Raw genomic sequence first — 71,721 nt, forward strand, 5'->3', positions numbered from 1 at the left:
CAGATTGTAACTCGATTCTTCAACAAAATCGAATCAGTCTGAAGTCACACACACACACACACACACACACACACACAGTATAGACTGAAATACTGACGTTAACTGTAGTCAAGTGTTAAATTACTCAGAAGTAAAATCTCAGTACGAAGCTTTAATACATGTAGTGTAGATTAACCTGTCAGCAGCAGAAAATGGAGGATGAACGCTGTAATCTGGTTAGCCTGATTAGGCCGCTGTAAATAAAACTCCATGAGTAACATTTCTGTATGAAATGAATCTTTGTAGTCCTGCTGATCCCGCCGATAATCAGCAGGATCCCCTGCGGCTCTGTGCAGCTTTGACCCAGCTTCAGGTCACTGTTTTGGTTTCGTGGGCTGTCTTGTTCCTCCTGATCTCACAGATCTACTTTCAAAACTGTGAATTATTGGCTCACAAGTCGCAACCTGCCCAGAGCGACCAACGAGCGGCAAGACAGCGTGAACGAGGAGTCGGAGAACAGAGTCAAAGCTCGAGGCCTTTTCTCAGCTGTTCGTAGTCAGGACTGGGGGGAAGAGAAGGGAGTGAATTTTGCATTGAAGCTCGACAAACAGCAAATTGAAACATTAACCAGCCTCCTGTTTGCCCTGTCATTGTGAAATTTTTGCTTCCAGCAGTGTTAAAAGACCCATTTCGGAGAGTAAACGCCCTCTCTCAGACTCTGTTGGTTCAGTTTTGAAGGAAAGCTGGCAAAAGGTTGTTCTGGCTTTTAAATCATTGCGCTGGTTGAATGGGACTTGAGAGGTTATCCTGTGATAATGTTTCACAGAGGCAGCAGATGTTCCAGCGCTGCTCCGACTTCGGCGGGATGATACCTTTTGTTGCCGCAGCTTGTATCCGTTCTTATATCACTTCTGCGAGATGCTGCTGCGATACTGTCAGCGATCTGCAACCTCGCTCAGCGGGAGAGACCGCTGGAAGAAATACACCGTCTAGAGTTGGCAGAGGAGTTTCCGTGGCCCCCTGCTCCCTTTGGTTGCATTAAATTTATGAGGTAGTTTGTAGTGGAGGCGAAGGGTGTTAGCCTTAGCCCTCCCTGCACAGCATCTTTGAGTTAGGTCCTGAGCGATGCATCCAAGATGAAAATAGGTGGATTGTTAGTATTGCACATTAGCGCATGTTTGCTACCACCTTTTTCCCATGGCGCCCAACCTCTGGGTGGGATTAGTTGCTATAATTTAGCATCAGGAGGATAAAAAGTGAGACTGACTGCTACTTTTAAAAGCGTTAAGGGCTTTGAATTCTGGATTAATTCGCAGCCACATCTGCGCTGATCTGGAAACCAAGAGCATGATTGGAGCCTTTGTAAGTCTCCATTTGTGAGGAGAAGCTTTATTGGGTGAGTGAGATTAGCGGCAAAGCACTTGCAGATGCTTTGAGTTGATGCGCTGCCAAGGTGCTTCTTTCACACCCACACACGCCCTGAGCGACACACCTAAGAGCACACTGATGCTATTAAGACAGCTGGACATGTGCTTGAAGCGCTGGTCCGCAGAAACGCAGCTGCTGGTTTCATTTTTGTCCAGCAGAACACAGAATCTGATCCAGAACCTGCTCTCCATCTCTGCTGCTTCCTGCTGTTAAGCTTTAAATAAGCGACAGTGACACAAGCTCCATCGCTTTAAGTTCTGAATGAAGAAAAATGTCACATTCTATGAGTTAAAAGCAACAAAACCCGTCTTTTGCACACACACACGGTCTGGTTCAGGTGTGACTAGTGCTGGTTTTAGCCAGTGTTAGCTAACTTTAGCTTGACGCTGCTATGTTGCGAACATTGCTGACTTGTTCTGCAGACTTATGAGTCTTGTATTGTTGTTGCATTGGTCTTAGTATGTGCAGGTGCAGCCCACAGGTAAGTCAGTCACTCTGCGACAGTACTTCCTGGTTATGTCACCCAAAGCAGGATGGGAAATGCAGTCCCAAAACTCCAAAAAATATAACATTGTTTTTATGTTTTTGGAGCATTGACACTCTCCTCTATCCAATCATATTCAGGTATTTGCCTTATGAAAACATACAGGCACTAACTCCACATTTCCAACATTTCAATTTACATGAAACAGTTTTTTATTCATGAAAACAAAATCCCTTTTAGCTTGCGTATTACCACTGACGTACCAACTAATGCTATTTCTGTGTGGCCTAACAAAGACATGTAGTGACTACTCAGTAAGCCTATAAATAAAGGACGTTAGAAACAGAGAAAATACCCAGGGATCAAAGCTTTAGTGCCTATTTGCAGAGGATATTTATGATGTGATATTAATGATGAATCACCAGCTATAGTTTATTTGAGAAGCCTTCAAAATCTTTATTAAACAATAGAGCAAATGAGCGCGATCTGCCCCAGTTTGCATGTGTATCCAATCCACCTTGTTATCTTCAGGTTTTATTTATTTGCTCAATGATTAGATTTAGCGTCCTCCTCAATAGTCATCGGTTTGCACTGCGAAGTACGACTAAACACTCCATCAGTGATTTCACTGCACGTTACACGGGATGAAAAGTGAAAAATCCAGTCAAAAGCCAAATCTGTGGCTGCAGTTCGGGCTCAGTTTGCACAAGTTCAGTTTTATCGGGAGACCTCCATCTTAACAAAATTATTGTAGGCAGGTTTTGCCGGAATATTTGACAAATTGCAGACATGGTAGACTCACGTGGGTCTCTGCAATTATCACAATTTACTGACGTCCCCAGAAAAAGAAATTCCTGCATGAATGTGACTCAAGACACCTTTGTGAGCCGTGCTGGATTAACCTTTCAACCAGGCAAATTGAATAAAAACACACTAGTTATTTCAGTGCCTGGAGGGAGAAGCTGTGGGTGGAGCAACGCACGTAGTACACACATGTCAGTGTGTGATTACGCTGCCAAAATTTGAGTTCAGACGGTCTGTGGTCGATCACAGCTGCTGTCCAGAAAGGTTCGGCAAGCTGGGCCCTAAATGAATGAATCATAATATGAGATCGGCGGCTCTAAATGCTTATATATATCTATATCTATGTATATATATCATATATATGTATGTATGTATGTAGTGTGTACATATAGGCAGTATTATAGCCATCTTAAAAATGTAAAATAGACCCAAATTTAGTGTTTTATGGCCTCTTAGCAATAGAGAGCATCCAGTATAAAAAGTTCAGTTTGCTCATGAATTCCCAGACTTAATTAAAGCACAAAATAGCACAAAGGTGCATCGTTTTAAAAGGCGCCAGGCAATGAACAGCAGAGCTCTACATGTGCATCCCTCAAGTGGTATCCAATTAGGGTTTTAAGAACGGGAAAAGATTCGTTTTGAACAATATCTCCATCGTAGACAGTGTTTTGAAAGAGAGGATGTCGAAGTAATCAAAGATCTGGAAAAGTGTAATCCAGCTGTAGAGCAGCTGGATAAGTTGAGTTATGGTGAGAAAATAAATGAAAGTAAATAAAGTTGGCTGACGACTGCTCAGAATGTACGCTGCTAATTTGTCGCCGAGAGAGTCCCTGCAGTTTTAATTACACAAGTGCAGCTGCTCAGTCTCCAGTGATGCAACTCTGTGGTTCCTGTAGACGTCAACGTAAAACAACAGTAAATAAGGTCTTGATATGCACGTCTGTGTGGTCTGCGGCATGTGGTCCTTGTCACTGCAGGCCTCTAAAGTGTGAACAATCACCCTGTTCTCACCTCTTCTCGGGGTGTATTTATGCTTTGTGCAGCAATTTAAGCGGAAGGTTGCAGTCCTCACAAGTATAGCTGTACAAACCCAGGTATGTTTTTGGAGGGCTGAAGGTCTAGAGGTCTCTTCATTGTGTCGTGGTCGGACAAAAGATGGCAACAGGAACACTTTAGAGTTGGTGGAACAACGTCCTGATGATTTGATTTGTTGATCCGTCTCAGAGCCAGCAACGTGATCTAACTGCTTATTTGGTGCAGTCGAAGAGTTGGGAATGGATTTTAAAACCGGCCACTTTTGCTATTTAACGACCATGAATTTCATAAGACACAGATGTTTTGGAGCTCATGTGGAAGCAGAATTAATCTCATTGGTTCAGTTGCACCTGGAGAAGTCACATTTTCTGGAAAGAAAATTAGCAAATAGGCAAAGTGGAACCATCAGGCTGGAAATGTGATTAAACTTATGCATGAAGTCCAACAGTGAGCTCTTTTTAGCCATTGACAAAGGTGGTATTTGTGATGTTAGAAGGAAGAAAGGTTAGCTGGCTAACTTAGACAAGTACACACCCATTTTAAACCTGGAGTAAGGCTAGTTAGCTTAGCCTTCTGTCTCTGCTCTCTCTTTATGAGATTTAACTCAATTACATTATTTCTGCCTCAATGTCTCATGCGGCTGCTAGCTAAAAATACAATCCGCTACCACTACTAAAATGCAACACAGAGTCCTGCCGATGGTTACGTGCTATTCCACAGATTAGCACTTCGTGATGCTAACATGTCAGGAAATTAAACAGTGTACCAAAAAGCACAAGGGAGACGAAGGATGCTAGCAACGAACATAGATGTAAACAATGCTAATGTAGCTAAAAATTGACTTTACCAATGTTTTATGAGGAAGGAAATAGATTAGTTGCCGTTACTAGCCTTCAAAGATTCGCACAAAGTATTTTGGTGAGAACCCGTGAATGTAAACATAAAATATAAACCTCTTCAATGTTTAAAGTATAACAGGCAAACCTTCAAGCCTCTCGGCTACGGCTACATTATTACCACCATCGTGTGGCTGGTCGGTGGTGTTTTTCCATCCACTCCAAAGCAGAAGCAAAAGAAACTGTTGCTTTTGGACAAGCAGTCTGTCAAACTGAAACGGGGCTTGTGATATTTCCCTTGCAAATATATAATTATGTTGAGCAAGCCGCACTATTTTCAAAGATATAAACACAGCATGGATCTTGGATGGGAGCTCAAAACAGAACACAGCTGGAAACTGGTCTCAGGGCTGATTTATATGAGGTTTCTCGAACTCGCAGCGCTTCACAGTAACTGCGCAGTATCTTTCTCCAGGTCTAATGACGGACAATCCGTCCCGCTTGCGGTCTGGCAATCGCCAACGCAGCTCTATAATGTCGACATGCAGTCCAAAAGGCACCTTTGTCCAAAGCCATTTCTGTGCAGAGCCACACACAAGACAAACACACAAGATGTAATTACACAGAGAATCGAGTATTTTACATACATATGAGACGTGGGCTCAGACATACATACTGCCAAGATCAGCAGGACTGGGCTGTTTTCAGCTTTGAGAATGTCATTGATTAAGTTAGCCTTGTATTGGATTCACAGCAGACCGCTAACAAATGTCAAACACACACACACACACACACACTCTCCCTGACTCACGTTCTTCCAACGACACTCCTGCAGGCTGTTTGTCCAGCTGATCTGGTTTTAATGGGGCAGTTTGTTTCAGAGCAGCACTTGCACAAATGAAAATCTAATTTGATCACCTTGGTTGCTCAAATTCTCTGTGGGCGCCACAGTGGCTCAGCGGTCCTGGGTTTGGACCTGACCCGAAAGCCTGGAAAGGTTCGGTACGGTTTGAATTTCCTTCTGTTTCTGCGTGGCTTTTCGTGTGAACTGCAGACTTCGGTGCAGGCAGGAAGCACGGTGGCACATTTTTGGTGTGTTCACATTGAATTTGAAATGAAACAGTGACTGATAATAAAAGCGCCGAGCTTTCATTTGAGGGTCTTTACCTCCACGTCAGTTGAACGCTGTCAGACTTGTTGCCGTTTTTATTCACTGTCCCCGCATTTGAGGGAATCAGGGACTGAAAATCATTCAATCTCTGACCATCTTGGTGATACTTCACATGGTCATTTGAACTGCGGTCAAGTGAAGACCACCAGTTTGGACGTAAAACTCTGCCAATGTCCCCCCAACATGGATGTGGACAGTAAATCTGATATTTAGCAGTTTAATCTCTTACTCATGGTTTCACTGCAAACTCAGCCAAATTGCTGGAGCACTGAGACAAAGGCAGTCTGTTTCAGCGCCTCTTTATTTTCATGATTGAATTGTTTGCTCTTTTAATGGCAATGGCAAAATTAATCCAGTCTTTTTATGCTGCGAGATGCAGCTTGATTTCATTTATATGTCTCTAATGATTGAGATGCTGTGGGACGACATGGTCGCACGCTGCGCAGACAGGCTCATGGCTTTTATGTGTTTAAGCAGAAACAGCGTGACATGAAAGCAGCATCTGTACCCGTCGCTCATGAATTTATGAGCACAAAAGAAAGTGTTGTGACAGCGCTGCGTACTGAGCAAACTCCCACTGCAGGGTGCTGCAAATGAAAAACACTTCAGATCCACAAACCTCTTTAATCAGCCAGCAGGAGTCGTGAGTTGCGTTGCCTGCAAAGAAGTTTCACAAACCGCAGAGTGCAGTGAATGCACCCTGGTGAGAAATGACTTGAAGTAGTTCTTTTTCTGACACGGAGGCCTGGGCCTCCACGTTGGGAACCACTGGTCTAGATTACATACAGCCAGTGTGTGTGAAGCATTTAAATGGCTGTATGATGGTGTGAAGGTCACAAGGTCATATGTTGAAATAATGGTTATTTATTTCTAAGATGTCTCGAAAAACGTCCACTTTTCAGTTTTAGCAGAGTTTTAACTTCCCATCAAGATTTTTTTTAAACACATTTGATATTTGTGGCTGAGATCGAAGAACAATGGCGCACCGGTGGAGGGTCTCACCCAAACTCTCCTTTTTTTTGGCCTTTTCTGTCTAAATTACACTGCATATAAACAGTGCAAGCTGCTGGCTGCCATCTATGTTTGTTTTGGTGTTGTCACTGATCCTCCAGCTGAACTGCAGTTGATACTGACCAGGTGTTCAGTGTGTCGTCTGGTGTATTTACAGTCGTGTGATTTATGTTCCTTCCTTCCGTTATTTGGTTTGTCCAGTCTTTGTCCCAAGCTTAGGACATGACCTCGGTGTGACCAAACCTCTTTACTGCGATGAGGCGTTGGGTCCATCTCCATGTCCTCACTCTAAATCTCCTCATACACAGAGAAAGTTCAAATATTTGTTTATTTCTTAGCAACAATGTGCTACACATGTTCACAGCTACAAAACTGTCCAGTACAAACACGCCAGCACAGACACATTCAATAAAAAAGTTTTCCCAGTTGGCCGTCATCATGGCTGGACCTGTTTCAGTTGACTGTTTGCTTTAATTGGAGTGCAAGAAAGAAAAGGCCACAGATTAAACCTCGATAATAAACTGACGTAGGCTCAAGTTCACAGAGGGAGAGCGAGGTGCGACGGAGCCCCGGCGGGCCGAGAGAAAGCCCAACGGAAACGTGTCAAAGGAAGCAGCTAAAACAGCAATCAAACACAAAATGAAATTTTCCTTCAATTTTGCGCTTCGCACAGCAAAATAAACGGCATGTGTTGTGTTTCCTAACAAACCTACTTTATAACGTAACCTTGCAGAGAGCATACACACAGGTGTACGTGAACCACAGTGCCAGAGGGACGGGCTGAGCCTGAAAAAAGTGTGTCAGCGCGTGTGTGTGTGTGTGTGTGTGTGTGTAGGCGTCTAAATCCTTTCCGCTCAAGGAAAACAAATCGAAGGCTGAGCACACAAACAATAAAAAATCAGAGCGCGTACGTTTGCTTGACCTCGTTTTACGGATTGTCTGTGTGAACCGAGCCCTTTGAGCAAACACGTCCTGTAAGCGCCAACACACACACGCACGCTCCCCACACGCCTCCTCCACGACTGATCGCTGACAACTACCAGACGGCACGGGGAGGCCAGACAGTGCGGATGAATGAGTGAGTGTCAGAGTGTGTTTGTGTCTTTGCACTGGACGTCACACTGGATGATGTGTGTGTCTGCAGAGCACAGACGAGCTGCGAGGTGATGTGTGTGTGTGTGTGTGTGTGTGCATCAGAGAAAAAATGTATGTCGGGGTTGATTGTGTGCGAGGTGGCGCATGGTTTATGTCTGCACATATTCTCTCTCGGTCTTTCTAAATCTCTCTTTATGTGCGTCTGTGTCTTGTCACTAATTCTGCTCGCTGGTTTCCTAAAATTGCGAAGGGACGCTGTGTTTCCAGCCGCCGTGTCCTTTCAGAACTGTGCAAAAATGTTTGCCTGTGTTTTTGTGTACGTATCAGTGTTTCTAGGTGACTGGTAGCCATATTGGTGTGTTTGGGCAACAGCTGTTAGTGTGTCTGAAAGCACAACTTCACCATGATTTGAAACAGCAAATTATTTTGTGAGTGACTAATGTTGGTCTTGTTAAATATGAAGCCACAGCCTGGAGAAAGTTAGCTTAGCACAACGAGTGGAAACAAGGAGAAAGAGCTAGCCTGGCTCCTGCAGGCTTTAATGTTAATCTTACTTTCTGTGCTAAGGCTCATTCTCTCTTACTATCCAGATGTTATTTTAGTATTTCTGTGTCCGGCAAATCTCCAGCGGACCTTAATATTGGCACCAACGTTGAGTTTTTGGTTAATGGTGAAAGTCCAACGCAAAACAATGACTTGGTTTGAACTCTGCGACATTTCAGGGTCGAAATGCCGCAATGTAGCCTTGACTTCTAGAGAATGGACACCTTTTTTCTTTCGATCTGAAAATCAGGCTCTGCAAACGTGTTTTGTGTTTGTGCGACCAGCCCACGTGCACACGTGTCCCCGTGCTGTTTTCCGGTCCGTGGCTTAAGTGTTCCTTAAAATATAAGTGAATGCAGCTCCACAGGGTAGACAAGAAGGACAAGATAGATCAAATTCTTTACATGAAAAGAAGGAGAGAGATCAAGGGAACGTGAGAGAGAGAGAGGAGAGATCAACAGCGGGCTGGTCGGGCTGCATACCACCCTCAGCCTCTCTCTTTTATCTTCTTCTTTGGGGCTCATTGTTATTGGCATTTACGAGATTTCTCCCTCTCCCTCCTCCTCGTTTTCATTCCTCCTTTCCTCGCAGACCTTTTTGTTCAAAAGGCACTCTAAAGTTTCTTTTTCTCGACAGTCTTTTTGCTGTATCCAGTACAAAGAAGCAATCCTCTAAAAAATGTCCTTGCATAAAATCCACAGTTCTAGTGTTGCGGGTAGATAGTCCTCAATCCAAGTGGTTTTAAGTCCAGTCAAGGTAAAATACACATGAATTACTTTTAAAATCACCACAGTTCATTGCCTAAATCTCATAATCTCATATGTACAGCACTCTCATGGCACGCTTTAAAAAAAAAAAAGGTATGTTCCACAAATTCTTTGCTTTGGTTTGATCATTTCTTTCTGCTACTGTTTCACCGTCCTTCCTCACATCTTCGATGCGGAGGATTGAGTTTTTATTGCATGTACATTCTTCGGTCTGGAATCCAAATCCGAGGGTCCGAGGCCGCTGAGGTTCGGGGATTATTTTGGGGTGCAGGCAGCAGGGTGGCCTAATCTGTTGTGCGATTCTTTCCTAACAGGAAGTTTTTAATGTTTGTTGTGGTTTACTTCTTTTTTTCTGACATCCAAAAGGCACTTTCCTTCCCCAAGAATCAACGAAAATCAATACCCTCACATTTATTTTTGTGTGATTGCACTTCTGTCTTTTCATATCTTGCTCTTGGCGGTTAGGTTTCACTTAGTGGAGAGTAAGGAAGACGAATCCACTCTTTCTTTTCCCTTTCACCCCATCCTCCTGCAGCGTTCTCTCAGGCCTTCAAACCCTCATCCTTCCATCCTTCACTGTATCCATCCAAGCAAACACTGAGGATCTATTATCCAGGCCAACATCCCACGGCTCTGTCTAAAGGACCCTTTTTCCAATCAACGGATATTCAAAAGTCTCCAGCCCACCCATTTATCCGTCCATCATCCCATCTGATCCTCTTTGTCCTTCACCCCCTTTCCTCTCAGAGGTCCAGGCGGAAGGCGCCGAAGTAGCTCGAGGAGTCATCTGCGTTGACCATGGTCGGGGAGGACACGGAGACGAAGAGCTCGTCGCCTGCCCTCAGCTCGAACAGCCCTCCCTGGTAGACGGAGTGGAGGGCATACTCGGCGTCTGGAGCCCAGCACTTTGTTCCCACCCCCTTCAGGAGCTGCAGAGACGTGAAGATTAAGGTAAGAAAGATGCTGAACCATCAGCATGACCACCTTATTCCAAGTGAAGGAGGGTGATTTACCTGTATGGGGCTCGGGTAGGAGGTTTTCTTGTAGACGCACTGCACCAGCTGGTGGCTGACGCTGCGCTGGTCTCCATCGCTGGCCGCTGGGGATGGATAGCGAAAATACACCTGAGGAGTACAGAGGATTAGAGTAAAGCAAAGTGTGAGGAGAGGCATACCGTGTAAGCATTGCCAGTGTGGGAATTCATAGCTCTTCTCTGTCTCATCTCATTATAAACTGAATTCCTTCGAGTTTAGAACTTTCTTTTTTGACAATCTATTGACCAAAAATGAATGAATTAGCCTGCAAAGCTAACTGAGGTAAGATACTCATGCACCGATTGATTGAGATTATTGTTAAGAAAAAGAATCATAATTTGCAGCTGTACTCAGATCAGATCCATCGACGTGTGTGCTGCTGGTGGGATTAAATTAACATAGTTAAAATGCATTCGAGCTGTGTTTCTGTTCTAGTTTTCATTTGTGATTTGTTGCAAATATCAAAAGAAGCTCGTCCCTGTGCAGAAACAGTGTGCGCCAAATCCAAATGAAAGAAAAAACCAAAGCTGTGGGGACTCACCTGTGAGTACAGGTAGTACCGCCCATCCTGTGGCACTCGCAGCTTCCCATTGGTCAGGGTCATGTTGTGCAGGTGAGCTCCAAAGCTCTGATTGGCCCATGAGCGGACCACGTGGCGACAGGACTGGTGGAGACCCGGCGTGGGGATCGGGTAGGGGGGGAACCCTGCTGGTGAGAAGAGTCGGGAGTGGGGTTAGTGCCGTGCAGAGAGGAAACGGGGCGTTATGTGTGCATCCATTTAGAGGGAAACAAGACGCATGCATGCATGACGCGTCCTGTTTAATGCGATTTCAGTTGCCAGTCAATCAGCATTTTCTGTGTCGATAAAAGTCAAGGCGGCGCCTCACCACCTCGTCTGCTGCCTGGTTCCGAGCCAGACATTTCTCAGTAGCCAGCAAGTCTCAGGCTTTCCTTCCACATTCAACGAGCATCTTTTTCCTGTGCATGCACGCATCACTTCCTGCCTCCCCAACGTTACGCCGTCGCCATTCATGTGCATGTTTGCATACAGTGCAGGCGGCACAGTGCGAATACTGCAGAGAGGTGCTGACTGTGGGAACCTCGTGTTCCTGCTGCAGGACGGCTACTTTTACGACACATATTGGATTTGTGTGTGCGCGCGCGCGGGCGTGTGTGTGTGCGTGTGTGTGTGTGTGTGTGTGTGTGTGTGTGTGTGTGTGTGTGGTAACACTCGGCTCAGCTAATGCGCCATTGTTTCCTTCACATTTGTAAGATAACGGTTTATTAGAAGACACCATCAAAGGTCAACTTTGCAACACTCTTGCTTCCTTATGAGAAATCTCACCCACACACACACATGCACGAACACACACACACACACACACACACACACACACACACACACACACACACACAAGACATCATCTTTGCCCTTTGTCAGCTCAATGGAAAAACATCACACAGCCTTTGCCAGATTGTCAACACCCTTCAGCTTGCACGCCAGCCTCAGATGAAACAATGTGAAGGTCTGGATAACACACACACACACACACACACACACACACAAAGAGCACAGCCCAACTTCAAATTCCACGTTTAATGACACGCATGTGTTCATCATTACTCTTATCTACGACAATGTCTCAATAAAAAACCCTCTTTTTGGCACTGGGTCAACATTTGGTCAAGGGGCTGAATCCTGTGCAACTAAACATTTTATATTTCAGATTAATGTGCACAAAATCAACAACTTTAATGGATGAAATGACTGAATTTGATCGTTAACACAGCGAATCCGCGTCCTAGTGTCGCCTGTGCTTATTAGCCTGCTCGTCTATTAATGATTGAGGCATTTTCTGATGAATTCAAAGCGGCAGGGTGGGGACGAGCAGGCTGCTGGTGCCTTAATGCTGTTCGCCTCAGATGTCTGCCTCATTCCAACAAACTCTTCTTCTGTGTCTTTATTTCTCTCGTTGCGATTTACGGTTTCAGCACACGAAACGCCGCAGCTGTCGTAAACCTCTGATCTTGAAATCAGTGACAGGCACACTTCCTGCGAAGCAGTAACCTCAGCCTCACCAGATGTCTCACCTTGAGAGCTGCTGTCTCTGAGGGTCAAGTGGGCGGATGGCCTCTGGGTCACTGAGGTCATGAACTTTGACCCCGAGGTGTTGAAGGTGCGAGGCATGGTTCTCGCCTCTGAGGGAGAGAGGGAGTGAAAAAGATGTCAGGAACGACGTCGTGGCGCTGTAGTCACTGTGTGTGTGTCTGTGTGTGTGTGTGTGTGTGTGTGTGTGTGTGTGTGTGTGTGTGAGATGCTCACCTATGAAGGTCTGTTTGGAGATGATGTTCTCCGTCACCTGAAATACAGCGAGGAAGAGAAAGCGTTAACATCTCAGACCTTTAATTAAAAAAGAATTCGAGTCGACAGGTGTTGAAATCTGCTTGTTCACCTGCACGGAGACAAATGATGTTTAAAGCAGTCACTCAGGTTAACGTGTTTATTTAACTTTTATGAGTGCGAAGTCAAATATGAACCTGCGTTTGTTCTGTTTTTCCTTTGCTGTGGTGGTGAAACATCCAGCCCTGGCTGCGCTGCTCTGAATGGCTCGAATAAACATTAAACAGGTTGTAATTTATTCAGTAGTTACAGAAACTCCGGTCGGTTTCTATTCACGACGCCTCAAATCACAAATTCTTTCCTGACGCCCTCCTTAAACAACCTCAGAAAAAACACATAAAATTCATTCAGCTGGAAAAACAGTACAAAAACACTTAATATTCCAATCATCATTATATTATTTAAGTACATTCTGTTATTCTCATACTGTACTTATTACATATCATCATTACGTCCCACACTACTTTATTATATTTATATTACTAGATTTTATTTCTGCACAAATTATACCACATACACTGTTTTGTGCATAATGTCCCACATCATATATTTATATTAGTAATCAGATGTAAATACTTATTTCACCACATAATATTCTGGTGTACATGGTTAAATCTGACTGCATCATATTACTGAATATTAAATATATTTACTGACTTCTGACTCCTAATCACACCACTTTGCTTCAGTACAACACCAGCCTGTTATTTGAGTTTAATTGCATTCCTAATTTTTCTATTTAATCTGCTCTTATTTTAATTTAAATCCTTAGAATTATTTTATAAGTTTCTTTATTTATCTGCACCCTGGAACACACAAATTTTCCCTGTGGGGGATCAATTAAGGATTATATTATTTTAAAAACATAACAGAAAGTAAATATTAAGCGTAATAATTTAAAAAGAATTGTAGAATTATATGTAAATACTACAGTGTGTGTAATATTTACAGTATTTCCTCCACAAGCTCTACTTTTGGAGCTGAAGGAGAAACACAGATTTTAGCAAACACAAAGAAATTCAGACACAGTCAGGAAGTATTTCAAAGAGCTTTGTCTTGTTCTGTCCCTTGCAGCTGTGAGGAGCTCGTGCGTCGGGTTTGAAGACAGGCCACGTCCTCCTCTGCTGCCTTCGTCCTTCACCGCCGTAATAAACTACAAACGTCCTCTCCGTCCCGTCTCTGCTGTTTCCCCCGCACCTCTACGTCACCCCTCGCCTCCAGCAAGACGCCGCCTCTGTTTCATGTTCCCAGGCAGGCCGTGGAGATCCACACGCGCACACAGATGCGTTTCCTCACTCACACACGCTCGGTAACTCCTCTTGTCTCCTCACACGCTGATGCTTTCTGTACCAGCGGTCGCACCTTGATTTCATCTGTCCCACTTTGTAAATCAACCCTCAGTCGCCCTTTTTTCCCTTTACTTCCAGTCTTATATCTTTCCCTCTCTCCGAACATCCTGTCTCTTCTCATCCTTCCATTTGCCTCTTCATCAGCCGTCATCCATAAATCCTTTCCCCCCCTCTTCCTCTCTCCACGTGCTGACCCTCCACCTCTTGTATTCTTATTCCCTCCTGTTCCCATGTTTTTCGTCACTTTCTTTGGCAGGATACCTCTCCTCCTTTCTTTTTCAGCTTTCCTCTGTGCCCGTTCACCTTTTACCCAAACGGCGTGCAGGCATGTGGCCTGTGCCCCCCCTGTGGTATACATGTCCCTGATTAATTTGCTGGAATGCCACAAAATCCTGAGCATGATTAATTTCTCCACTGTTTTTTATGGTCATCCAGCTATAACGGTGGTGTTATTCTTGGCAGTGTTGCTCCTGAACCGAACACTCAACCCAACCTGCAAATTGGACATGATCGCTCTGGGGTTTGGCGTGTGTGTGTGTGTGTGTGTGTGCGCCAATGGCAAGCACGGGGCCCCACACTTGTGTATACCCTGTATACTCTAAGGGGAACCCAATACAGTAAAAGTACAGTGTCGACCCGGCCACGCTAGCTCGTCTCGCTAGGCGTAGCGTGCCTGCCTCGGCCTCAAGTTCCTCAAGTCTCGAAAGCAGAAAATTACCCACACGCACACCCACGCACACTTAGAGAAAGAGAGAAAATTGCCAACAGATTGTCTGCGCTGCAAGTGGCAGCAGTTGACCAAGAAAAAAAAAAAGCAAACAAGAAATGTAGGTTTTTTTCAGACGCCTGGACCCAGCGCGAGCTGCCAGCTCTTTGTCCGGGCGACTCCAGAACAGCATGTTTTCGATATACAAGTTCAACGTGTGTGCTGTCTTTAACAGCTAAAAGCTCACTTGGGAATCCGCTGCGTGGCTAAAGAGTGAAGTCAGCTGCAGTGGCTGCATGCATAATCTGTGTGCACAGCGGTGGAAGCTTTCTACGTCAGCCGCGGGGTCAAAGGTGAAACGCCACTGTCATGCCGAGCCGTACATCACTTACAGTTTTTCCCTCGCTGTTCGCATCTGGTTTGTATTCACAAACACACTGTATGTTGTTCCAACTGAAAGAACTGGCAGCAAAGACGCAAAGCTAATGTGACAGTCGGCGTCACGAGGAGATTTATGTCGCAGAGAAGATCTCCAGAAAGGTCGGGCTAATTGGCGAATGTCCGCCTCTGTGTCTCTGTGGCGGCCTTGTGATTCACTGCTGCCTCTCGCCCGGTTTCAGGTGGGATTGGCTCAAGCCCCCCCCCCCGCTACCCTTTAAAGAACAAACAGGTCGAGCTGATGGATGGATGGTGAAGCAGACATCCATAAAGAGCCGTACCGTAGAAACAGCAACGCTGGGCTCTGCAGGTGTTTCAGTGTGATAAATTTGCAATCAAAGGATCGTGCTTTTCCTTTTCTTCGTTTTCTTGCCTTGTTTGCGTGATTGCATCTTGAAGTCATTATTCTGCCCTTTAACTAAATATAAAAGGTCACTTATGGCTGACACTGTGGGATTAACTCTGGTAACAGTGGCTTTAGGTTGTTGTTGAACTTTGCAAACCTCTCAGCTATCTAATCCCATTCATTAGAAATGGGTTATTTGGACCACATGGTTCCAGTGTTACGCTGCTCTTACATCCATGGGAACGAGCATAAAAATGAATCTCTTCACCCGCTGGCAGCTATTACTCAACGTGTCACCGCTATAATCTACAGTAAAGTGTAGTCTGACTGCTGGCCTTTGGACTTTGCGTTTACGGCCCCGCCATCATTTTCCTGGACTTTGGTGGAGTGATTTCCAATAACTTCTGACCGTCGTGTTTGTTACATTGGACGGCTTTGTGTTACCCAGGTCATTATTATTTCTTTCTTGGCTCAAGTGAGCAGTATGCAGTGTTTGGCTGCAACAAAGGAGTCGAAGTTTTAGCAAATCTGCCTTCTTTTTCCAGTCCGCCTGGCCGTAATGGGCTCCCTAGGCGGTTGGGACCCTTATATTCTGTCAAGCGAGTCAGACTTCTCACTCCTCAGTTACAGAACCCGCACTGTTGGGATAAACATGCACAATTAGTGAAACCTCCAACGTTCACCGTAAGGATTTCTGAAACGATCTAATCTCTTTTATTTCGTTAACCTCTTACTTAAGGATATCACTTAATCTTAGTGATTATCTCCAAAGGTGCTTCTCATTTAAGAGAGCCCAAAGTGAAGGGCTGAAAAGGTCATAAGCAGGACTGCATACCTGCCTGTGGGGCACCGAGATGGCCTGTGATAACATTACTTTGGGCTTCCTGCAGCTTTACTTGTGTTTCTCCAACATTTCTAACTCTTTATCCTGTCAACAAACATGAAGAATGCTTTTTTCTTCCAAGCTGAACTATCCAGAGGCATCATAGATTTGATGCGGCGTGCCTTCCTCTCCGTGTCTCCGCTGTTGACGGCTGCATCATTATTCTCGCCTTCAAAAACGGACGAGGACGGTTTGAGGCGTGAATGCTTTCTGGACATGCTGCCGGAAAGTCTTATTAATTTCTTACAAACTCATTTTGCTGCATAAATGAAATCAAGATGTAAACCATTAAAAAACAGTCAGAGTTTACTGTCCTTTGACTGTCCCAGGTGGTTAATCACATTCTCTCCTCCCATGTGGAGTAAAGGCTGCTACGCCTGCTTTCCACCACCAGGAAGTAAGTCATGTTTATGTGCTTGTGGGCTTTGCCCTTAACGAGCGTCGTAACGTTTGTCACGTGGAGGTTTGCTGTGAAAGACTACACTCCTTGCCTTGTTAAGTGGGTCACTTTTGTTTCCAGGAAATCTGCCTGCAGTCTTTGATGTGTCAAGCCACAAAGTTCAAGTTGAGCTTGCCTGACACCGGGGCAATGTCAGGGTGTGTTTCTGCAGGTTTTAGGGCAGTCTCTGCCAACACAAGGCTAAAAACATTTCCAGCTGCAACAACAGCAACAAAAGCGACCATCCTTGTTCTCAAAATTCACAGCAACGGCCAGAATGTACCTGATTTCTTCATGTCATACTTTGTCTGGCCAAAAGCTAAAAAAAGAAGCCATGAATAAGAGAAACAGATGGGGAAAATGAAAAGGTTACTGTACAAGTGAAAGAGATAGAGATTAAGACAACATGGTATGAGTAAATCCTGAAAAATTCCTTTTTGGCAGGTAATCCACCACATGCCTCCTGTTGCAGTTGTGGCCATGGCCAATACTAGTGATATCACAACAGGTGTTTCACTGTAGCTTTAAAAGTTTAGCATTACACTTTTCAAGTCTCCAAACTTCACGGGGGACTAATTGGTAAAACATTTATCAAACTTGGAAGGCCGGAATAACATGACTTTTAGTGCCTAGTATGTGCCAAGCTCCAAAACACTGGATCCTACACCTCCCACAATGCAACTCAGCAGTCTTTCCTCTAATGTGCCCAGTTTATAATGAAGACTATTAACAAGACTCAGAGTGTGCAGCCATGCTATGTGAGGCTGCACTAAATGTGAACTTCACCGTGCTAACATGCTAATTAGGATTAAACACAAAGTACCAAAAGGCTGATGGGACATTCATTTTGCACGTATTTGGCCATAAATCAAAGTATCGGGCAAATTAATATTTTGACCTGATGGTGGTGCAAGATGAAAAGTCAGAGAAGTTGTTACAGTTCATCTAATGGAAATCCATCCAATCCAACACTCAAAACCACTAATGTCAACCTCATGCTGGTGCTACAGAAAACTGCATCACCACAAGCCAGCAGGATACACCCTATGGGGACCATGAATGTCAAAATTCACAGAAATCTATCCACCAGTTGTTGGTCACACTGCCAGAGAGACTAAAAACATGAGGTCTCAATCCACTTTTGATATGTGGCCTCGAAACTGAAAACACCAACTGGCTGATTAGGGTGCAGCCAGAAATGGTCTAACCCGTAGGCGATTGAAATCAAGCCATTGTAATTTTCATCATCGGTGGATCAAAGTACTCTCTGTGTAAGTTCAGATTTACAGAACCATTGTGGCTACACAAGTTGGACTAGCGACTGATACTCATTTGTAAAGAAAAATGTGAGTCCAGGCATGCAGAGCGAGGCCGCACTGCCAAAAATCAGGAGTTGGTGGGAAGAAAAAAAAAGAAAACCAGAGAGCGAAAGATGACGGACAATTATGGGAAACAAGAGAAGAAGAGGAATGAGGGTAAAAAAAAAAAAAAAAAAAGAAGCTGGGGAAACACAGAGGAGAGTCAGAGTGGACGAGTATGGAAAAAAATAACAGGAGAAGGCCTGAAAGAGAGGACTGAGCGAGGGACAAGTATGCACATGAAGGAGGGTTTCTCCTGCAGATTAGCAGTAGCTGCAACCCAATACTTTAATATGCTGCTCAACCCCGACAGGCCTGGACTTGAAGTGTGTGTTGGAGTGTGTGTCAGCAGTGTGTAGTTCTTTGAGCTACGGCGACAAACTCTTATCGAGCCTAATCTGGTCTAAGAGGCTGCTCATTCCTCACTGTGTTGTCCAGTTTTGGTGTGCTTGCAAATGGGGTTTTTTTTGGGAAGTGTAGAGCAAAAAAACCCCCCAAAGATGGAGATGAAATACCTAAGTGTTTGTGTGTCTAATGGCTAATGTTGTTCCTGAAAGCTGGGTCGATGATTAATAAGTAACTCAGACTTTGTTTAAAGCCAGATCGGTATGTAGATTCAGACTAAAAGGAATGTACACAAAGGGTTTTTTTGAGTTTTCTTCTTGGTCAAAGGGAGCAGTTCTGTTTAAGAAACCCGTCTTCCTCGGAGACTGGCACCAGGTCCAGAGTGATAACTTGAATTTCACAGTTTTGTGTTCTGAGGGTTCCTTGTGCTGTATATATTTGGCTTCACTCAAGCGGAACACCTCTGCGTCCACAACCTGCCTTTCTTTTCTTTCCACAGTCTCTTGAATTTGTAAAATCTCCTCCGAGCCAGACCAGTAATTGAAGCCTGACAGGGTAAACCCCATGGAACCCTTTACCTCAGGTTATTCTCCAAGCACTTCTGCTCTGACAAAACATTTTATATCCAATTGTCTACTTGAAACCTTGAAACAATATTCCATCATTCTACTGTTCGACAAGGCTCCAAAGCATGTTCAAAGTAGGGCTGCAACTAATAATTATTTTGCTATAAATCAGTCTATGCAATGTAGGAAAACACTGTGAAACCCAACTGCAGTTCCCCAACAGCCCAAAACCCAAAGATATTCCATTTAAAATGAGAGAAAAGCAACAAATCTTCCCATTCAGGAAGTTGGGACCAGCAAATGATGGTATTTTTTGCTTAAACAAACAACTGCTGCTGATTAATTTACTGTTCCTGGTTTTAAATGACTGCTTCTCTGATTACTGCTCTTCCATCGCACTGTCGAACTTATGATGGACGGTGTTTTTCTTGTTAAAATAAGGATGGAAATCAGTGCAGGGGAAGCAGAGATACTGACTTTTGTCTTCCGAAACCTTGCGCTTACTGGTAGCGGCTAATGTAGCATCAAACCTTTATCAGGCCTCAAGTGTGGCTGAGGAGAGGGAGACAGAGATCTGGCTAGCTCACTTCTTTCTAACTCCACACCCCCAGATTGCAAAAAAAACGAGAATCAGAAGGGAGATATTATCCCTCATTGCAAACATTTTACAGAAGCCAGTCTGGCCTGGTCTTGCAGACAGTAATAATATAAATCTTCACTTGTTCCTTCACATGATCAGATGTGAGTGGAGCAGAAAGGCAGAAGAGCAGTGCAGGTTTTTGAAGAAACAGTCAAGAAAATGTCAAGAAACCTGGCTTACGTGGTTCTTTCATGGCTTCTTTTGCCAAATATCTACAGTCTTATAGAGCTGTGCACTCCTAACACTTCACATTCAGCCATGACAAGAGGAAATAAAAGACTTTCTCCTCTTTACCTGGACATTTTCCAGAGCTTTCAGCCATATCTCTTGTTTTCATATCCAGGCCACGTGACTGAAGCAACTCCGAGACAACTGAGCAAACTCCACCCAGGCACGGAGGCCATGAGATGCGGCTGAGATCTCCAGAGTTCACAGTAAGTGGACCTTTTCCTAAGAAGTTAGTTTAACTTGCACTGTAGAGGGTGTGACACTTTCTATCATACTCCATCATGAAAAAGAGTATTTGTTGCACCAGTTTTTCAGGGTCAGTTTAGCTTTATTGGAAAATTCTGTCAGACAAACACAGCCGACGACTTGTAGAGTGAGGGAGTGAGACGTCAACGTGTAAAAATCAAGATGTATGTAAGCATATGGATCTCATATATCGAGCTGAGAGCGATGCTGCAAGTCACTGTGTGCATTCAGCAGCTGACTGTGATTTGCTCACTCTGCAGCCAAACAGGAATCGCCCATTAGCGGTTTATCATTGCAAAACAGCGGGCAAAGGTTTTATGACAGGTAACGCACCAGTGGCCGACTCGATGCCAGCCTCTGATAACTGACCTGTTTGGTGTGGGAGTTTCCTGCCAGACAAATGTTGTGTACAGCGAAGGAAGCAGTTGACTTCACACACATGAGAAAGAGGAGATTGATATCACCCTTTATTGCCCTTCGAGTTGAGTTTCGCCGGTGCCACAGATGAGACTTTGGGTTATTAGCCCGGTTCGCTTCCTCTCGCTCTTCTACTGATTTCAGCACACGGTTAAGCACAACCAGAACAAAGACAGGAAAAAGCTGTTTATGCACAACAAACGGTGCATTATTGAGCCGCTTTGCATGTGTATTTACCTTCCTATATGTGTTTGGTTTTTCTTTCTGTGTTGTTCCTCTGCAAAGACAAACTTCAGAACTGTAGTCATCAGCGGATTAATGCGTTAATTCCCTCTTTCTCCTCCCGCCTTGTGTTGCTTTACGTCTTTCTACCTCTCTGTCTGTCACCCTTAATCTCTTTCACAACATGATTTTTACTCCTAGGAACACAAACAGCATGAAAGTAGGCCAGGGGTGGGGTTGTTTTACGGCTTCAGTCTTCTCTTGTTTGGACTGTGAGTGTTTTACATTTCGTTTCACACAAGTAAATACAGTATCGGTGATGATGAATACCCTCACGAGTACGTCATGATAAAGACATGCAGTGCGTCTATCTGTGTTCTCCAAATATGAGATATGAGCTATGTCAGGTTTATTGGAAGGATACCACTGTTTTATTATTGGATTTTCTTTTTCTGCTCCAACTTCTGCGTTCTCAACTTCAAGTGCTCAATCTCCTGACGTGATATGGATCTGTGGAGTAAATGCCATGACGTCAGATTAGCACTACAGAATTTGGGCTAAATTCATCGCCATCCGAGGCTCTTTCCTCGGCAGGGCTCACAAACACAATCCTTGGCCTCGCTTTTGTTGTTTCAACAAGAACTTTGACCTTGTTGGTTGGTGCTGACACACCACAAGACGTGCGACAGGAATGATGTGTGAGACAAACCGAGGCTTTTGTGGGCCAATAGTTCAGAAATAACTGCACGTGAAGGAAGGTTGGGTGGAGAGCTGTATGATAAATATGGGTCAACTCTAAGAGCCGGTTAGTGCAGGTTTGGTTAATGTGTAATATTACAACAGGTTATACATGTTCTCTTCGTGCATATGGATTGTTCAAAAGCAATGCTAATATTTCGTGTTGTTTCCTAGTGTGCCAGGTATTTTTCATTATATGAACGTGGTGAAAGGTGTAGTCTGCAAATCAGCACAAGCTTTTGAGCGAGTACTGTCATGGCTCGTGTTACAGATGTACCAATGTTTTGGACTTGTGACAGCAAGTCAAAACTCAGCAGCCTGGCAGTTAAAGCACAGAAAGTGATTTTTACTTGTCTCATAACCACGGTGTCCTGTTTCCAAGCATCGCTCCAGCTCTCCACAAGAGCAGTAACATCAGTACACGCTGCCAACTTCACCCCAACTGCTTTTCCGTCTAAGTCACGCTGTGTGTCGAGTGTGTGTGGTGCACATGATGCGCGTCGCCTCAGTGATGGTGGGCTGGTTGGTGTTTCTGCTGACAGAAAGTAGGATTTAATTCAAACTTAGAAGTTCGATTTATTCACATCTTTGATGTAGTTTAAGCAGCTAATGAGGTCTTTCGCATGTGGATTATATTCTTGGTGATGTCTTGTTTTCGACAGTACAAGTTCCACAACACACACAAAAACAATAAAACCAAACAAAAACCAAACAACACTGATTCATAACCTCATAACCACCCCACCCATCTGCTGCATCTGCAGGTCAAAACAGACGCCGAGAGTTTGGCCCAGACTCGACTGTCTGTGGTCTGTTGACGCTAATTCGTCTCTGAAGAGCACAGCTTCCTGTGACTAAACTGTGAAAAAAATTAAATATATGAAGATGTTAAGAAATAAATTTTCTAGAAAAAACTGGTGAGTCTTTCCAAAACCTGCAAGGTGGTGAGCCTCAAACACTTACTGTTTAGACTGTCAAAACAGGCTAATTTATCAAACACCCAGCGGGGCTTCGGGCTTTTTGCTGACAGTGTGATGACTTCATCGCAGTTGTGTGTTTATTCTTTTGTCTGGCAGTTGAGTTTATTCCAACTTTTCCATTTTATCTCTCATGCTGACAGCCGGGACAGACTGTGGTCCAGGAAGTTGGTGCACATGTAGGGAATGGCTATAAATAAAAAAGAGATAAAAGGCTGAGCCAAGACAACAGCGTGGTCAAGAGACGATATTAAACATGAACCCGACACTTAAAGGATTCACAGAAGCGCTTTCTGCAGCCGAGGGTGATGTGTAGGGACTTTACTCTTCCCCAGAAGGAACTGCAATAAAACCCAATCAACAAAAAAATCCTTGATCGCTAATGAAACCATGACTCCATCAGATATGATGAACATTTCCAGGGTTGCAACAAAGCCCACATTCAGTTTTTATCAGCGACAATGTTGGGCCTGTTTAGGCCCACAGACCTACTGCTGAGTTTTTGGTGAAAGTCATGTTTTAACAGTGTTTGGCCTGTAAGCGCTCCACGTACAAATATGTAGATGCCTGGAACGTACTGGCCTGGTGATTTACAACCTTATAAGGGTTTAACTCGAGCAGTGCTGCCTGTTACAACCTCCAAAATAGGCCCAAAAAAATTCCATTTTTATATCTGAAACATGAGATTAAACCATGTGATAAAACTGGGCCCCGAAATAAAAGTGTTGAAAAAATAAAACACAAAGGAGCTTTTAACAGCATCTCAGTGGATGAAGAGTTTTTAACATTTCTAAGAACAATCAGGTTTTACACTCTAAGGCCTGATCACAACGGAGAGGGCCAGCTGGTTGATGATTGTAGCTCGAAAGCTAACCGCTAGCACGCTTGCAGGCTGTGAACGCGCTCGTAATATTCAGTCACAATGGCTTTTCTTCTGTGGGGGACTGTTTACACCTCCCTGGCATTTTTTGCTCATCAAAGTTGGACTCAACGCGAGAAAATCTATGCAATGTGATGTATTAACTCGGCCTTTCTGCAAGTGGCGTGCAACGTTCAGCTGGAAATGATGGGCGTGGGAAATTGACTGGTGCATCGGCTTACGCTCGGCAAACGAGGGAAAATGTTGATATGGAGAAGCAAACGCTCATCAGGCTTTATGGACAAGCTGAAGCTGCACAGGTGCTGCAGGAATGCTGACTGTGAGCTTTATTATATGAGTTTGGACGTATCCTGAGAATGTGCAGCGCATAGACTTAAAACAGGTGAAGTTCATCCGGCAGTGGAAATTTCCCAGCGATGGTATGAGGCTTGTAGGGTTTAATGCACATATCGTGCTGAAGCTTCTTGTCTGTGCCATTCAATAAATAACTGAAGCTCAAGAAGCTGAAGAAACTTAATGTTTCATAGAGAAGGAATTGGAGAGACGGAGGGATTTTCAGGGGTTGCTGGACAGGAATGAGGGATGAATGAGGAGAGGGAGGGTGGTCGACGCCAGACACAGAGGTCCTTTGTGTTTGTGTATCAGCTGGAAATCACTAACAACACTGCAGGCCTCCACCCCTCCCTGTGTGTGTGTGTGTGTGTGTGTGTGTGTGTGTGTGTGTGTGTGTGTCCAGCATGTCAGTGACTGACATTTGCTTTTGAATAGTCAACTGTGGAGCAGAATAAGATAAGGAAGTGCAGCTCAGAAACAAACCCCAGATCAGTCCAACCAACGGTTACGTCATTCCTCCCTGCATCTCCTCATCATTACCCAAGAGCGAGATGACCGACTTTTGATGAGGTAGTTACACCTACATTGAGAGTCTGCTCTCACAGGAGACTCATGCAGACTTTAGTTTTTATCTTTAAGCCCAAAGGAACCACAACCTTCACTAAGTCCAAACCTTACCCAGAACACTGCATCGTTATATTCAAAAAGCAGATAAATACACATCACAGCGTCATAGTCAGTTAATTAAACCTTTAAGGATAAGTCTGGTAATGTTCTTTATTTCTTTTACTGTCAAAAAATCCAATGCAGTGTTGCTCCTGTGCATCCAAAGCCCCATATATGTATTCCTTTTCCTCAGTGAGATCAGCCTTTCTTGTCCAAAAACCATTATAAACATGAGGGAGGCACACTTTGCAATAGTTGATCACGGACACTGGAGTTTACTGTCGTCAGTCCCACATACGACATCCTGCTGCCCCATTTTTGATCATGTGGCACCCACATGTGACACATCGTACGCATCGCAGAGACAGAGGAAATAGTCAACATCCTGTAAGAGCAAATATGACGAAATAGCTGCTTCTCTGTACACTCGTTATGAGACGACTTTGGGGGGAAAGGACGGTGGCATATCCTGACTCGCTGATGGACGTCAAGAAGCCTCTGGTTTGTGGAAAACACTGGGCGCTGGTGTCTGGATGTACGTCATACGCAGCTAGTGCGTGTTGGCCTTAAGTAGGCGTGCTGTTATAAAAATGGAGGGAAACACTATTATCTTTGTGTTCAACACACAAACTATTGGCAGTGTTTTCGGAATGTCACGTAACATTGGTCAAGCATCGGCTCACATGTTTTCTCAGTGATTTTAAAATCCATAAAGGTAACGAAAGCATTTTAAAGCACAAAGGCCTTTCATGCAGCAAACAAGAGACAAGCACACAGATTTAAACAAGCCTTAACTGTGTAATGTCAAAAAAGAGTGCACTGGGATGTTAAGGCCCTTTTATTCATCAATACATGCAGATTGTACTGTGGCACAAAAACGCCCTTGAACAGAACCTTGAAAAGCCTTGGTCACAGAGCTCAAAGGGTGTAATTCAGCTTCAAAGAACAATTTAACACTGAATTGGATGGCGCCCTGCGAGTCTGTCCGCACCCTGATCAGTGATGTCAAAACAGCTGTTTTTTATCAGCAGTCAAAAGCCAAATATTTGCGATGACATCAGTGCTTTGACACGGAGCAGATTTGAAGATATGGCACCCACAATGCATCCGGACAAAGAGGGGCCAGTGGAGCTTTGTTCCTTCAAAGAAGGTGACCTTTGGAAATAACCCGCTGGAGCGTGACGGGTCGACAGTGAAGGGCACAAATAAAACAGCTTCTTCTTCTTCATCTTTAATGAGGATTACTTTATAGTGCATATAATGCAGAAAACATGCAAGAAAATAGATAAAATTGTAGAAATGCACTTTGTTTAGTTTTGCAAGACAATCCAACTCAAGGTTCACTTGATATCTTTATTAGGAGCTTTCAAACATATCACATGATCTTCATCAGTGGATTTTAATGTGGCATGTGAGCTGTTATGATTTCATCCATCCAGCACCTTCAGGACTTCCTGACCTTGGAAACAGTGGCTGAGGCTGATGAAGACCATGTGATACAGTTGAAAGAGCTGGAAAAAGCAGGTAAATGGACCCTGAGTTGTGACTGTTTTGTCAAGCTGCTCTTTTCAAGGTGGAATGAGTTTGCACGTCACCCGTCTGATCAGGATTCGTTGATAAAAGCTCCAGAAAAAGGCTGAAAGTGAACCTTGAGTTTTCATCTATTTTTTCGGAGCGCTTTAAAGACTCCTCGTCCCTGTTGGCCCGTGATGAAGATGATGATGAAGCTCCTGTGATAAGGTCAAAAGCTCATGAACTACAACCCAAATGGACCTTTAGATGAGGTTGTTTTGCTGTTTAGGAATGAACTTTGAAACTCCTCATCTTTCTTATCCAACTTTATTACTGAAAGACAGAAAAATCTCAACACCCTGCAGACAAAGTCTTGATCATTACAAGGCATAAAAGTCTTTCTTAGAAAATCCGTGGAGCTAAGAGCAGGCCTGGGCTGGGCTGCAGTTGCTATTTCTAAGCCTTGTCTAAGCCCGGCCTATTTAAAAGGAAAAGTAAATCCCTGTTCTGTGCTGGGAAACCGGTTTTCACCCTTTGACCTCAACTGGAAGGAAGTAAAAACATTCCTCTTCAAACAAAATAGCTTCTGCTCAGCCTCTGAAGCATCTAGCCGCGTGTACACAGTGAGTTATTTATGGTGAACTAGGAAGAACCAATCAGAGCGGGCTGACAAAAAAACAAAAACAAAGGCTGAACGGAGTGAAAACGTCCTCTCAGTCGGACGTGCAGCCGTCGTTCATCATGATGATCTTTCAATAAGAGTAACGGTTAAATACATCACGCTTCAGACTCGTGAGACAGCATTTCAGCAGGAAGTCTTGCAACGTATGCGTTAACCCCGACCCCGTCTCCCGGCGTCATCCATCACTGCAACTGGAAGCTGCGAGCTGACGTGTTGGCAGTTTATCTCAGCAGGTGCAGATGTTACAGCGCTGTGTCTCAAAGTGGGAACAGCAGGGCGGACGAGTGGAGGAAAGATCCTCCGGTTTCGTCTGCGGCTGAAGGCTTCAGACGGGAATACCTGAGCTTAGTGCACATGCCATCAGAAGTCCCCCCTGCTGTGTTCCAGCCTTTCGTGCCCCCTTGTAATAATGCCGTCGCACGTTAAATCATTGGCATCGCACATGCCGCGATAACTGCTGGAAGATCAAAGGCCAGAGGAGCCGATTTCTTCAGACAGGGAGATCATCAGGACCAAAAAAGGGAACTCCATGAGAGCACAGCTCCGCCGTCTTCCTCTTCCTGTCTCTTCTTCTCCTACACTTTAAATGGTTTTACACTTTCCATTATCACTTTACAATATATCATGATTTTCCAGCTGACGTGAAGCTGTTGGTTGAGTGCAGAATCGTAGACTTGCTCACTCCTGGGTTTGATTTTCTCCACTTTACTTGACATCCTGAAGTCTTTCAAATGGTTTCCGCTCACGAAGGCTTTCGCTCGCCTATCATAATGTAAAAATAAGCAGAGCGATTGTCCACCAGGTTCCTGCAGGTTGATTTTTAAGCTGTAATCGAATTTAAAGTGACTGCGAAGACGAGATGCATATCAACTCAAACGTGGAAAATATTCAGCGCTACTGTAAAGCATGTCTGATTTGTAGTTAATGATATTAATTAATGAATGCGTCCACACAGTGTAAAATTAAAACATCACTATGAGACATTTTATTCTTTCGTGGCCACCACTTCATAACTCCACCCTCCCCCTCTTTTCCACCATGTGTCCTTCTTTTTTAACTTTAGCCAAAGCTAACATGAGGCCTCTTTAGTCTGCGTTGGCCAAGTCATGTGGATTCCCTGGAACTTGTAGAACCCAGATGAAGGAAACGGACCTAAATGAGGCAATTTTATACTAAACTTTGTGAGATCTTGATTTGTCTAATTATAGCTGTGGCTGCGATGCACAGCATGAATCATTCTCTCGATGCACATACATAAGACAGGCTTGAAAACATGTGAACATCTCCTTTAACAGCCCCATCACTTTGAACATGTTTTTGCCAATTACATTTTTATGATATTGGCTAACAGTCATCTTTGTCATAAAAGTCACATCAGCTTTCTCCCAGTTTGTCTTGTGGGTTTTATTCTCGCCAAGAACAAGAGAAATAATGACATCGGGAGCATAAAAATCATCAGATTAACTGCTGACGGATTACACACATCCCGCTGAAGTGAATGCAAATCGATGGAATGAAACGCTCTCATGGCTTCCAACAGGGGAATAAATTCAATCAAAGTCCTCAAATGGTTTGAAAGTATCTGATAATCTGATGTGAGGTTGTGATTCGTGTGTGGCCCCATGTATCATTCGTTTTCTTTGAACTTCGGGATGCTGATTTTAAACTTTGCTTTGACCTCTTTTAACTCAACCACTGCAATGTTTTTCCTTCCCTCCTTTGTCCTCCAGTCAGCGTAATTAAAACCTCACTGTGATACATATTTTTTGCGTTCTTGATCAGTAGCTTGCTCTCATATCTCCCTTCTTCTTCTCCAGCGTGTTCATTCATCTTCTTTTCCTCCACGTCTCTCATCTCCTTTTTAATTTGTTCCAGTCCAGCTGGGTTTGTTAAGACCTTCTTCCCCTCCTCCCTCCTTTTCTTTCAAACACTGTTTCCATTAGTCCCCCCCAGCATCTTTGGGCACACTCCCATCCATCACTCCGCTCTATATACTCATCACCGTCCTCATCATCTCAGGCAAAAACCACCATCCTCCCCATCTTCTGCTGTCATCCTCTCGCACGCACATTTGTCACATCATCACCATCATCATCACAATCGCTTACTGTGCCCGTTAAATACAGTTTCTACACATGTGTGCCGCAGAGGAATCTACACTCTGAATACATTTTATAATGATTTCCAGGTGATAAACTGCAGCCAAAACTCCTCTTTTCCATCTTCTCATAATTCGTTCCTGTGCACCCGACGTTCTCACACTCACTGCTTGTCTTTTTCATTTTTTTTAATGCAAGTGACATGAAGTGTGAGGCCGAGCGCGAATCCAGACCGCATAGTTTATCAGTGAACCAAATCTGAGCATCTGTCTTGGACTTGCTGTGTGCCAGAGCTGAGCAGCACAAAGACCGTGTGTGCGAGTTCGCTCTCCAAATTATTATTGAGGTTTCCCGCATTTATGTGGGTAGTTAAACCCTCTTGTGTCAAATATCTCATATCTTAATCCAACTCAGCCTGTTATTTCTTCTTTATTTATTTAAGTCACAGCACGAAGGGTTTAGCATTTACTCCATAAGTCAAAAACATTTGTACTTGTCGCAAAAGAGCACTGGATGAAATGGCTTTAAAGCAACTGCAAGGAACTTTCATTTCGTCTTGATTTTGACACCCCGTGTGGACAGAAGCGGTAGTGATTCCACCGCCTCACGTCGTAAAGATCTTGATCCAGCTAGCGCGTGCGTTTGTAGGTCATATAGAGGCTGCTTCATAACCAGTTAAAGGCTCCTTGTGGATTCGTTTAAGGAGCCTATTTGCAGTAAGGAGCCATGATGAGCGCTTCCTTCCCAGCACCTGTTAGCTTCTGCAACAGCTGGAACGCCTTACTGACACCAACAAGCTGCAGCAACAAGTGACTTTGATCAGACGTGACCCATATTTGTCCTCAGGAATGCTGCTTCTGTTATCCAACTGACCCTCTGCGAACCATTTACATGTCCCCAGTACACCAGTACAACCACAGAGTAACTTCTGTGCATTGCCCCTGAGGGTTAAAGGAATAGCTGGACATTTTTTGGGACTGCGTTTATGTGCTTTCTTGCCAGCAGTTTGATGAAAGCATTGATCCCACTCATACAGAGTGCAGCTGGAGCGAGGAGAGGCTCAGCCCCAGCTTGTGCCTCTCATATATTAACGTATGTTCAGGTCGCAGAGGTAACCCTTTGAAAGAAGGTGCTGGTCGGTGGATCTTTCATACCTTTGGACAGAGCTGGGCTAGCTGTTGCTTTATGCTAACCTAAGCTAACCATCTCCTTCCTCCATCTTCATACTGAATGGACAGATCCGAGAGATTGATCTCCTCATGGAAGGTTCCTCTTGGCAAGAAAATGTCAAACTCTTCCATAAGTGCCAGCATTTCAGGGGGTTGAAACCTGTGACCTGTTGACCCTTGGTCCTGAAAAGCAGGCTGTCTGGCCTGTGGTGGTGTAGCAATACGATCCCTTCGAGTGAAGTCACTCACTCTGGTACGATAGTCAGATTCCAACCGGGGACAGCGAGGAACCAGCCAAGGAATGCCCGTTAAAAGTCCAGTGAACCTGACCTTTTGAGCTACAAGGCTCAGCAAATCAATCATTTAGTGAGAAAAACGAAGAAAAAAATCTCTCACCAGCCTTTAAAGTGCCATCAGCTGCTCATCAGCTACCAATGAAGACATACAGCAGGCCTTAGCAAGCTCTCAACGGTCCAAGTTTTAAGTGCTTTGGGACACGGAGATCTTGAGCTCCTTCTCGGACCTCTTGGCTAATTCTGCCTTGATGTGCCTTAAAAATGCCACCAGGGATGAGGTGAGGGGATTCAAGCTGCTCCTCATTGAGCATTTTAGGCTGTGAATGCTGTGGACATGCCTCTAGATGAGGTTTTGAGAAAGCATAGATATTCACCTCAGTGTGTGTCTGCACGGATGGCCCTGATTGCTACGCAGCTCATGCAGTTAAACATTATAAAAGTAGTGTAATTCAAACTGTATACTTGCTATCCAGCCTCAATATTCATCTGTGTGAAATGTAAAAGGCTATTATAGCGAGCTTGTTTAAAATCTGGATCTCCAGTGCTTTCACTGAAGCATTTTACAAGCAAGGAGATGGCGCCTCCTCAGTCTGCCAGCTCGATCTAACCACTCTTTCGACTTTTTCAACTCAACGACTCCTTTTTTGAAGACTCGAATCCAATGACGCAAGCTGACGAAGAACGTGGCGTCTGGAGGAAGCACTGAACTCGGAGAGCTGTTGGTCGCCACATCGCTCCACTGGAGCAGATAGAGAGTTAAAACGCATCAAAAAAGAGAGGAAGAAGTGCTGACATGGAAATGAATGGGATTTGGATTAGCTTGACAATACGTGTGTCCCCATGTGTGAGTTTTTGGAAAGGACTGAAGGGACGAAAATGTGTTTGGATGTGTTAGTCATTTACTCTGGAGGAGAAACCTGACGTTCCTGTTCCCGTCCACCGAGGACCACGGAGGCGGCGCCCTCCGATTGTATCGCACAAGTAGAGCAGAGAGAGGGAGAGCGGGGTGAGGAGGTGAGAGGTGAAGAGGGAAACCAAAGAGGCAGATTGGACCGGAGAGAGAGAGACAAGGCGGGAAGAAAAAAGGACGAGAGAGGCTTAAACAAAAGCAGACGGCGGTTTGTGTGTGTTTGTGTGCAGGCGGTAGGAAATGAGGGGGCTGGAGATAAACTGCTGTAAGCGTCCAGACATTCAGACTTAAGTGGGGAAGGTCCTCTCGGCTATGTCTGCAAGACGATGACTTATATCAATGGAGCGACTCAGTGGGATTATGAATGGGTGTGTGTGTGGGCGTATGAGAGAGCGACGGGGGGATTCTCCAACCACAGCCTCCCGCAGTCGTTGCAGTTTTCATGCTGATTTGACGTGTACGCTGAGGGGAGTCTGACCTAAATGTGTGTCAGTCACAATCTGCTTGCTCACAGCGGGAGTGTGTGGCTAAGAGTAATGTGACTTGTTTAATTGGTGTGTGTTTGTGTCAGTGAGCACTTCTTCAGCCATGTGACAAGTCTCTGAGCCCGGAGGAAACTACACATACAGGAGCTATTGATGCTGCCTTTCGTCGATTTTTCTGTCTGAACACACGTCTTTATATCATATAAATGTGTATATTATATAAGTCAAATTTAATTTACGGCCCGGAGTCACAAATCACAGTCTGCCTCAGAAAGGCTGGACAGCACACGACACCCCCATCTCTTTATTTGCAGTATGGGATATAAATTCCAAAGACACTAAAATCTGTTTGATCACATCACACTTGTCAATGCCAAGTAGTTGAACTCGGCTGAAACAGATGGAGAGGTGCCCCGAGGGTGGAGTGTTTGGCTGAAGACGTTGTATTCAGCGCACACCTGAGCTCCAGCTGCCCTGAAACAGGCAAACTGAATTTGCCAACAGCTCGCGGAGGGAGAGGCACGAGGATAAACATCACGCACCAGGTGAAGGGACAGGTGCCTGCTGGTGCTCTAAAAACAGGAGGTTAGTTAGTGTAGTTTCACAGTCGGAGCTGCTGCAGCAGTGGCTCCTCATGGGGGGCAATTAGGGTAATTAAAACCCCTGCTGAACCTGAATCATGGCTGAACACCCGGGCATGATAGACGGCTTGTGACGATATCTTTGCCTCAGATGTCCATGAAGAATAAACATCCATATTACTGCAAAAAAAGTGAGATTTCAGCTGTGATTGAGTTTGTCGCAATCAGCTATCTGCAAGTGGGCGCCCGCATTTATCGAAACTGCATTTGACTGCAGTCTGGCACGGCTTCGCCCAGCATCAGTTTTACAGGTAACGGCAATAAAAGCCCAGCAGGTTCAATCCAACGGCGTGCAAACACGTGTACACGCAGCCAGGAGTGCATCTGAGAGCCAGCGTGTGTCCAAACATGTGCCTAAAAACACCCCGGGGCTCAGAGCTCTCAAGTACAGACTCATGTATTCACAAGTTAGAGCACAGAAATGAAGTGAACGTACAGCAAAACAAGCTCAGAGGTGTTTGTGCTCTGCAGTCTGACGTTGCGTTAATCGAAAGGTTATCTCTGCACCATCAATGCCTCCACCAGGTGCCTCTCCGCAGAAGATAAAAACACAGATAACAGCTCAGATGCTTAGAAATGTGCAAACGAGGTGCAGCGTCATGTGCAAACTGAGAAAAATGAGGCGTTTCACTGGCAACACTCTGACTTCCAACAGTGCTTTCTCTTCCACTCAATCCATCACACAACACATTATTGTCTCCAACACAGGTGCACATGTATGTGATTAATATGATGCGTCTTAGGGTGCATTTTAAGTTCACGGCGAGAAATGAGATGATTGAGCATGTGAAATTGTTATTGTTATTGTTATAAAAACAGTGCATCTGCTGTTTTTAATCAGAAGAAGGTCTCATAAAAGCAGCCTGTATACTCCGTTCATGGACCTGAAACTCATCACTATTTAATTCCAGCCATTTCCTGAACATACTGCACGTCTGAGGTAAACTGTCGAGCTGTCTGCGAGAGATGTTGTCACTTTAGGACAAAAACATCTTCTCGGTTGCCCATCTCAGTCTGTTTAATCCAACACATGTGCCCTGGACTGCTTATATATTTATTTGATGAGTGTTAGCTGAAGGCTCCTCCATTATGTCGACAAATGTGGCCAATTAGTCGCATACAGAGGTTCAGTTCTGCATCGATCCCTGCAGATGTTTCTCAGCTGAGCGGATTCCTGCGAGCTGAACGCAGACCTGGTCAGCAGAGCCCACCGCGAACACTTCATGTAGGGCAAGTAATTCAAATCGATCATTTAGGGATGTCAGAGTATCGTCTGGATTTTATCAGTTAACGCTGAGATTTAAAGGATAATTCTGTGGACTGTTGGGGGTCTGTTAGCGTGGCAACAGTGCATTTAATCTGCTTTTTTTCCAGTTGAAATATCGTCATTTCGGAGAAAGAAAATGTTTTTCTTGTGATTTAACCTCATACTGACTGCGCGATTCTCCATTCTGATTGGTTGTGCATCGTCTGCTGCTTTCCATTTAGAAAAACAATATAAAAAACTCATCAACTAAACTGATTTAATCCAGGCTACATCTTAAAGACAGACTCTGAAGCTCTTTAACTAAGAGCATTTCCTTTCTGGGAGTGTGTGAGAATTTCCTCCACAATATTAGACTGACTTTACTGAAGACTGGACAACAGCAGTACAAATGTTCTCATATCACAGACGTTATTTACCATTAAAAGCCATTTATTCTAGAAATGAATGATGTTTTAGGGGGTTTCATCAAAAATGAGCAGAGATAAAACAGGGTTTCTTTCTCCAAAACGAATGTGGACATCCAAAATGAAACTTACCTTGGAGATGTATGCTTTGATGCCTTCGGCCAGTTTGATGCAGGGCTCTCCGAAGAGCTGGGCCAGCTGGTCGGGGATGTCCTGGTCCTTGTCCAGAGCGTTCAGTAAACTCAGACACTTCAGCTCCTCCGTGACGCCCTGGCTACGCACCTACAGAGCAAACACATGAATCAGCAGGGGGAGATACACGCTGCGCTGCTGAAAGGGCTCACAGAGGTTGACTTCTTAGTGTTCCTGACAGACGCTGAGCTTTCAAACAGACTTTGCATCCTCAGTTTCGGACCACAGGCTCTAAATCCATTATGTCGGCTCAAATTTTACACTCACAGAACAGTGACAGACCGCAGTGCATCCTGGCTTTGCCTGAACGTATGTTAGCAAGTGGAACCGTCTGGATACAAACTGCAGCTCTGACACTGCAGGCGTCCCCGTTCGAGCATTAACAGAAGTTAAGTTTTATAGCCAAGTTTGCATCGTGACGGACAATTACACATGAGTGAAAGTGGAAATTGCAATGTATGTGAAAAAAACAGTTCCTTTATACACTTTGTTTTTTCGATGCTGGTTAAATTATCCAATCAGACCACTGCAAATGTATTCTATAAATATCCTCATTAATGCAGCAGTTATTGCAGATGTTTCTCTTCTGTGACGGCTCTTGTAAGTTCCATGTCTGTCTTATTGCCCTCTTGGTACGTTCGCGCACGTCATTCATTCCTGCTGCTTAGTCAAACTAGGCGTCCTCTGGTGGGCCATCGCTCTCTCCGCACCTCCCTCATACTCTACGCTGTGGTGTCAGTGTATCATTCTCCTTCTGCAGTCTGTCTCCTCTTGCATGTGTTTCTTATTTTCTTAATGTTCTCTCACAGCTTGTCCTTTTCTGCACATGCTTCGGTATTTGTGGCGTATCTGGATGTGGTGCTCATTTCCCTAAACGATGTCTCACTCTCAAAGCGGGAACGGCCCCGGTTGGCTCATTTTATTCGCCTTTATCGTGACTTGTGGAAGCACAAAGAAAGTGAAAGAAAATAAAGGACGCTGGATGTTATATGACCATTCAGAAACTGGGTTTGCAGCCACCTGAGACCAAACAGTTTTGGCACACGGGCTGCTGGATTAGGCAGCTGAAACACAACTCCTTATGTAACAAAAGCGAATGCATGCACGGCCGCACTGAAGAGTCTCTGCATAAACAGTATATCCATATCAAGACATCTAATGAGAGAAATTAAATCAGCTATTCCTCTGGGGGGGGCGAAGGGGAAATTGTTTCTTTCCCCTTTTGCTACGCCTCCTGTTTGGCAGCGACTTGCATCTGAAAAAAAAAAAAGAAAAAAAAAAAAGAAATACCTCCATGTAATTTCGGCCAACACGGGTCAAATGAGACATCTTTGGGAACTGAGATGCGGAGAGAGGCTCATGCAGCTCGCAGGCTGTTGAGTTATGTGCATGTAAGTGTGTGTGTACCCTTCAGGGAGGCTGTAAGCGTCACGGTCTGAAAGCCCTGCTAATGACTCTATAACAAGCAGCGATGGGGAGGGAGATTACAGAGCTGCACTCCTTCACCCCTGTTTTCTATTTTTTATTAATTTCTTTCCGGTTGACCTCCGTTTTCTAATGAATCCCACTCCTTTTGGCTTCTTTCTCTTGCTTCTCGCTCTTCTTTCTTTCCCCGGCACCCCGCTTTCACTCCCTTTCTTCGTCATCTTTTTTTTCCTTCCCACAGCGATTCCCTTCGTGTTGATGCATGAGCGGATTTCCCTGTTCTTAGCGCAGATAGCGGCGTGTCTGTGTCTAAATGTGTGTGTAAATTAGTTCAATCCAAGCGGGAAGGTCAGGGCTCTGACGGGAAAAGCAGAGTTTCTTTGTAAAGAATGGAGGCACATCTCAACAGCCCCGTCCTGACGAGGATGACTCACGTCTTTAATGGCTTCACGTGTATTTGGGGACGAATCATAATGAGTCTAATTCGACGCACATGTCATTTGCCAAGTCGGTCCACATTCCTGTTACAAGCTTCTATCCAGGCCGAGGTCAATTTTAGGAGGTCAAACCTGAGAGGAACCTGAAAAAGAGGCTTCAATAACCGCCTGAACATGCTTCACAAGTGTAACAACCATCTAACATGTCAGTTAATTACACACATTCTGCTCGACCTTAACTGTGTTTGATAAGAAAGACAAAAGGTTTAACGTTGGAAAGTCCAGTTTTCTGCTTAAGGTGAATTTAATTTAGGCAAACATTATAAATCTAAAGCTTTTTTTTTTTTTTAGAGTGGATATAACAATTGTTCCCATTAGAGCCCATTTGAGGCTGTATTTTTACACTAAATTATCAAAAAGTTTACCACTGTTAGAATATTATTATGCTGCATTTGTGAAAATACAGGAAAACAGAGACAGCGAGACAACAACGGAAGAATTTGGAAGTAAAAGTGAAAATGAAAGCGGTTCATTTTTAGCTCATGTATGTACTTGCAAAACGTAACAAAGGCTCTCAAAATATGCGCGAGGACGGGAACAGGTGGCTGTGCCAAGCAAATAGAAGTCGAAATAAGAAAAGTCGGCCTGACTAATGACAAGGACCAGAAGTGTCGTAGACTCGTTGCAGCGAAATGAAAATCCTCCTCTGCGAGTAAAAGTCCTCATTATTTATTTAACATAAAATGTTAGACTATTATTACTGACATGCTAACGCTTAACTAGCATGTTAATGTTGTTCCTGGTTGAAGTGAAGCAGATTGTAACCACTTTACATTCTGTTGGGCAGTTTTAATCGATATTAATGCAACATGTTTTATACAGTAATCATGTTTTGGATACACTTTTCACTCTGAAACGTGAGCAGTAAGTGTTAAACAAATGTAGCGGAGTAGAAGTATAACGTAGCATACAAGTACTCAAGTGAAGCACCTCAGAGTATTTGTAGAAACATACTTAGTTAATCCCCACCACTGCCGAGGACTCGTACCCACATACGCTCGCTTTTCTTTCAGTTCTTAGATGAGAGAAAAGGAAGCAGGTCGTCATCGGTCATCTGCATACAATCAGGACAGCAGAAACTGCTGACAGTGGAGTCTGGGCAGAGACAAAGGGGTGTGTGATGACAGCCATCACTGGCAGAAGTTTGGGGGAGGCTCGCACTTGGATGAGTGGATCTGAGCTCGCTCGCTGCAGCGAATGGAGTGAAAGTAGTTTCTCTCTTGCGCCTTTGCCAAAACACACTCCCTGCTTTGGTGGTTCTGGTTGAAAGATTAATTGTTATTGAGGAGTGTCTTTTGTCTATGAGAATTAAAGGTTAGACTTTACAGGGCATGCACATGTGTGCGTGCGTGCAGGGCCGTGTGATTCTGTGCATGTGTGTCCATTAAGTTTTGGCAGGGCCGGCAGGGAGTGTCTCATCCATGTCAGTGAGGAGATAAAGCCCGTACACATCACTGCACCGAGCTGGAGATTAGGAGGAAACTTTCTGCTCCATTAGCAGATGGAGACGAGGCCAGAGGCTAAACCAAGCTACGCAGAGAAGCATTGTCATCACGCTCATAAACTTTCTTTTCTCTGGATTTAAGCTGTGGAAAACATCAGCCTAAGTATCATAAGTGAGAAGTAATTCTTCTGAAAGTTTGAGAGCTTCATTACTCAAAAAATCATGCTTCATGAAGTCAGTAGACCGTATTTACAAACTGCTGAAGAGTCCTTGGATTTGTTGCTGGATTTGAGACAGTTTTGTATTTTACTCTCATTACTTTGCAGATTTGTGCAGATTTTCCCGCCAGTCACAGTAGATGACCTTCAGATAACAGAAATCCGCATAACCTCAGATAGGATGTGACAGCACTAAAAGAAGCTTGCTGAAAAGAAGCAAACATGATTAGTCACTAATTAATCACTTATTAAATGAACGTTCAATAGCTGAACTAGCTGAGTTTGACCGAGAGTCTGAAGGCTGTGAATTAGCAGGTAAAATAGACAGTCATGCTAATGGCTAAATGCTAACATCAGCATGCTAACATGGTCGCAATAACGATGCTAACATGCTGATTGGAAGCAGCTATGCCGTTTACCATGCTTGCCATCGTAGTTTAGTGTGCTAGCATTTGCTAATTAGTACTAAGCACAACACTGGCCATGTGAACCAAATTTAATCGAAATCCATCCTGTAGCTTCAGAGATATCTCAGCTTTGGAGCAACCAATGGACAGGCCTGCGCTGAGTACTCCAAGAGATTCACGCCTGTATGATTTTTATCACACGGAGCATATTACTGACAGCATTACGAATCAGTTTTATGACAAAAATTATTTGCACGCGTTTAAAAATGTGCAGTTTCCTCTCAGCAGAGGTGCCTGGAGTGGTTCTCGTCCACAGCGAGCAGCCTGGTCTGGCTGTAACTGGAACTCAGCACCACCGCAGAGCCAAGCCAGTTCTTCCTCCTCCCAAGCTCAGCCTCCCAGCAGGATCTTTCCATTCGTTTTCCCCTAACGCCCTGCCAGCCAGATTCTGCAGCTCTGTCAGCTCACAGTCAGCCTCTCATTCCTCTCACATGACTATTCTGTTACATCGTGCTGTCACTGATCTGCATTATAGCAATATCCTTTGCTCCTTTTGAGGCCAAGGGATTGAAATTAGATCTTCGTTTGGATCATTTTATCAGTTACTTCCCTTGCTCTTTGTGTTTTCGGGTTTAGCAAAGCTGTTGGAAAGCAGAGGGGAAAATGTGAGATATTCTGTCGGCCTGTAGAGACACGCAAGCCTCGCAGACGTGGGACTCAGCCTCCATATCGTGACCGAGCCCTGGGAGCATGCGACTGGAACCGCTCCACAGGTTTTCAAGATGAACAGCTAGAAGAAGACCCCCTCCCCTCCCTCCTGAGTGCTGCTTGAACAGCAGTTTCTCTTTGCCAAGTCCTGACTCCAGTCAGCCAAAACTGCAAACCAGGCCTCATTAGCTAGCGTTTCAGGAACGAGCTGCACCCCTGATGGCTGAGCATTAACAAATCAATACGCAGACAGCAGGTGACCCTCAGCTGCTTGACTTCTGTCAGAAACCACATTAATTACTCCTAATTCCCAAACAAATGTCTTAAAAGGAGACATAATCTGACTAGTAGCCCATAATGTGCTTTGCAGTTGTGCTGTTCTTCTTCTAAAACAGCCGACTTCATTCCTCACAAAGGGAATACTTCCTTTTTCGGAGAGTATCTCTACATCCTCGTCCGCGTAACTTGTCCCCCGAGCGGCGTATTTTCTCAGCCAGCTGACTTCGATGTCTCATCCTGCCCAGGACTCTTGAGCAATGAGTCCGTCGGGGGCGTCCGGCGGCCAAACGCAGGCTGACACATGCTAAAAACATTCAGCAACACACACGATCTGATGTAACCCTCCGCTGCGTGGTTAAACTAGGCCCAGCGCCGATGCGGGATTTTGGCTCAGGTGTACGAAGAGGAATGGGTGAGTTTCAGTGACAGATGTGAGGTCACACCACCTCCACATCCTCTAACAGCCCACGGCCTCACGCAGCCATGTGGTGTGTGAGGTGAAACAGCTGTCTTCGTGTATGTCTAGTGGTCTTGGCAGGTTTAAGGAGGCACAGTTATCCTCTGAATGACTCAGCAAGTCCACATACCTAAACAACAAAATAATAAACATACGACCAATCCCAAAGCTTTACGTCACCTCAAGTAGTATGAGAGTGAAAAGAAAAACACCGCATGTAAACCGACACCACATTTACATCCTGCAAATCAGTTTTTCTTGTCAGATTATTTTGGGATGAAGGTGCGGAGCAGCTAAAGCCGAAGGGCAAACAGAAAATAAGAAAAGGTTTCTCAAACCGCTGCGATGTTATTTTAGGGCCACGAACCTAAACTTCAATAATTCATAGCTGTTCTCTAAGTCCAAGAGCTGAAGTGGGATCGTCCCTGCAGCACACACACACGCACATGCAGACACGTTGGCGTGATGTGTGCGTTTTTTATCCCGTCTCAGCCCGAGGACATGTGGTCTCTCATGGCTCTGCGTAGTGAACTGGATGACTGGGCTCCAGAGAGAGGAAGGGTCCGGGCTGACAGAGCTCCTGTGATCCTGATGCCGGCTCTCTCAGGAAGCCCTGAACAATGCTTCACTGTTCCCTCCCTGTGCGAGTGTATGTGTGTGTGCATGTTCATATGTATTATGTGTGTGTGTGTGTGTGGCCCGTTGCTCAGTGTGTATGTGCAATAGCGTGATTGTGTGTGTGCTTGGCTGGCCCTCGCTGGACACCGAACCCTGAAAAGAATATCTCAGAGGGCCACTTGGAAACCCGGCTACAATTGTGTGTATGTGTGTGTGTGTGTGTATGTGAGTGTGTGTGTGTGTGTGTGTGTGTGTGTGTGTGTGTGTGTGCGTGCACTGGTCTGGGAGTTCCTTGGCAGTCCAAAACTCTCATTTGAAGGGATTAGGAAGAGGAGAAGGTGGCCACGTAACTCAAATCCAGCAGGCCAGAGGTCTGGACCTGGAGTGTATGCATGTGTGTGTTGGGGGACAAACAGCGAACACAGAGGGAAAGTATTCTCTCTGCTCAGCGATGAAACAGGCGAGACGGGGGAGCGGGGTGGAATAACAGCTGAGACCTCGCTTGCAGTGGCACTTCACATAAATATCTTTACCCAAACACAGAGGCAGGGACATACACAAGAGCAGGAGTGAAATAAAACACGGCGAGCGCTCAACACGGCGGAGCCAGCTTCATCATGTCGAGGTACGCCCCGCTGCGCCCCTCGCAGCCCGTGCCTCAAGTGCACGGGGCTGGAAAGCATTCTGGCAGGTTTGAGGTGCAACTGGCAGAGATATGAAGGCTGTCTTTGTAAATTAAATTGTTGTCAGGCTGATGTATGATGTGTCTTCAGGCAGAGAGCATAACAGTAACAGACGAGCGAAGAGAAGAAGGATCGTACGAAGGGAAAAAGACATCACTGAACTGAGCGCATCATGTCTGCTATGTTTGCCTTTTCGGGCCTTTTCGCACCTGAAAGTCCAAACATTCACTTGAAGAAACAATCGACTCCTGTGACGTAGATTACAGGGATGCCATCTTAATGCTAGCTAGCTAGCTCCATCCATGGAAGCTAGTGCTGCGTGGATGAGATAAACAAAACGGTGCAGATTCCTGGCAGATTTCACCCACAGCTAACAGCTAACACAAACACGATGCTGCAGTCAATAAATGCGTGAACAGTTCAGTCTCGTTAGGTTAGTCCCTGTGCCGAAGAATAAACAATGTTTTCAGAACTTGTAGGTTTCCTGGCAGCTTTCAGTGAAGCAGAGCAATGAGTAGCAGATATGTCGCCGGCTGTAATGAGACCTGGTGGGAAATCAATGCTGAACTGATTTAATCTCATGTAATCATGGTCACTGGTACATCGTGAGGCGTGCTGGTGATTTATGACCTTTGCACTTGCGCAACGACTTTCCAACTGTTAAGATGAGACTTTGGCAAGTCCGTGTGGCTCTTTATCTCACTCAGACTCGTTCAGACTCTGACTCTCGTCTGTTCAAACGCTCCAAAAGCCGTCGTTAAAAACCAGGAGACTCCTGCGTTTACGTGAACAAACAAGCTTTTGGTAATTAAATGCAGCGAGGGTGGGAATGTGTCAATGCATGTGTGTGTTTATGTACTTGCCTTTGAATGTGTGTGCATGAAGGATTTCTTACTGTGTTTAATGTAAATGCATGTGTGTGTCCGCAGGTTGGTGTGCAGCCTGTGTGTGTGTGTGTCTCAGTTTATCGTCCCTTCGGGGCTTCAGTATATCTGGCCAGTGACAGCCAGTGTGGTGCAGACGTACAGCCCTCTGATTGATCCCTCATATTCGTTTAATGACCAACAGCTTTCTCAGCAATCAGAACAGTGAGGGCAGGCGCAGTGCAAGGACTGTTTTTTTACTGCCGACCATACACACAGATATTTACGAGGAAAAAACCAAGACCATTTCCATCATGAACAGTGGATAAACTGTGAGCTTCTACCTCACTTCCCAGCTTGGGCCAAGTTTTTGTCTAAAAAGACAGATCCCCCCCCCCCCCTTCTGCCAGAGCCCAGCACACATACAGAACAGATTTCAGAGGAGTATTTGAACATCTGAGCCAAAAGCACAATCGTTGGAGGGTTAGAGAGCAGAAACCACTGTTTTTAACACGGGCTCATGCAACCACATGCGTGCTTCAGTAAAGGATCCAAACTGCAGGGAAAAACTTCTGAAGTAAAGATATGAAAAATGAAAATGAGCAGTGAGTCAATCAGAGGAACTAATAACAGTGTGCGCTGTGGGTTTAGCTCGTTATGCTCCACACTTTTAATTGCTGTTGACATGGGACCTAAATCTAAACTTAGGCTGATTCTGCTGCTCTGGTTTGCAGATGTCTGAAAACATTTGCACTGTGAATAAAATGGTTTATCCACAAATGGCTGTTCATCGTGAAACATGAGAAAGTCCTGTCTCGGGCTTAAAGGCAATTAAAAACCACCAAGACTGATCCTCAACTTCCGAGCTTCACCTCCTCTTCTCAATGGCCCGCTTGTCTTTCCTGGAAACACCAGTCATCTGGGAATGTATGTTTGGTCTCTTAAATTTGTCCAGATAACAGCAGCACATGCCTTAAAATGCAGGGACGAGTTGTCTTCGTCAAGGTCAAGGAGACGCTTTCAAAAGCAGAATTCTGATGAGGTGAATAAGAAGTCCAACAGTTCATCTCACATGATTCACGCGAGGGCAGTTTTGCTGTTTCACACCACGCTGTAAGGCACTGGGTTGACCATCGTTCCCAGTTCAACAGTGAGAGCATTCTGCTCTGTTTTATGGATCAGATTTCTTTCATCTTTCCTGCTTAAATGTAGTAGCTGCTCTGTAGCTGCCTTTGATTTGTACTGAGGGACAAAACAGATTAAGGGGATAAATATCATAATTGGCATGAAATTTCAGAGGCGGTCCAGCACTTTATAATGAACAATAAACTTATCCTTTATATTTCAACTCCAAACCCCAAAACAGCTGGGACGCTCTGTAAAACATTTCAAAACAGGATGGGATAATTTGCCAAACCTTTTTGACATAAACTCAACAGAAAACAGCACAAAGATGTTTAATGTTTGACCTCATCAGCCTCATTGAGGATGGAGCGAGGTTCACTGCTTTGTGAACACATGACTGGATAAAGGATGTTATTACACTTCAGAAAACCGTTGCCAGTAAACAGTTTGTTTGTGAGTCGCTGCATTCTGTTTTCATTTATGTTTGACACAGTGTCTCAGATTTTTTGGAATCGGGGTTTGTACAAAAGCTGCTGGAGTTTTGACCTCTTTTTCACCTCACTCTAAATCCGGCCTCACTTTGGTTTCTGCTGACATTATTGAGCTTGCATTTAGATGAGAGATGACGTGAAAGCTGGTGACTGAGAAGTGACTTCAGTGCAGAGTTTTAAACACAACTCAAAGTACGTGCAGACACTGCGCATGCAGAGAGCAGCACAGCCTCAGGTGCTCAGTTCAAGGAACAAAGACTTCATATGTATGTCTGCATTTTATTGCTGCACGCTCAAGCAGTAGCTGCAGCTGTGGCAGGAGGTGTAGCCTTTGTTGGGTGAGTTGTTTTAGCTTCCTCATGCTGGGAAAGAGGTAAAGAGATATTCCCTAAATACAACCACTGAGGAACTGATTTATATCACAAAATATAAACTAGTTAATATTACAGATGAAGGGATGCTAGGCAGCCTTTTCCATGTGCAGGTGCAGACAAAAGCAGGAAAAAACCCAGAAATAAAACACAAAAATCATCTACGAACAGGACTACATCCAAGTCTGAACAGTTCACAGTTTGACGTGCTTCAGTTGCTGGTTAATAAAGTCTTCAAAGCTCCGCTTCGCAGCTCTCAATCACAGCAAACAAACCAGATTCTCTGCACGTGAGAATGTGTTTGATAATGAGCTTCAGGTAGAGATTCTTCTTCACCGAGCTGAGATGAAACCACATGGTCCACACATGCTTTAGTCCTCATCCAGTCCATGTTAAAATCAGTCCAGCAGATAGTCTGCTTCTGCTTAGAGGCATTAATGTCGCTGCTGGCAAGCGGCGGCTGCCTTCGTGCCCTGCTCAGCGTGGGTTCGCTTGAGTGTAAACTAGCTGACTTTCCTCCATTGCAAGGAATGCTGTGTGTGATCTGTGTGTGCTGGACGCCCTGGTGCTCGCAGGTTATTCTTTTACCTGCAAGCTTGTGCATGCACGATGGCGTGTACGCTTTGGCGTTTGCAAGCGCCAGCGTTCGTGATAGTGTACACAACCCCACAGCAAGACAGCAGAATACCACTCCCAGCCTTTGCGTGTGGAACTATGACCTCTCTTTGTCGGTTTTGCTGTTTTGGATTCCTTCCAGTTTAAATAAAGTTTAAAGTCGTACAAAAGCAGGGTGGACCTGCCTGCTGATATTCCGGCCGTTTCTTTCTTTCTCTTTAACTTCCTTGTTCCTTCAAACAATTGAGAATGTTACTGTTTAGGTAAAAAAAGAGCAGCTAAGATTAGCAGTGATAAAGACACAGGCTCTGTTGGTATCTCAGAGATTACTGAAACTCTGTTTACGGGAGTGTGAGCTGTGTTATCTAAGTTAGTGGCATTGAGAAATTAAGAGTTGCTGTAAACTTTGGCGCTCCCTCCAAGGGTTAAGTTTCTGGTTCTTGTCATCCAGCTTCAGGCGGGAAAGCGAAAAAGAAAAGACGCAGCGTGAGAGAAGAGCGAGAAGAGGTCAGGACTTTCCAGTTCGCCTCAGTCACCTGTGCACACATACCGACGGAAACGCTCGGGGCGGTTGTGTTGACGTGATGGAGGAAGAGATTTACAGGGAGAGGAATGAGCTGCGTTCAAGGGCCGGAGCGTCTGAGTTCTGTGAGCTAAAACAGTCACATCTGACAGAAGGCCAATCAGTCATTTCCAAGTTTATCACCAGGAAGTTTTCAGTGCTGACCGGGCAGCCTCCCAGATGTCACATGGAACAATAAGCAGTAATGCAACAGGTTAATAGTAAATATATTGATAAGACCTCTATTTATCTGCAGTGCCTTACAAATACCAACAGTCCAGGCTAATACAAGACCAAACAGCCGTGTTTACACTTGGCTTCCATTCTTAGTCTCCTCCATGTTAAATATTTACCAATGACTTGAGCACAAAGACATGACATGAATTGTTGTTAACGCTCCCAACAGTTTGACTGGCACATGATGGATTATGGGACATGGAGGACCACAAAATACACATCTGCTGCGTCCACCAGATTCAGACAAAAGAAAGCTGCATTTCTTGGTCCATTTGGGACCGATGTTGTTTCTTTGGCGCGATTATTGATGTGATCTTTCAGACATGTGAACTTCAATGCCAGCTTCAAATGGTTGTGCAACTAGCAATTGAAAATGAGCCTAATGGCTGGTGCGTGACAACCAATCCAAATTAGACACACAGCTGTACATCATTTTGTCTTCCTGGTGTAAACTTTTTCACAAAGAAACCTCAAATTCTTTAGCTGTAGTTCTGACAGGCTAAACGACTGGTTTTGCAAGTCTGCTTCGTGCAATTAAGCCTCCATTCAAGATTATAGTTTGCACTGCTGGATGACTGCAGCACAGCAGAAATGAAAGAGGAGAAAATGACAAAAGTAAGGCAGTGCTCGCCCAGAGAACACTCATTGAAGGCGGTAAATGAAGCAAAGTTTAGCTCAGCATGCTGCTTTGGGGCCCTTTGGGTGCCTGTGGGTGGGCAGGTCCAGCATGGGTGGGCAAGTACATCTGTAAATGTGTTTTTGTGCGAGGAGGTGCTGAGTTAGTATGACTCAAGAGGGGCCTTTACAAGTGTTATTGTACTGGTAGAAATTGTAGCTGATGTAGCTTTGCTTTGGTGGGGTACAGACGTCCCCACAAGAACGAGAAGAACAAGGAAAGTGGGCATGCTGAATGGCTCAGAAGGTTATAATAATATGTAATAATAATAAAGGCTTAAAATGCTTAATTAATTGGTTAAATAAAAATTAATAAAGGATCAAATATTTCTTAGACATCAGGACAGCCTATGCAAGTCTTTGAACCAGATGTGCACATCTGCAGTGGTTGTTGCAGTTGTGACTTGGAAGCAAATTAATAGTTCACATTTATTACTGAGACATTAACAGGACACCGGCAAGATAAATGATTCTGAAAATAGAATTTGCTTTTATGTCCTAGATTACCGAAATTGAAACAATTAATAATACATCAGTCTGTAAATTGGCAATGAAGTGGGCGCCATGTGTGCAGCTGGTTTTGCATTTGTTCGCATTTCCCGATGATAGGAAACTCTCCGGGGGATGGATCCCACACATTTCCTTCAGAATTTAAAATTTCACTTGCAATGTGTTTCTCATTTCAGTCACGACTTGTATCAATCCAGTCCTATTTGGTAAAACCAAATCGCCAAAGCCACACCAGCATATCGCTGCTAAAGGCCGTTTCTGTGGCTGTGATTTGTTGATGTGCTCAAGTTTCACCTTTCAATTGAAGCCACCATCATGCATTTGTGCAGTGTGCTGAGAAACATCTTGAACATCCCATGAGAAGCGATGAATGCTGCCTTCGCTGCCAGCTAACACATTTGCCAGCTCTTACTGGCCAGAGAACCCGTTTGTGATCTAAACTGATGGGATTCTTTGCAACGTCGTTTCTCAATGCCTTCACCTTTCCAAGAATCAGGAGGAGGGTGGTGACGTTATTCCAGTTCTTAATGACAGTGAAACTCCTTCCATCATAAGAGAAGGCCAAGGTTGTGATTTGAGCTTGTCAAAGGTCTTTATGTCATCTCAGGGAATATTTTGTTCTCTTCCTAGAAGAAACGCTACAAGAAACAGTGACATTTTGCTGGCGGCATGGCTCTTGGGGTGGCATTGGCAAGGTTGGTCGGTCATTCCGCGACCACGGCTCAGACTGAAATATCCCAACAACTACGAGGTGGATTGCCATGACGTTTTCTGCAGACATTCATGGGCCTCAGAGGATGAATCCTGGTGACTTTGGTGACCGCCTGACTTGTTATCTGCTGCAACCATTACGTCAAAATATTGATTTGTTTTACTACCAAATACTTGAAAAAGCAATGCTTTCCCATGAGCCTCAGCTGTGCTTTGTGTTTACTGCTAATTTGCACGGTTAGCAGGGTAACATGCTAAAATAAGATCGTGAACATGGTAAACCGTATACCTCCAAATCATCAGCATGTTAGCTTTGAAATCATGAACACGTTAGCATTTAGCTTAAAACAACCAGCCACTCTAGTTGTTGTAGATAGTCTAGTTAAAAGAATGGAGAAACACAAGATGTTGACATTTTAGGGACAAAATCGTGAAATTGTAAGAAATAAAATCAAGTCTTTGTGAGTTTAGTCCAAAAACAGCCTCTCCAACCTCCGTCAGTCACAATCTAGATGTTTCTCGACTGCACCTTCCTTTTCACAATATTGTCAAAGCAGCGAGGCCTGAGATCTTTTCTGTCTTTGTGTTTCTGAGTCAGAGGTCAAAACACAATCCGAGATCAGACACGTTTACACAACATTCATGGAAGATTTTATCTCCCAAGAGGCCGAGGCATGCAAGTAGCTATTTCTGGAAACAGGGATTCTGTCTTTTCATCCGAGTAAGTACAGCATGTTAGCATTTCTTTGGAAAGTCTTAGCATATTTGATTTAGATCCTTCCAAGCGATAATGGAGCCTGGCATTAGGGCACTGAATTCCAATCATCTGAGATATGAAGGCGGACAGAAGCCAAGGATTGACTTCTTTCAAAATGGTGACCCGTCCTGATGCAGATATAACCCCAATCAGTTCCATGATTTGTTCGGCCAAAGTTCCTTTTCCTGGAGCGCTAACCTGATGGCGTAGCGGTGCCATAATCTACCAGTCAAGCCAACATTTGCTTTCTCAGCCATGCTCGCCTCCAGCTTTTCGCAGACAAAGCTTTGACCAAAAAATGACAACATTATTCAAAGTTAGAGGCTGAAGGGAGACTCTGATGGCCTGCCTGACAGGTTCATGATTTCACCTCTTTTCCCGGAGCTTTTCTTATTAAGGTTTTCCACTCAGCCCCTGCAGACAAAGCCAAATCCATGCTCAGCGGCTGATTCATTGATTCGTGGATGACCTGCGATCGCACATGTCCAAGAACCTTACACGCTTCCACTGAGGTAGTCTTATGTTGTGTGACACTTCTAAAAATTAGCTGCAGCCTGGAGCTCCGTGCAGAGCTGAGGAAGCAGAACATCAGCGATAATGTTTTTGTGGGTTTGTGATCCACGAAAGCTGTGATTATAGGTCAAGATGGGCTCTCATTAAAAGCAAAACCACAGTGTTCTTCACAGTCAGTGAGACATGACAGAGACAAAGGGACGGCCAACACTGAGGTTTACCGAGGAGGCAACTGTTGTGGAAGTGTATGGAAAGATAGAAAAGGTCATTTGGGAGAGATCAGACTTCAGTTAAATGCACTGGTTGTTTAATTGGTACAGAAATGAGGGCTGACAGGGGGACAGGAGGGTCTTGTTACTGGGCTCAGAGTGAAAACGCTGATAGCAGACAGAGAACAGGACTGTGTGTGTTGGAGCAGACAGACTTTTCGGCTGACACTAACAAGCCCTCCTTCCCGTGCCAGGACGGCGATGTCTGCCCGCTGTTAGATCATCAGACCAGCTGAGAACTTTCCATCCAATCAACCGCAGGCTAATCAGGTAAAGCACACACAAATGCACGCACACACACACAGCAGCGTATGATAACATTGAAGTCTGGATATTTTTAACAGCTAACCATAATATGTCTTTTTGCTCGGGGTATTGATATCAAAATAGTTGTTACTTGCTCGTCAATTGACCAGTTAATTGACTAATCATTTCAGCTCCATTGGCGACATGGGAGAAGAATTCAGGGAATTTGTCAGGTTTGACAGGATGTGTGGGAAGTGCGTGTGTAGTTCTTTCTCTATTGTTGAATAGATGTGTGTCCGTTTCCTCAGAGCTGCTAAATCTGAAGGAATTTCAATGGATTTTGGTGCAGAGTTTTAGAGTAATGATGTTTTCAAGGCGGTTTCAATATTCTATTGAAAAGACTAAAGATTAAATAGATTAAAAACTGTTTTGGCAAGAAAATGTTCCCATTCAAAGACACTGGAAACAGTATCTGCTATCGGTGACTTCACTGGAAAAGCATTTACGCTGCTTTCAGCCATCAAAACCCCCTGAAAAGCCCGTTATGACCACCTTTGGAAAACTGTGAAAACCGATTCTCCGTATTTTTCCCCTTCTCCTTCTTCTGTCCCCCCTCAAAGTCGAGCTTTAGCTGCAGCTCGATTAATGGCGTTCCAAAAGGGGAAACCGCTTCTTTTCCGCCTGTCTTTTGATATGATACATGTATAAAAAGTATGGCAGCGATTCGGATTCCATATGATGGGACCCATATGGGGCCCTGGCAGTGGAGATCGGAAATGAGCGATGAATGATGGACGAGAGGGACGGACGTTTGGTTCAGCAGGGAGGTGAACTTCAACTGTCCAATTTTTATACACATCTGTTTCCTAGTAACTGTAAAATAGTTTCTGGAGCAAGCATTGTTTTTGGTTTTCGGAGCCTATATAGGACTAAAAGCTCCAGCACTGGCTCCACTACTCTGCAAAGTCTGCGTCATCTTACAAACACATGGTAAAAAAACAAAGCCGTCTCTTATCCTGAGCCAACGCGCTCAGTTTCAGGTGCTTAAACACGAGATCAGGGTCGTTTCTGACTCTCGGGAGGTACGTCAGCGTCAGGACGATTCAATTCAGATTTTACAGCATCTCAAGAACACGCTCATAAGCAAAGAGCTCCATGCATACCTGCACATGGATGCACATAAAGATGCAAACACGCAACCACACAGACTGCCTTCATCCAGGAAAATGCTCGACTGAAAAGGAGGTTTTGAAAGTGCAAGTCTACGATCGGTAGAGTCTCTGTTTGCGTCAGACTGAGAGTGTTAAATCAAACCAAACGTCTTGGCTGATGAAGTCTGAGCCACGCCTGTTCAGGTGGAAATCACCGCTCAGGCTCACGCAACTGTCTTTTTTATTTTGTTTGCTTCACTTCCTCATCGTCACGTCAGTCTGTCAGTCAGTAACTGTTATGTCACTTCTTCACATCTGAACCTGAACTTTCTCTCCAGAAATGAAACACTGAGCCGATTTGCATAATTGTCTTACCAGTAAAACAGTATCTTCAGAAAGATTTCTCTGACAGTAAACTGCGGATACACAGTACGTTAAATTACCACCGTGTCTTATCAGTTGGAGATATGAATCGTTAAAAAAGAGAATTTGAGCTGACTCTGCAGTCAGCGCGCCGTAAAGATGTGAAAACGCTGCATTGCTATCGGTTAGCAGAAGTTTATTAGGAGCGTCAGTCCACTCAGATCATGTAAGCAGCGTTTATCAGCCTTGTTGACTGAGCAAACAAAGTGATAACACACAGCACCAGCTGTAGGCCCGCACACACACACTCACAGCTGTGGCCACATCCTAATGAGCATTCCAACGTGGGAACGTAAATATCCTGTTTTCACGTGTCAGGCTGTTAAAGCATGGACGTGTGTGTGTCTGTGTGTGGTGGCTACGTATATCTGCACTATCAGGAGACACAAAGGATGGCAGCACGCTCCTCTCCTCTGCTCTGTGAACGCACCAATCGGCTGTCGCCTCCCCTCTCCGTCTTTCATCTCCGTAAGCTTCGCTGCTTCCTGTTTCCAGTGATTAATGTTACATTTGAGACACTTCTTCGCAGTTTGCGGTGAGGGAACATGACATGTTTGATAACAACTGAGCCACTATTGTTCGGTCGCTCGTTTGTTCTGATAGAAGTCTCGGCCTCCGGGGGCCTTTACGTCAGCTGAAGCCAAGTGAAGCCTTTAAAGATGCCTTCACGGTGCCTCTTTGAGGAAAAATAAAAAGGAAGGATTGAGCCAACGCTGCTAAATGAGGCTCAAACACACAAAACCCACAGAACAGAACCTGGCACCTGATTTTTACAGCACACTTAGATGTATGTTTTCCATGGAAACTGTAGGTTTTTGTTTACTCCTGAATGCCTGAGATCTCTGTGATGATGCATTTGAGTGTTGTGTGCAGCTGCATTTAAAATTGCTTTTGCTAGTAAGTAAAAAAAATAATAATTCATTTTGGGAAATACGCTTATTTGACTGACTGTGGAGAGCAGACTGATGCCAATTGCATGTCTATTCGTTAGCCGCCAGTTAGCTTAGCTTAGCATGGACTTTTTGTTGAAAACTAAACTTAAACTTCTTAAATTCTTGACTTTCCCCTGAAAGCTCTTTGTTCTGTATCTGCTTGCTCCCTTCAAATCTCGTCCCGAGCCGGGATGCCTGCAGCTAAACCATCCCCTCAATTGGAAATACAGATTTCACCTCCTCAAAATGGAACGTGACACGTGGTGATACTAAAGCCTCTTTCATGTCCGTGTATAATCATCATCATCGTCTCCTCCTGTCGTCCCCCCTTCACCTTCGTCTCTCTCAGCTCTCATGCCGACTCTCTCCTCTTCCCTCCCTCGCTCCTGTGATCCCTGCCTTCCTTTTCATCCCCGTCCAAACGACCTGGCCATGAAAACACGGTGTGCGAGTACTTCTGCGAACGTCAGCCGGCCATCAAAGCCTACAGCCAGTGAAGGGGAGCTTTTCTTTTAAACAGGAAGTCGGATCAGGAAGTCTGTTTTTATTGGTTTAAAAGCGATGCGTGTCATGTACGACCGCGGCATCTCACCAAGAGCAACAGATAATTCTTGACCGAAAAAGGGCTTAAGTCTGTTTTCAACAAACGACGTCACTTTGGCCAAAAAAGACAAAAATCAATCTTATCCTTCCCTTTGCTCCATTAGTCATATGTTTATATGCACATGTAAAGCTCTTGTTTTCTCTCTTGTTCTTCTTTGCGTGATCCACCCATATAAACACCTTACGTAACTTTGGAGACGTGCCCAAGGCCTGTTTGGATGCACAGAGCCACACACGGGCCAAGACTCACTCCTAAATCCCCTCACTCATAAAAAAAAAAAAAAACAAACTGCTGGTGTCACTCCTGAAATATTCGTCGTCCCCCTCGAGCCCTAAGAGCGACTGTAACTCGATGCTCCGACGTGGACGTGAACCATAACACAGAGACTGCGGGGGGGGGGGGGGTGAACAAAGGGAAGAGAGAGCGAGAGGAAGGTGTGATGGAGAGACGGAAAGGGAAAGTTGTGTGTTTTGGCAGCAGAGTGCGCTGCAGGAGGTTTCCATTAGCTGCTCTGAATTAAATCTAAAGATCTGCAGCGAGGAGCCTGACTCCAAATCGATTACTGATGATGAGCATCGTCTGTGTGTTCTTGTTTGTGTGTGCAGAATCTCTCCATCTCACACACACACACACACACACACACACACACACACACACACACACTCTGGTCCACGCTTGCCCACCCAATGACACCAAACCCCCTGTGATGCACATGTGTTGCATGAGTCCCCCCAACACACATCAATCACACATTTCTTGTTAGGGCATCCATTGATTCTCTAACTTCAACTTTGACCTTCACCCATAAAACTTGATCCGGTGTGAAACTCCAGGGTAAATATACAGCAGATTTATGCACAGTAGTAGTGGAGCAACTGGCCTATACCGCTCTATAGCGCGCTATAGGCGGTCGCGCCACAGATATCTTGGCGGCGGCAGCTGAGGCCACACAGGGAGGCTGGACTGAGAAACGGCTGTGTGTGTGAATGATTCAGGTATCAGCCGCCTGCAGCCGCTCAGTCATAATATTTTATTGTTCAGCAGCATGACTCTGGAACAGCAGGGCAGACTGTGATCATACTTCACATTTGGTCAGATACTGAATTGGTCAGAAACCGACTGTTTTCTGTTTTCCGTGCTGCAGGTTGAACATGTGTGTGAGGCGTCCACGCTCAGGCATCTGTATTTGAGTCAATGTAGTCCGTCACGAGCTGATTGGTTCCACTGATGCCCCTCTGGAAAAACAGTCTCTAAGTGAAGACAGCATGTTTCTGGCTGCACATTATTCACTGGATTCAACATGTCAGTATAGTGAGAACTTCAATCTCTTTAATACGCTTTTATTAAATTCCTTCAAAGTCTTCACTTCACATGCTGTCTGAGTCTGAACAGACACGGATGTAAAGTCAACTGGCTGCTCGGCGGAGTCGTTATTCTAGTTTTAGCTCAGGGCGCCTTGAGCAGGTGCGGCCAGTTGCTCGTGGCTCACTTCCACTCAGCTAAAGCGCCGCTCGTTCCTGAGACCCGACCTTACCACCGCGACGGGGGTGACGTGCAACAGCGGCGCCCGGCCGGGATCGAACTGTGCGGTCGCAAGGCGTGCAGACGACTAGACACGGTGACCCCGGTCTGCCATCCGTTTGTTTAACACACCAGCCGTGGCGTCTGGAGAGGCTGCGGCGGACGCAGCCGTCCATTCCTGACGGTGACCTCCGTTCCCTGCGCTGAACCCACGTTTGCCCAACGAGCTGACAACAACACCAAACCGGGCAGGTCACTTTCAAACATAGCAGCTTCCACTGGAACCAGCAGGAGTTCTCCATGTGAGCTCAGGCCTGTTGACTGTGAATTTCAAACTGAATTACACGGCTGTCAAAGCACTGCGGTCCTCTAATATGGCCCTGATCCTCTTATCTACTTCAAAGTCTTGTAACTTCAGCCGACTGCAGCCAAACGCTGACACCTAATCAAACCCGACTGGAAACCCAAACTGGAAACCTAAAGTCACTCCTGTGGGTTTCTTCATGGACCAGAAAAAAATGTCAATATTTTGCTGGAGTTTCTTCATCTTTCTGTGCCTGAGGGTCATCTTGTCATCACATGGATAAAAGCATAAGATCACACACGTAAAAACACACACTTAAATCACACAAACACACACAGAACGGACGGAAAACGGACGGTTTGTCGGGGGGCTGAGCAGACCACACAATCTACACAGACCCTACGCACCCACTTGAAGCTCAGACTTCTTCTGTGAGTCAGACCACACACACACACAGACACACAAAGGCCCATGCATGCACACACACACATACAGTGTATTGTTGCAAGGGTGAGTCAGAGCCTATCAGTGAACCCAAACAATAATAAAGTGACCGGTGAAGTGGAAGGAATGGAATGTCAATCACACACACAGATAACACTCAAAACCCCCCAAATTTCACACTAATCGACATAAACGCCATGAGAACCTAAAATTTCTGACGGCCACGCAAACGCGTGAGCGTACACCCGCCACCCACCGACACATCAGAGGCTTACACGTACTAACGTTTTCTATACGCTAAAGTACTGTAACTGTTCCACATCTGGAGTCCATGCGACCCAGATCAAGGAAGTCATAAAACATGTGGAATTTATTAGGTTTTAATACTGACACAAGACGCGGCGTAAACTCAGTGGAGCTGAAGCTGAAACATGGCTAATATAGATTCATCCGTCCAGTTTTTCATCCGTAGAGATGAAGAAAAAAAACATCAGATGTAAAGAGGACATGTTTAGAAATAGATGAAAGGATGTTCCATGTACTTCATCAAAGCTGTTTCATGTATGGAGAGCATTTCTGATGGAGTGTTAAGCTTGTACGATGTACATTCAATGGCCAGTGAACGATGGATACAGCTTATTAAAGATCAGTGCTCTTAAATTAAACGCTTTGTTTTCACCCACTGAGGAGAAAAAACAATTATTTAAACAACAAACAAGCAAAACTTCAAATAGGGTCAAATGGGAAGAGACTTTTCTTGATTTCTACGTGTATTTGGAGAATTTTGACTAACTTCTTGACTGCAAAGGCACCAAAGAATCCCTTGGAAAAAACAACATTATTGGTCACTTTGCTGCCTGATGAAAACATGAATAAATCTGCAGTTTTTGAGGTGAGCAGAAGAAAGAAACCACTGTTAATGATTCATTTCATTGTCAGTTAATCTGCTGAGTATTTATTTGATCGGTCCATAAAATATCAGAAAAAATACACAACTTCTTCAGTGTCTTCAGATGCTCCAAAACCCGAAGATATTCAGTTTGTTATCATATAAAATGAGAAAAGCAGCAACTGAGAAGAAAAACCTGGAGACCGTTTTACATTTTTACTTGAAAAAAATGACTCAAACTATTATTTTTCTATTCTTGTTCTTATCGATCTTTTTAATCATTAGCCTCAGCTAGATTCTTATTATCAGACGTGACTCATGGATTCAGTTCTGCCTCTGAGACGCTGTATATTTATGTTTCAGTGTGAATAACCGTCATCCAGCAACAATGGGCACAATATCAGCGGCGTCCATGCACCCACGAGGCTCGGAGCTTCGGTGTTTACACGTCTGTATCTGCTGGTCAGTGAATGCAGCAGCGGCGAGGCAGCGGCGGAGCGTTCCTCATTGTGCGCTCGTCATTGTTCCCGGCCCTCTTTTGTCTTAACCATGCTGGCACTGGGGTGTAGCTGCACTGCCATTCAAAGACGGGCCTGTTTCCAGATTAAAAATAGCTGGCCTTCACATGAGAACCGGGGGATTCCCCGCATGCGAGATGCATAGCTCCGTGTTTTTCATTTTGTCTCTGTCCAGTGTCATCTCTAAACTATTCCTCACACGGCTTCCTCCCACCTCCGACGTCTCGGAGGACTGAAGCGGACCCGGGCATGTATATGTATTCATGCGTTATCTAATCACTAAAGTATATGAAAACATGTCTGCTCTCACTCTGCTCATATAGGATTGTTGCTTTCAAGCCAGTAAGTCGATTGAAAGCAGGCCCAGACAAACTGATATGTATGTCTTTGTTTTCTGATCCTCTCGTGACCATAAACCAAGAAGATCAGATGTTGAGTAAAAATTTGTACAAAAACACGAGAAAGTAAACGGACTCCTGACGCAAAAACATACACGATCCTCTGGGACAACCTGTGGAGGCTGAGTTAACAGCGACCCTGCAGAAGGCTGAGTTTTCATCCTCTATCTGTGCACTCTGGTCCCTCAAAAATGTCGCCTAACGTCCCAGATTTGATCCTGTCACACTGCAGAAAGTTTGTTCAACCTGTTTCACAGCCCAGGAAAGCGTGTCAGAGAGATGCTCTGGCTGTCGGTAAATGATCTGCAGGGCTGCTGCAGGTTCCTCCTCAGCAGCGCACACCTGCGGAACTCATCGCCTCAGGTCGAGCTCCCACCGCCGAGGGGAAAGCGTGACGTGTTTCCAGCTCCTTACTTCTCGTGTGGAAATGTGCAGCTTCCTCTCTCTGACGGAGGGGCATTTAAGCCTAAACTGGACCCTCGCTGGGATTCATACATCATACACGCTTCCATTTTCACCCCTGCAGAGTTTCAGAAAGCCAGCATACAGTGTCCACCTCCCATGAAACCGTTTGTATCAGCTCTCTCTGTGGGCCTCATGTGCGACCTGCTCCACGGTATCACGGCAGGCAGGCAGGCAGATTCCTTTCCCTTGGCATGAAATCCATAAATCAGATGAAACAGTGGACCTCTGCTGCTGCACTAACAACATGAGCTTCCTGGCTGATAAATTCATATTTTCCGCCTCCCTTCGCTGCACACTAATGAGCCAGATGAGGAAAGAAATCAGTCAGCTGGTGACTCTAGTCCGTGTCTCACTGCAGCAGGATCATAAGCAGCTACACAGATAAGCCTTGTCACTTTCACTGACTTTGCACCAACAATGGCATCGGCTTCAGGAGATGAGAGTGACTTGAATAAATAGCCCACCTCCATCACTGACCCGCACGGTTCACCTCTGCACACATCTGCTACTCGCTTAAAAGCAATCTGACTTTCTGAGCACCCTAAATGGCTCCAGTGTGTTCCTTCAGGCGCACAATTGAAGCCGTTTACTTCGATAATCACTGCCGGACAGACAGTCAGCCTCTTCCCTCGGCCTCGATTGCTCGTAAATTTCGGATCGCGTTGTTAAACAAGTTCAGTCAGGCGGAGGCTGTTTTCCAAACGCCTGACAAGTCAGCGGCGGGGGCGAAGTTTCCCAAAGTCTCCAGAATGAATTACCACCCAAAACCAAAGTTTCACTGCATTTCTTCCAAAGCAAAAACATTTCTACAAAACCTTTCAACTGTGCTTCCAAACAGCGTGTTTATATGAACTCACTGTTTATGGCATCTGTGTGGTATTCCAGCAGATACACTGTAGCCTCATGTGTGCACAAATGTTGCTCTTTCTCAGTGTTTTTCAAACTTCACTGAAGCAGTAAAACTATATCTGACACTGAAGTCTAAGTTTAAACTCACGCTCATGTGTCTCTTCGCAGTTCTGTGCGTAAGAGCGACTTTAGCTCACTGACAAATCTCCCACAAAGAGCCCCAAAGTGCAGCTTTTTAACAGTGAAAGCGAGTGAAAACAGCTCTTACCTGCGATATGGACATGTTCAGGTAGAGAAAGAGCCCCGTGGTGGAGGCAATCTGCAGCACCACCACCACTATCACCACCATCGCCACCCACATCTTGGACGGCGCTTCCCGGCGCCTCGTCCCGCTCGGCCCGCCGGCTGGGACCATCATGTAGGTGGTGGACTCGCTGCTCACCGATCTGAAATAATCCTGGTGCTGCTGCTGTGCGCTCGGAGTGGCCATGGCATTCCCGACGCATGAGCAGACCATAAAACCAAGGGGACGGCAAAACAAGAGCGGCCCAACAACAGCCTCCACAGACCTGCGCGAAAGTTGGAGCAAAATTAGATCTCCATGCGTCCGCCGCCAACAGAGCTTTTCACTCGGAGCTCAGCGGGAGGAAGGAGCAAAGGGGGGAAGAGGGTGAGAAGGGGGATCTGCAGAGGCAGCGGGCAGGAGAAGAGAAGGAAGAGCTTTGAGTCAAAGTTTGGATCTGTCCATGTCGGTTCGGCGATCCGCTGCTGCGTAAAAGTGGGATTGGAGCTGCAGGAGGTGGCAGCGCTGGACTGATAAAGTGCAACCAGGAGAGAGCAGCAGAGAGGGCTGGCTTAACCTCTTCATCACCCTGGAGCTGTGGAAGAATGTCTCTCTCTCTCTCTCTCTCTCTCTCTCTCTCTCTCTCTCTCTGTTTCTACGACGCTTTCTAAGCATGGGACTCTCATTCCAAACATCGGCAAACGGAAAATAACAAGAACGCAACAGCACACTGTTTTCAAAGTGCAGCATGTCTCTCCATTAATCCACATCCCCTCAGACACTGCCTCATAGGTATAGTTTGCATCTGATTTATATATATATATATATATATATATATATATATATATATATATATATATATATATATATATATATATTTTTACATATCTTTAAAATTTGCAAATGTAAATGTTAAACTCTCTTTCTATCGTCAGACAGTGGCCACTTAAAATCTGCGTTTGATGCGTTTCCGTCCTCTCTGTTGAAGACTCAGTCTTTCTTTCTCCTTTAATTCATGATCTTTTGGTTCTTCAGGGGCAGTTCTGCTCTGTCCTGGCTGCTTCTTGCCCGGAGCGCCAGTCTCAGGACGAGCTGGCAGAGGGCGCTCTCTCTTTGTTTGACTTAGTTCATGGAGTGGATTGAACAATTAATGCGATTCATTTTTTAAGCAAAACGGACAAAATCACTTCTTCTAGTTTCTTAAATATGAATATTTGTTAGTTTTCTTCTCTTTGGGAAATGGATGAAACAGTCAGTTTCTTTATGTTTTCTATAAATTATTCATAATCACAGGCAATAACAATTTTAAACACAGCTTATTTTGGAATAATAAGAAATCAAAGCAGATAATCTTTTTGTTCTCGGAGCCGCTGCCTGTGGTCGATTTCACAGCTTTACACTGTTTGAGAGCAAATATTTGCCTAATGCCCTGCAGTTTATCTCTGTTAACAAGTGTAACGACAGTTAAATATTTGATCTTCAGTTTCCAAAAACATCACAAAGCTTCATTGTTAGTAGATGAGATAAGACCTCATGCGGAGATGAATCCAACATGGAGATTTCATCACTGTCTGTAAAGCCTCCATCCTATATTAAATCAATTTCAAGCAGAGAATCGGCTTTGGACCCAGAGTAGTGATTTATCTCATAACTGCCCGGTCAGACACAGTGTTTCCCAAACATTGTACTGTATTATATTGTATCCATTCCCAATCACTTCACTCAGAATAAAATTCCACCGCTGCTCTACAGATTTACAGATAAATATTCACGATGATGGATTTCCTCCTTCCACCGGCAGCCAAAACGGGTCTGTTTAGCCTTTATCCGGGTGGTGTTTAGTCTGATTTTGGTTGTGTTGGTCAGCTCAGACTCAGTAGTGACTAATTTTCTAAGTGCTGAGCACCTGAAAAGCTCCAGAACAGGAAAAGGTAGCGTATAATAGTCAAAGTAAATATCAGGGACTGTTTTTAATGTGGTGAAGCATTATTAAAAACATCCACGTGGGGACCGTTGCTCTAAACAACAGCTTTTCCTTTGTTTCCTTTCCATCACCACAAACAGCTGGAAAGTGGTCTGAGTGTGCCCAACAGTCAGAGCTGTTTTTCGAGGATGGGAGGCAGACGAGCTTGGGCCGCTGCCAGTCCAACAGCTATGGGCCATCAGAGGACTTCTCCCCCGTTCAGACTTCGGTTAAAACGGACCAGACTCAGAGGGGGGTTGAAACCAAGTCAAGACTGACACCGTGAGAAAATCGAGTTGAGCTCCTGGATGCTCCCTCAGACGCTTTCCCGCCATGCTTTTCTTTTCAGTTTGTGCTGTTTAGCATAAGTGACACTTTTCTGGTATAAAAGCTCTTGGCATCCTGATCTGAGTGCTTTTTCTGATCTTGAGCCCACTTGCTCTGAGAATCTGAAAACGTTGTTGTAAGCCATGAACGCTGTTGTTGAATCCAGGTGGTGTCTAGAAAAATGGTCCCAAGTCAAGTTCTCCTCAAGTAAATTCCAGCGCAATCCACCAGGGTCCTGCACCAGATGTGAAAGCCATCTGTTCCACTCACTGGGACTTGACATGCCCATACTTTTTGTACAGATCTTGGTGGGTAGGAAGGCGGTGCGGTGGTCTGCAGGTGTGATGGGAAAAATGTGGGCTGAAAGAAATATTTCAAAAAAGATGATGAAAGAAGATTCAAACGCTTTCCACATCTGGACATCTTGACCTTGTTTGGGGTTTGAAGTTGACCCCTTTAGGGAGAATTCTGTCACAGTAATGGAAGGTGTCTTTGTCTGGATGATACTTCGACACTGCAGCGTCTTAAATTTGACTCCTGAAACAACCAAATCTCTGACAAAGTTTGAAAAAGGATGATACTTATCGCCTGCACTGGTGCTTTAAGTTAAACACTTGCATGTACACGTATCCCAGGGAGATTTACAAAGAAGCAGCTGATCAGTCGGTCCACCACTTTGGTCCGTGACTAACAACTGTTTGATGGATTGCCGTGAAATTTTGTTCAAACATTCATCACTGGCTTCAGTAGTCAGTAGTACATTTTCATTTTTCCGAAAAACATCTCGTCATCTTCTGGATGAAATGTGGTGCAGATATTCTTGGTGCTCAGGGGATGAATTCTGGAGAATTTGAGATCCCTGACTGGACGCTGCAGTGCCACCATGAGCTGGCTGTTTAACAACAGTTATTAGATGCATTGGCATAAAATTTGGTGCAGGCATTCATGTTCAAAGGAGGATGAATTGTACTAACGTTGGTGATCCCTTGACTCCTCACTAACGTCATCATCAGATCAAAATTTTCAATTTGTCCAGTCCTTTTATGACCAACTACCTGCAAAAGCGCTAAAGTTTAGAGCCAATCAGCAAATGTTAGCATGCTAAATTAAGATGGTGATTGAGTAGATGTCATCATTGTGAATACGTTAGCATGGAGACTTTAGCATTTAGCTCAAAGCACCACTGAGTCTGAGTACAGCTGGATTAACTGTAAATGTGTTCAGAGCAGCAGTGAATGTTTTTAAATGACCCTCTGGGTTTTTCAGAGGTTGACGGTCGTGTATCTTTCAGAAAACCCGAAGCTTCGCTCTGTGATTTCATTGCAATGGTAAAACACGAGAGGCACAAACTGAAGCATTTTCAACACGCTTTAGATGACGACACTTTTGCTGCACATTTCCAAATCTCTGAGTGACTTTGTGTAATCACTCTTCAGGGTTACAACACTGAATCATTCTTCTTAGCTATCAGTGACCTGGGTAGAAAAATACAGCCCAGCCTCTGGCGCCTCATTCCTTTAACAATGTTAAAAAGAGGGTTGAGCCTGATCCCACCTCACTCAGATTTATTACCTTAAAGCCAGTAGCTAATGGTACCCTCATAAAGTAGACTGATAGGTACACTCAGCAGCCTTCAAATGATGTTCTTGTAGACATCTTCACTGACGCTGAAGATAGATGGGTGTTGGTCCTGGGTCAAATAGCATTTCCAGATTTTTGTTTTTCATTTTCTACAAAAAGCATTTTTATTATGTAAGGACATTCAGTCGACCACACGTGTTTCTTTTCTGAAGTTGCTCCCTCTTCCCCAAACTGGATGCTACAACAGAATGTGTATCAGTTTAACACAAAAGGGCACTTCAGTACAAGTTCAATGAAGGACACCGCTTTCCCAAACAGCCAAAGCACTTGAAGCAGCAGTGCTGTAGCAGTCTCTTTAACCTTAAGGTCACTGCTTCTTCAGACCAACAAAACACTCTCTGACATCTGAAAATCAATTTAATCAGACCCGACAGTACTTCAGCAGTCTGATGGCATTAATCGAACTCATCTGGACAAAGAAACAAATGCTCCAGTTTGTTTCCAATTTTTTTAACCCAGGACTTTGTGTTCACATAAAAAGTATGCATCCACACATCCGAGCTGTGTGATCCTGGTACAGCAGTGAGATGCAGACAAGATTGAAAGTGAAGGTGAAAAATGGATGCTAGCAGCAGTGCTCTGTGTGGGAAGAAACTGCCAAAGCTGCAATGCAAGAAATGTGTAAACCCTGTAATGGAGTATTATGAAAGGGAATGTCATGCCATTAAAATGTGCCTTCAATACAAGTGTTTTGCAATAAAAAATTGAGTCATTAAAGCTGCTCTAATCAACATTTGTAATGGGGATAATTGATAAAAGATGTGCAAGAAGAACTAGAAAAGGGTTCCTGATATGACAAACCCAGCGTCTCTCTTACCTCTATGGAGCATTTTAGTGTAACTCAGCTCATTGTTTTTTGTTTTTTTGGCCCACAGCATTACTGTTTCACTCCCACAGCTCGCATGACGTTGTTCTTGGCCGGCAGGCAGCTGTTAGGACCCCGATTAACCCTCTTTTATCTAACAGGCCGGCACCAAACAGCAGACAGATAAAGCTAGTGACTAGCTGGTGAACACTGCGGAGCATTTAGCGGCTGAAGAACCAGATATTTTGGGTTGTTTGTACGAAACAGAGCTACAGGAAAAGCAAAATCACCAAATGGCCAGAAGCAGCACCTCTAGTTAATGTCCTCTGTGAATGTAGATAGCCAACTTCTTGTTAGCAAGTTCACAATAAGAACTTTGTCAGGTGAAAATATACAGTTTGCAGTTTGGTTGCTGCCCCAAAGTGGCTAAAAAACTCAGATTAATACTGCGTTAAATATTCAAATGTGTACCATACTGTGAAGTGCCTGTTTTTGAGATTTGTGAGTTTATGTTAGAATTGTTGTTGATTCACTCTGGCTCTTGTGTGTGGCTTTAACCATCCATAATACTTCATATTTTAGGATCTTATCCTGTTATTCCACACAAAACGCCTTTCAGCTGATAAACTGGTAACTTCATGTCAGATTTATGAAGTGAGAACGGGAAAACGTTAAAGCAGAGGTGCCTCATGGTTGTTTTTGTTCACCACAGTTGATTTAAAGCCCCTTCAAAAACGACTCATGACTTGTGCAAAGTGTAACAGATTTTTTGTTTTTGTTAGAATAAAGGATGCATAATTGGTGTAATATCTTAAGTCCTCCCATAGTACTTCTTTTTGTGATGTATGGTGGATGAGCACTCGTATTAATGGTGGATAAATTGAATTTAGGTGTGTTTACGCTCCACGAGAGCAGACAAATAGACGAAGTACATCAGCTATTTATTTCCATTCCAGCATGCAGAAACCCTGCTGCTATACATCCTCTTGGTGTCATCATACCTTCCCCCTTGTCCATCTCCTCCCTCAGTCGTCCTCTCTTTCTGGCAGCCAACCACCTGACAACACAACAAGTATTTCTCCAGATGTGTGTGTGTGTGTGCGCGTGTGTGTGTGTCCCCTCTGACACCACAGCTGTCCACCCACCACTGCAGCTTATCTGTGTGCACGTGTGTGACTCTGTGTTTGTGTGTGAGTGTGTCAGTAAGTCAGGGTCCCGTGGTGAGAAAACAAAATGGTGATCAGCAGTGGGAGTTAAAAGTTCAGACTAAGCATTCCATTACATATAACGTATCAGACCCGAGAGACTCTCGCACGCTGGAGCCAAGCCTTGGTGTGTGGACTGTGCTCTGTTTGCCGCTCAAATTAATAGCTGAGGTGTGCAGCATTTAGCTCCGGAAATGTTTTAGATTTAGAGAGAAATTTAGAGTCAACAGCTACGCTAGCAGCTCCGTGGCGCTTTACAATGACAGCGCTAACTTGCTGATGTTAAGCGGGCTACGTTGACCATCACTATCATCTGACCAGACGTTCTTTAGCTTTGTGAGAAGGTCGCAGCCCTGTACATCCATTTGAAAGCTACTCCAGTGGTGCAGCCAACACAAGCAGCTCCAGCAAAAAGGTTGACAGCATGCATTCCTGGTGCAACAAAAGAAGGCACAAGTTGTAAAGTGGAATCTCTGCAGTGTTTTGACATCTGAGAAGCCTTCAGATTCACAGATATTCGCTGGACTTCCTGAAGCAGCACACCCACTGGCACAGGGCTGATTCTGGTCTGAACATCCACTTAGTTTAGCCTGTTAGCATGATAACAACACAGCTGAGGCTGGTAGGACTGTTATTAGTTCTACACCAAATGATTGTGTAAAGAGTCTGACGGCACTAGATGAAGGTGAAGGGATCAACAAATGTCTGCATCAGATTTTATGGCGATCCTCTCAACAGTTGCTTGAACATTTCACTTGAAGCCTCAAATGTGAACCTCATGGTGGTGCCGGGGGAAAAGTCGGGGGATCACCAAAGTCAATACCATTCATCCTCTCGCGAACACGACTGTTTAAATGAAATTTCACGGCAGTCCATCCAATAGGTTCGGGGATATTTCAATGTGGACCCAAATGTTGGACCTCGGTCTTCAATCTAAATGTCAAATCTACACCCTAATTCTAAATGTAACAGAGCCTTTGTGTATGTTATTAGTGTGTGCCAATGATAACACGCACTCTTATTGCTGTGCACCCACTGACCGGGCGGAGCGAGAGACAGACAAATGCTTTGTTTTGTTTTTCGAGCTGTTTATGTGACCGTGCACACATGCAGACGTAAGAGAACAAACTTTACTGTGTGTCCGTGACCCCGTCTGCAAACCCATTCTCTTCAGTCCAAAAACTGCGCGCACAATAGCACATGACTAAGAACAATACAGCTCTTTATTCAAAACACTCTTTCGGCGGTCACTTCAGCTCCTCGTTCAGTGCATTTGTCTTTGTCTCGCTGTTATTTTAGAGAAGAAAAGCAAGTTTTTGGAAAAGGATTTTACAACAGGATCACATCACTGTTTGGTTAAACACCACGACTCCTTCCTCGTCCGGATCTGACCTCACTGAGTAAGTGAGAATGAAAATTAGTTTTCTTTGAGCCAGAACGCAACTTCATCCAAATGTGAATATTCAGCTCAGTCCAGGGGATGAATGAATCACACTGAATCTATTAAGACTTTTAGGCCGACGACAAGGGGAAATTACTAGTTTCACAACATTTCCCTCAGTTAGACGGTGGTGAAGTGCATCATTTACTTGTGGTGTCACACAATTTCGTCAAACATAATACAGTTTCATTGTCTGTCATAACTGAGTTGTCTCCTGGTGGTTGTACTAAAAAAAGACATGAAGGATGTTCCAGTGCGTAATGGAGAAGTGCAACTAATATTCCAAAATAACATCTTTATTTGGCAGTCCTCTGGCTGCTGCGTGTTGAAATGAAGACCTGAGTGGAGCAAAATCAAGACAAACATCTTCAAGCTTCAACAATATGATCTGCATATTTAAAGGAAAACAGCTAAATTTAAGATGATTGCTGTCAGGTCGTCACTCGGGTTAACCTTACTGACCTCATGCTGAAATACTCAGGCACATTGCTCCTGTGTTGCCATCTAATGGACATTTGTGGTTACTGCAGTTGGATCCCAGTCAAACTTGCATTCACGGCCTTTGATTTCCTGCCAGTGTACTTTTTATCCATCTTGGACAAAAAAACATGACCTCAGGTTCATCATCCACCATCTAAAACTTACAGCCTCCAGCACTTACGTGTCATTAAAAGTGCCACAGTCTGTTTAAACTTAACTCTTTGTAGGATCTCTGGTCAGTTCTTTCAATAAATAGGTAATATTTGACAATTGGACTCTTCATCTGGATGAGCTTGAACTGAGCTTTATTGAGATTCAGCAAAAAAAAAAAAAAAAAAATCTTCAGATTATAAAACAATATTATTGCAGTAAGCCACACTTCAGTGAAAATGTCAGGTCATGGCAGTCAGTCAATGTTGGGAAGGATAACAATGTTTTTCTTCTTTTCTGTGTGTGTGTGTGTGTGTGTGTGTGTGTGTGTGTGTGTGTGTGTGCGTGCGCACGCCACTCATCACAAACATGATCCCACTACTCACATTATAACACTAGACGAGCATTCTAGCCTCATCAAGGGATGAGATGATGATGGTTTCAGCCAGCTGGTGGGCCAGTTGATGAAGGTCGGCGTTGTCGGCTGTCTGGTCTCGGTTTTCGGCACTCAGGGCCCAGTCAATGATGTCACATGAAAGAGCCTCCGCGAAAGCCTCCATCGTGGCTCCATGGTGAGGTCCTACTTCAAAATAGTCTGTTGTCAAATCATCTGGGGGCAGCGATTGCATCAGATGCTTCATTAACTCCACCCGGGGGTCGTGGGTGGCGCTGTTTAAGTCGTCCTCGTTGTCCTTTGGGGTTGGAGGAGGAGGTGAAGGCAGGAAAACCTTTGCCAAGCCTCCTTTTAGCTTCCTGGCGAAACTGTGTCTGCTCCTCTCAAGCTCAGGGAGGAGAGGCGTGGTCGGGGGGGCGTCGGGGTAGTCGAGCGAGCCCATGACGGGGAGCCCTGACTGGGACAGAGGTTGCTGACAGTGCTGGGTGTCTTTGGAAGTCTGCATTTCTTTGCCTGGTTCCAGCTTTGTATCCACGTCCAAAATGTCTCCTTCGCTTTCAGACTGGTCCATGGAGGGCAGATCTTCAACGTGTCCACCATCCACCCTTACCCCGGCTGATCTTGAACTCTGCAAACCTTCAGTGATTTGACCTCCACACACTTCCCGTAGAGCTACCTCAATCACTGCTGAGGCTAACCCTTCAGCTAGCATCTCCTGGTTTTGATTAAATCTGGACATCTTAAAGTCAACTTCAGGTTCCACAGTTTCCATTTGGCTTATAAACGACTGGATAATGTTGTTGGTCATATTTTGGGCAAACTTCTCAAGAGCCCCATTGTTTAGATGGCTTCTCTTGAGGCCTTCAGAAACACCAAAGTTTTCTGGAGAGGGCTCTGGCACCCTTGGATCTGCACTCACTGCCTGCATTGGATCCTGTGGGGATAAAGCAATAATCTTTGTCAAAGTGAAGGAAGTACTGTTTTTCCTGGAGCCTTTTTTTGCACCAAGAAAATGGCCAATACCAGGGCCGAAAAGAGTCCAAAGATAGTTTGAGGAGCTGCCTTGTTCCTATAATTAGTTCATTTTTGTATTTTTATTACATGATTGCTTGCCAGCATGTTCAGTTAAAGCTAGGCAGTATATAAGTATTGCCCCTAAATGGTGCGGAATTTCCCTTTTAGTAGGTGCTCTATATTAGCCACCGACTGTTTTAGATTAGAAGTACATATGATGCAAATTGACAGAATGTTATACTTTGTATAGCAGCAAAAGAGAAAGTAACCAGGACTGTAAAAATAGAGGCAGAAAACACAGGGAGACAAAGAACAAGAAGTCCCGTCTGAAGCCTCAGATGGAAAGTTAGATTGACTCCTCAACCACAGCCTGTCACCATGTGAGCTGCCAGCCAGCCAGGACTTGACAGGCAGGAAGTTCGGTTTGGTATTAGATTAGACCAAAAACTGCGCTGGCGTCCACAGCAGCAATCTGACATTTCTTTAAACACGGGTTGTACGCATCTGCAATTAATTGAGATAGAGCTCTATTTCATCATTGCAACTTGAAGTTGTGAAAACAAAAAATGGAGCATAGCAAATGTTACATGAAAAGTAATGTGCTGTTGATCTCTCGCTGCTTTCGTGAAAGGACACATCTGTATCCATTTGATCACAATGGAAAAACGCCTGAACAGGCACATGAACGCTTGAAAGGGTCTTTGTTCGCTAAGCTTGATTCAGAAAACAGGAGTGTTGGTTTACATATCCAGTGAAGGAGTCTGCGAGTGTGTCAGCGCAACAAGTTATTTATAGGAAACAACATGGAAAGTCGCACAGCTACCATTGCTCTCCAGGGCATGGACTCACAAAGCTGTGTTGATATGTTTTTAACTGCTGTTTTAGGCGGTCCTGTGAATTAAGTCCAGACTTCATTCTGCTCTGGGATTCTTGAACGGGGAGATTTCCAAATAAGCTCTTTCCCACGAGTGTTAATGGAGTACTTCACATTTTAGGAAATGCATTTATTTGTTTTCCTGCTGTGAGTTAGATGAAAATGTCACGATGTCACGCAGACATTAAGTATTGTTTTTGTCTTTTGTTTTTTTTTACCTAACTCCTGCCAAGAGAGTGAATATGCAAATTTTCCAAAATGGAGAACTATTTTTATAAAAATTGTTTCAGAAAGGTAAATTTACACGTTTGTGATAATCAGTTTTATTTACTGCATTGTACAGTTTAGCAAGCTAGCCATAGCATTAGCAGTACTTGGCTAACACAGAAGTAACGTTTGTGTTGTTGACCTTTTTGTTTCAAATGTTATACAGGTTGTGAAACTTCATCTAACTCGCAGACAAAACGCATTGTCATCAAATATTAAGCTCCTGAAAATATGTTTCCCCTCTTTGTAGCCAAACCTTGCTAACGTAAACTATATCACAGTTGCTACGTAGGTTGTATTTTAAGACGATTTCTGATAGAGAAACTAGAGAAGCAGATGAGAAACAGTGAGAACGTAATGTGAAAGTGAAGTAAGCGCCTGAAATGACTTCCTGATCTTCTTTGTTTCAACTGCAGCAACTGTGCTTCAACTATGGCTGCTGTGAAATGACGGACATGGACCTCAGCGTTAGCATTTTATAGCCACCTTGCTATCAACATGACCTTTATCTTACATGTGATAGATTGATTGACAAAATGTGACTCCAATCAGGTTTTTGCGATGGAGCGTATTCCACGTGCAGTCTAACGAAGTCTTTCCCAAACACACACATACTGTCTAAGCTCCTTCTTCTTGGAGCCAAAGCGAATAACGCCGTGACGGACAGCAGAGCGCCGTTCCTCCGGCTAACCCTAACCCTCGCCTCTTAGCGTGAGCTTAATATGGATGGAGCACAGAGAGGAGGAGAAGATAGAGAATAAAGCACAGATGTGGAACAAATTACAGTTGAAACAAAGAATGTTTTCTCTTGGCAGTCCGGTTCAGACATCCTGATGGGCAAAGCAATGTTTGTATGAGAGGAGGATGCTTCCTCGCCACTTTATTCCTGGGTGTTCTCGTGTTACACAACGCTGTGTAAACAGTGTCTGTTGGTTATGACAGAACTTTCTCATTCGATCGCACCTCGCTGACAGCAACATCCAGACAGAGTTTCTTCATGGTGCTCACAGCAACCGGCGCAAAGGCCGCTCGCTGCGTTGCAAAATAACCTTTGAAATGCAATGACCTTTTATGAAAACTGGGCTTCTTCCACGTCCATTTTCAGCGTTTTAAATGAAATGTTACAAATCCACAGAAACAGCCTTCTGTTTCCAGTTATCAAGTTACCAAAACTATTATTACTATTCACAATGACCTTTTGTTTTTCCCTGTTTTAAGAAGTTAGCTAAACTTTGTTAGCCTGAGAAAGACGTGACAGATTAGACCAGAGATTTAACACTGCAAAGCACATAAAACTGACCGAAACGTGACAAAAAACCCCAGCTTTTTAAGATTTATGAAGTATGGCAGGTCAGAAGGGTAACGTCTGATTTACTGTGCCTGGAAAGACACAGAATGCATTTTGAGGGCCAATTGGATACGATTAAAGACAAAAGTTACATAAACGTGCTGCAAAACATGAAAAGAAGATACAGGAAGCATCAGGTAGCGTAGACCAGCTTACCAGTCAGTGACAGGGCGATGGTTCGCTGTTTGGTGGCTCCTCTGTGACTGAGTTCATACGGAAATGGTTTGACAAGCGAGTTTCACTCACTTCCTGTGTGCGTGTGCGTGTGTGTGTGTGTGTTTGTGTGTGTGTGTGTGTGACTGAGAGAGAGAGAGTGAAAGGCAGAGGGAGTGTTGTTTGCAGTGGTCTCCCCCTTTGAAATATAAGCAGATGACAAATGCATTTAGATTATGAACACCTTCACAGGGTTTACAGACAATCTGCCTCTTCTTTCCTTTGTTCATGAGGTCCAAATGATAGAAGAAGAAGAGGAGGAGATGATTGGCTGAGGAAGAGGAGAGGATGTGGAGGAGGTAAAGCTTCACAGATTCAGACCAGTATCCTGGCCAGATAGTACTTTTCAAATAGTTTTTTAATGGTTTTCCTTCAGTTTGGTGCACAACAGCCAGACTACTTCAGTGGTTCAGGAAGTATTCAGATCCTTTACTTGGGTAAAAGTATGAATACCACACAATACCACAATACAAAACCCTACTCTAATGTACTTCAGGTTTTGCAAGTAAAAGTAGTCAATGCAGAAAAAATTTAGCGGCTTTTTGTAGGAAAAATCTTTTGTAGGAAAAGTCTTGGAGCTATTAAATGTAGTCTAAACTACAGTAATTATAAAGTGCCATGAACAGAAAATACTCAAGGAGAATACAAGTATTATAATACTTATTTACATTCCACCACTGGCCAATTTCGACATTCCCACATACTGATTGGTTCTCTGTGATGCATTACGTCCATGACCCTGAATTCAAACCCCACGCATGCCGATTCAGCAGCTCCGACCAAATCCGAAGAATTATAAAACCATTCCTCCAGCTCAGATGGAGACACAAGCAATCTGGATAAACTGCTCTCATATGGAGGCTTTTTGTCTTGGATGAGGACAGCGGGGAGGGGAGAGGAAATAAAAGCAGTGTTGTGAGATGATATCTCTCTGCAGACTTCATTAGAGGCCAGACCTCAGGGCCTGGCCTCGAAGCTGCATTACAGTCTGAAAATAAAGTGAACGTGGGGTGAATATCGGAATGGAACGAGCCCCGGGACTATTTTCCTGATGAACTTGTTCATTCTGTGCTTCACATGTGAGTGAAACAAGGGATATTTACTCATTGTGGAGCTGAATATTGTGTCCAGAGAGCCTTAATAGTGTGGTTAGAGGGCGTATTCAGAGATGACATCGTGCTATGTGGCACCAAAATGAATTCATCCAAGATTTATTTTGTTCTCTTAGCAAGACTGAGATACACTTTATGGCGCCTATTCCCATTATTAGACAAGAATCAAAGATGCCCCTCCCGAAGTGATGGCAGCTGGTTGGACGTTAGCTGCCAGCTTCCCCCGCTGTCCGTCCCAAACCTGCCCTCTGGGTGCATAAATGTCATTTTATGGCCCTCCTATTATCCAAACTGTTTCTGCACTAACTCTGTGTTGTGGGCCCCAGAGGGCCACGGTGCGCTTTCTGCTCCAGTTCAGGAAACACTTATCTTTGTGTCAGTGAGCTCATTGCTCAACATGATCATTTAAATACATTTTAAGGGTCATTTCAGTGTTGTGTGGCTGCCTGAGGGGAAGTCATGACATGCATGACACAAGCGAACTGCAAAAACGAAATGTGTACCTTCTGACTTAGAAGATCTGAAATCTTGCACTTTCACGGTTTCTTTATCTTAATGATGAGATGTTGACTGGGGAAGCGGCTGATATCAGACTTTCATTTGTATCGCACTGAAATCATACTCGCTCTTGTGGAGCTGTCAGTTATCTCTCAGGAGATGGAAGTTGCTCGGTTATCATGATTGATCAGTATCATGCAATTTCTACGATATAAGAACTTGAGTCAAGATACCATAATACCAGTTATTTCGCAGAGTATTCTCAGTGGCTTCAGTTATGCTATGGTTTGTTTTGATGTAATTAAAATCAGATGTGATCACATGAATGCTTTTAAGTGTTCGTCACCCAGAGGAAATTGTGGCTCTAAAGGCTTTCATGCGTTGTAAAATATAAAGGTGAATTCAAATATGCATAGATAGTAAAATTAAAGTCGAAATGCATGCAAACAGATCTGTAGAATATGAATGAAAAAGTGAATGAATTCATTAGACTTGTTTGACAGCG

At 44.4% G+C, this 71,721-nt stretch overlaps 3 protein-coding genes across 9 annotated transcripts in view; 1 reads left to right on the forward strand and 2 right to left on the reverse strand.

Moving 5' to 3' along the window:
- Nucleotides 1-7,058: 7,058 nt before the first annotated feature.
- On the reverse strand, nucleotides 7,059-58,014 carry tnfsf10l (TNF superfamily member 10, like). 2 transcript variants are annotated; one of them, XM_076725662.1, is made up of 7 exons: nucleotides 57,470-58,014; nucleotides 33,963-34,112; nucleotides 12,511-12,547; nucleotides 12,279-12,386; nucleotides 10,729-10,892; nucleotides 10,167-10,277; nucleotides 7,059-10,082 (listed from the first exon to the last, which is right to left on the reverse strand). In XM_076725662.1, exons 1-7 carry the CDS (start codon nucleotides 57,716-57,718, stop codon nucleotides 9,897-9,899), a joined length of 1,005 nt encoding a protein of 334 aa, XP_076581777.1. In that variant the 5' UTR covers nucleotides 57,719-58,014; the 3' UTR covers nucleotides 7,059-9,896. The 2 variants fall into 2 exon arrangements, with proteins under 2 accessions (XP_076581777.1, XP_076581775.1); XM_076725660.1 differs by having other exon boundaries at nucleotides 10,729-10,895.
- Nucleotides 58,015-64,582: 6,568 nt separating this feature from the next.
- ccnb3 (cyclin B3) overlaps nucleotides 64,583-71,721 on the forward strand; it is a 14,154-nt gene continuing 7,015 nt past the window's right edge. Inside the window, exons 1-2 of one of the 6 annotated variants that reach the window (XM_076725511.1) lie at nucleotides 64,583-64,825; nucleotides 69,840-69,905. In XM_076725511.1, coding sequence (XP_076581626.1) covers nucleotides 69,895-69,905 — 11 coding nt within the window. In that variant the 5' untranslated portion in view covers nucleotides 64,583-64,825; nucleotides 69,840-69,894. Of the gene's footprint in view, nucleotides 64,830-66,808; nucleotides 69,906-69,944 lie in introns of those variants that run through there. The other 5 variants (XM_076725510.1, XM_076725509.1, XM_076725513.1 and 2 more) reach the window with 5 other exon arrangements.
- On the reverse strand, nucleotides 65,370-69,612 carry LOC143317371 (uncharacterized). The gene is made up of 2 exons (XM_076725514.1): nucleotides 69,550-69,612; nucleotides 65,370-66,824 (listed from the first exon to the last, which is right to left on the reverse strand). The coding sequence occupies exon 2, from the start codon at nucleotides 66,816-66,818 to the stop codon at nucleotides 65,892-65,894; it is 927 nt and encodes a 308-aa protein (XP_076581629.1). The 5' UTR covers nucleotides 66,819-66,824; nucleotides 69,550-69,612; the 3' UTR covers nucleotides 65,370-65,891.

This window comes from Chaetodon auriga, chromosome 24 (assembly GCF_051107435.1).
Source record: "Chaetodon auriga isolate fChaAug3 chromosome 24, fChaAug3.hap1, whole genome shotgun sequence".
Taxonomy (NCBI): Eukaryota; Metazoa; Chordata; class Actinopteri; order Chaetodontiformes; family Chaetodontidae; genus Chaetodon; species Chaetodon auriga.

Coding starts and splice junctions, on each gene's coding strand:
- tnfsf10l (XM_076725660.1), bottom strand. CDS start 57,718: ATGGTCTGCTCATGCGTCGGGAATGCCATGGCCACTCCGAGCGCACAG. Junction 12,548..33,962: donor TCAAAGCATACATCTCCAAG/GTAAGTTTCATT, acceptor GCTGTATTTCAG/GTGACGGAGAACATCATCTC. Junction 12,387..12,510: donor CTCCAAACAGACCTTCATAG/GTGAGCATCTCA, acceptor TCTCTCCCTCAG/AGGCGAGAACCATGCCTCGC.
- LOC143317371 (XM_076725514.1), bottom strand. CDS start 66,818: ATGCAGGCAGTGAGTGCAGATCCAAGGGTGCCAGAGCCCTCTCCAGAA.